This window comes from Sciurus vulgaris, assembly GCF_902686455.1.
Source record: "Sciurus vulgaris genome assembly, chromosome: 4".
In the NCBI taxonomy this organism is placed as follows: domain Eukaryota; kingdom Metazoa; phylum Chordata; class Mammalia; order Rodentia; family Sciuridae; genus Sciurus; species Sciurus vulgaris.
Window position 1 is genome coordinate 168372291 of NC_136464.1, and position 72089 is coordinate 168444379.

Below are 72089 nucleotides of genomic sequence, written 5' to 3' on the forward strand. Positions count from 1 at the left end.
AGTTGATATAGGCAGGAGTAGCACAAGGAAAAGGGGGAATACTGCGGGTAGAGAAATGTGCTAGAAATCACAAAACAGGGAAGAGAGAGAGAGAAGGAGAAGCAGAAGCAGAAGGAGCAGAAGGAAGAAGAGGAGGGGGGAGGAGAGAAGAAAGAGAGAAGATTGGCGGGTGCTAGAAACTGAAAATAAAATCAGCTTATCCAGAACAATAGTGAGTGAGAACTAGTAAAAAGAGGCAAGTTTTATATACAGACTAGAAAGTAACTAATAGAACAAGCTCTTGATAAGGGGTTCTAGTAGTGTTCAGAGCAAAAATATAAGGCATGGACTGTCAACAAAAGGGGAACTTCTGCTGGAATGACAAGAAGAAAGGAAAAAAAGAGGATTTGTAGGTTTCGTAGTGGAAGATTGAGGTAGTGCCTCTCAAGATTTGTGGCTTTTTTGGTCTTTGTATATAGTGAGGTCATTTTCTTAGGCAGTAGAGTTTTGAAATAATTGTTGTGGAGCACAGGAACATGAGCCAGTTGAGAGCTACATTAAAATTACCAGGCAATGTTGAGAGCCCCAGTGAGGTTCTGACTGTAAATTAATAGTGGTACCAATCTTCTTGCTTATGTAACTTTCTAAAACAAGTCTTATCAGGCAGAGCAAGGCACAGAGATAGTAGAAGTTAGATTCAGCCAAGGATGATGGCTTGCCTGAGTGGTGTGATGAAAAGAAAAGAGACCAGAACTGGCAGGAAAGTTGCTGCAATTGTAATCAAGATAATTTATGATAAAAAAAAAAAAAAAGGATTGAGGAGCTGATGGACCAATTGACTAAAGAACTAAAGGAATTGAATAAACAGAAAATTCCTGTTCCCTTGAAGCTCCCATTCTACCAGACAATAAAATAAGAAAATTAATGAACAAGTAAGGATAGTGGTAAATACCATGGAGAGAATTCAAAAACAATGAAGTGATAGAGAGGGACGGGTTGGCTGCTTCACAGTGAGTATCAAGGCCTCCCAGGAAATACCATGTAAGTTGAAATCTGAATAATGAGAAACATTCAGCTTTGAAGCATGAAGAGAAAGATGAGTCCAGAAAGATAATAAAGCAATGCAGATGCCCCACCATGGAATGAGCTCATAAAAGAAAGAAGGCCCACAGCAACAAGAAGAATGACAAGAATGAAATCCAAATGACATAGTCCATATTGTGTACAGCTTCATAACTAAAGAGAGGTCGCTTTTTTTTTTTCTTTCCTTTTTTCTTTCTTTTTTTTTTTTTCAGAAAGGTAAAGTGAAGGAGTGATCTGTGTTATGTTTTGAAAGTTGTATCTGCTGCGATGTGTTGACTGTAAGCAGCAGGATCAGGGAGAACAGGTTGAGGGTAGTCATTCCAGGCATCCAAGAGAGAAAGGAAGGTAAAATAGTCTAAAGGATGAGATTGAAAAGGTAAGAGATGGATGATTTTAATAACTAGGATGTAGGAAATAAGAAAAAGAAATGACAAAGCAGAATGGAAGCAACGAGGCTAAACTGGCATCGTTTTCTGAGGAGGAAAGACAAGGGTAGAGCAGGTTTAAGGACACAAATAATGAACTCCATATTAAGTTTGAATTGTTTCTTAGGTCTCTAAATGGATATCAGTCATGAGGAAGGACAAACTGAAATTCTTAGGACTCCAGATAGATATTTGGACATAATAGGTGTAGACAGATCAAAGGTGAACAGGAGGAGTCAGAGGAATGGATAGCTGAAGCAAAGATGAGTTTTTTGAACATGAGAAGATCAGTGACTATGGGGTCATGTCTGGATGTTTCAGTTCACTTTCACAGAATATCAGAAGGAGCTATGTTCAGGGGGAAAAGCAGGTTTTGCTAAGGTTAAAACCTATGGAATCTCAGGAAGGACAAAATTGATGAAGAGTCCACAAGGGAGTCAGAAAGAGAAAGAAGAGTTTTCTGAGAGAAAACATGGAGAAGTTTACATTTTAACCAAAGAGAAGGAAACCTATACGATGTGGAACAATACTTGGAATTTGAATACTCTAAATTCTTGGAGAATTTAACTGTAGCTTAACAAGCTGTATAAGTATATCTTCTTCCTTATGCTCCATGGCAGCATCTGCAAACTACATTTGCTGACTCATTGTAAATAAATTTTCATTGAAACACGACCATACTCTTTCATTTATGTAATGTCTGTGGCTGCTTTCATACTACAGAAGCCAAAGATCTTATGACACACAAAGCTGGAAATGTTTATTATTTGGTACTTCATAGAAAATGTTTGCTGATCCACAATCTATGGGTCTATAAAGAGAAGCAGTGACTAAGGAAATAAAAAAATGTGAGCAAGTCTCATGGTCAAGACACAGTAGGAGTGGGTCCTGGGACTGTTCACTAAAAGCTATTGGACCCTTGAAGGACGATAATGCAAGTTCTCTATAATGTAGACCATACCTCAAACAATGTGATAATATATTGAGAGCTCTTCCCATTACACTTGAGTAAGTTCTGATCTTTCTCATTATATGTAGAAAAAGACAGGACTCAGCTTACTCCTTGAAGCAAGACTCCATGCTTGGTCTTTATGCTAACTGCACAGAGCATGCTTGCTACTAATGCCAGCTTAATCCTCTTGGTGCTTTGTAAAAGAATGATACCCTTTCTACATCTTGATCAAACAAGAAGAATCTCTCAGCAAAGTTCCCAGGGGTTCAATTCAGTTCAGCTGTTCTAACTCCCACAAAAGCAAAAATACACTTCCTGTGTGACAACTGATAGGTTTTAATACTAGTAGGAAAAGATCTAAAAGGCTAAGTTTGAAATACAGATTTAGATTAGGGTCACACACTCAAAAAGCTACAAACAATGTATAGGATTATAAATTTGCCCTTGGAACAGATGTTAGACTATAAGAAAGAGTAGGGATTGCGACACACTAAAAACCCTTGTCCTATCTAAACATAGCAATTGCTACTTAACTCCACCTGTGCGGCCATACAAGAATAAAAATCCAGTCAAATAAACTGGTTATTTAACACAAGTGGCAAATGTCTATTTTGATGCTAAATTTCTGGTTTCTTTTAAGCACTATTCTTGGCAAAGAAAACCTGTGTTGAATTCCCAAATAAAATCTTTCAATATTTCGTATACCTCTAAGTTTAACCCAGTTTCTAGAACAAAGAAGAAAACCCATGAGCCTGTTCTTGGTAGCAGAACTGAGACCCGAGTCTCAAAAACAGTCTTTGTTGCAGGCACATAGTTCAATCATCAGAAAACCTCACAGGTTTGGGACCCCAAATCCAAATCTAGTACTAAGGTTCCTTTTCACAGTTTTTTTCTCTTGGACTGCTGATCTTCACCAGATAGAAGACATGCCTTGGTACCAAGAGTCAGAGACAGAAAGCACTAGCTGGTGCCAGCATTCTCAAATCAAGGACCTGGGCAGCTAGATTCTCAGAAGGAATGTAGAGAAAAAAGACAAGACAAAATCTTCAGCATAATATTCAAGGTCCTCTATAATCTGATCTCAGTAAACATTTCAAACAAATCTTGAGTTCTGTGCTCCACTCAATCACTGTATTCAAAATAAATTATGCATTCCAGTTCTTACATTGCCCCCCTTTAGCTCTATGAATCAAGTATGTTATGTCATTTTTTGGTGATCTCTTCAATTCTATTGTTCTCTGACTCTGACTTTTTACTTCCTGGTAAAATTGTTTTCAGTTTCTCTGAGTGCATTCGATTTCATCATCCAGTTCTCCACCCCGGTCTTCCAAGAAAAAGATGTCAAGATGAGATAAAGCATGCAAAGGATTTTATTAGGGGAAATGCCTGCAAAGGTAAAGTAGGGCAAGCTGGAGAAGACTGGGAGAGTCAGCCAAAGCAATGCCCATGGAATCCTGAAAGAAGAATGGAAAGAAAGGGTGAGCGGATGCATCGTGAACTGCTGTACAGTTAGAAGGTCCAGCAACACTGCACGAAGTGTCTGTCCTTGAGCCAAAGTCCACGACCACAGGAGTCTCAGGTCTCTCAGGAACAGACTGTCTTAGTATTTCATCTGTGCTTGGTCGCTGACTGAGAACTGTCTCCAGGAAGTATAGACACAGTGCCACTGTGGCAGTGATGAACCTCAGAATACAACAATGGAAGTCTCTGGCACTCCATGTAGCAGAAGAACTAAGAGGCACATTCTTATAGCCGTCATTAAAGAGATGATAATAACCTTTTTAATGATAGAAAGTATGTCCAATATGCTTTTTTCTCTTCCACAGCAATTAGCAAAGTGTCATGTTCAAAGACACACATCCATACATACATATACACATGCATTACATATGGTTATATAAATAAATCCATAGGTAATATATAAGCATTTAGTTTTAGATTGAGCTTAATTATATCCTTTGTATTTAATATAGAAATACACTACAACTATGGATACATTCCTTCTATAAATAAAACTATTTTACTCATCCAATATTATTATTATTATTTCACTTCATATCCCTAAGTGTCTTCATATTTCTTTATCTGTATCTAAGAAATCCATAAGTAGGGCCTCAAAAACTGACCATTGGCTTGAAATAATTGTTCCACATCTCCAGCATCCCACACACCATAGATACTCCCAAGGACAACAGAACCCAAAAGGATACTGGAGTTTATTTGAGATATTTCAGTAAAATACACACAATTCTTTGAACATGATAATATGGTAACTATTCCTTGTGTGTGTGTGTGTGTGTGTGTGTGTGTGTGTGTGTGTGTTCCTTACTTTTTACTTAATCAACAAGTAGAGGTCATGGCAATATCACTTAGATTCTTACTGCATACTTCCCACACTTTCATTAAACTAATTATCTTGAAATATAATTAGCTAATTACTGAGAAAGGTAGATAATGGTTGTGAATGGAATGTGAGATAAGCATTAATGAACAACAACAGGATCCAAATATTCTAGTCAGGGAGAAGACATTCAGAGTTGGCAGAGAGACAAGGAATATTCAATAACCTTTTGATCAGTCGCACTTGAATCAGAGCTAACAATGCTACACTGTGTTATTGCAACTGGGTAGAAATCCAAGTCCTCGATTTTTAAATCCTAACAAAGCTCCTTTACATTTCAGTAATGCTGAGTGATGTACTGAAGTACCCTGGTGCAGACTGATTGCAATTTGTCAACCGGACTTTTTCATCTTTCTCTTTTTTGCCTTTTTAGAAAGCATTATGTGGAAAAGATCTGTTTTCATTTGTAGCTATTGTCAAAGCCATGGAATTTATTATAATTAAGTTACTACGCGTTTTCGAAGGGTCAATATTCTAAAATTTAAATCGTTTGCAATAGGGTAAGGGCCTATTTGTTAGATATGAAAAAAAACCAGGTTGAAAATAGGTTTTTAATTAACTGGCTGAGGATCAGAGCACTTTTCAAATGAAAATACAATAGGGCATCTAATCAGATAAGTTATTTACCCAGAATAATTGAATCCATGCTATAGCAGAGTCCTTTAGAATGTTGTTTTGCTGCCCTGTTCTTTAGTTAACTTAATGTGTTCAACTGGCTAGATCATGGGACTAATGTAACATGTACCTTGGATAAAATCCCTGCAGGAATGGATATTCTCCCATACCATACCAAGAGAAGAGCAACCACCCTGTAATTGTCCCCCTCGTAGTAGAAGTAGTGTAACCCCAAGATTCCACAATATATTCATCATATTACTTCAGAACAATTGACTTGCCCAAATTCCCCATTAGAAAGTGGGTTCCTTTTGAAGACAGAGATTTAGCCTAACTCACCTTTTATCCCCTTTCCAATACTTAATGGGCCCTCAATAAATGTTCATCAACTTAAAATGTAAACAGTGCAGAAGAAACTAAGGCTAATTTAATTCGGTGTATTACTTATTTATGTTGTACAAGGCATGGACTGGCTACAAATGAAAGAGAAACCATAGGTATCATCTGGGAATGTGTAATCTTGGAATGGAGCATCTGGGATGTATAATCCTGAGAAGACAAGACAGTCATTTGTGAAATATTAATAACCAAATAAGGGGGTTTGCAAAATTTCTGTTTTAATGAATGCTACAAATAGTGAATGCCAACAGAACTCAAAAGGAAAAACAAGAGGAATCTATGTAGGTAGAAGGTCTGGAGAACTCAAACACCAAAATTATGAAAGGTCAAGGAGAAAAGAAAGGCATCCACTTGGTGGAGAAATCCAGTCAGATACATTGATAGGACGGTTGGGAAATGGCTGTCTCCGGAGTGGATGATTCATGATGAGGAATAAAGTCAGTAAGGAGGAGGGAGAGTTAAGATTTGACCCAGAGGTGAAGTCCTGAGACTATTGTGGAAAGCAGGACAGGGTAACAGAAAAAGCCCTGAACTGAATCAGGAGATCTTGCTCTAGGTTTTCCTTTGCAACTCCACGGCCCCACCTTTGCCCTTTGCTCTGACCTTGAGTAATAAGTGTAGCTCTCTGGCTTCAGTTTCCTCATGCATGGAACTAGCTAAACCAGTAGACCACTACAACTCGAAGGTCTTTGCAAGATCAAATCCTGAGCAAGGGAGTGGCATGAAGAAATAAAGGTTCCAAGTACCATGGTGGAAATGGTCTGGCTGCCAAGGTAAGGTTTACAAGAGTGAACCCACACCTAGGGGTGAAGTGCTGGGATGAGGGGCTTCCAAGGAAATGGAATGTGGGGAACAATGGAAGGCATTATCTGTCAATCAATCAAGACATGAAGACTTGTAGAGACAACGACTCAAACATAATGCCATTATTTTGAAACTATGTGACTAGATAGGGAGTCTAATTAGAAAAAAATACCTATGTGTGAGTACGTTAATTGATATCTTTAACCATTTTTTGCATATCTTTTATTTTGTACCCGTTCATTTACTTTATATTTATTTCTTGACTTTCTTTTTCTCCCTAGTGAGATGGAAGCTCCACGGAGCTAGGAGAATTTGTCTCTTCTGGTCACTGCTCTGTTTTTTGTGTCTAACACAGTTCTTAGCACATGACAAATATTAAAAACTATTTGTAATGCAAATGATGTAAATGTTCCCTTTCATGCTGAAAGCATCCATTCCACTCTGGTTGACAGGTATTTACCATGTAACAGGCTACAGGTTTGTGTAAGGTGCTGAATATGGGGGAGTAGATAAGACACACATGGTTCCTGTCCTTTAAAATGCAAAGACTAGTAAAAGAAGAAGATGAGGAAATAAGCAATGAATGTACAATATGTGCACTATCATATAGGAAGTGTGCCTTGTGATCTAGGAACACAAAAGTGTGCCATTTCTCTGAAGATTGAATGTTTCTTCCACGGAGAATTATGGGAATATGGAGAGCTGAAGGAAGAAGAAAAGTTAAGGGGCTGAGATTGGAAGGGATGCTAATAGACTTTTTTTTTTCCATTTGCAGGTGAAAGGGGGACCAACTCAAACACACTGGTTTTAATGTCCCCAGATTTTACTAAATAAGTATTTCCCAAATCATTGCTCTGGCCAAGAAAATTACATTATATGCATTTTTTTTTTTTTTTTTTTTTTTTTTTTTTTTTTTTTTGGAAACCTTGGTTTATACTTTGGATCTAAAATACTCAGATGTTTGGGTTTTTCAAAAGATCAATAAAGAAGTAATACAGAACTCCCAAATTAGTTTTTTTTTTCCTTTGCATCATCAGATCACGTTGTATGCTACTGAATCCATTTGATAGAGTAGTTACTAAGCACTTAACATGTGCATTAAGGAAATAAATCAGGACACCTTCCCCATAGGGATGTGTAATTTTGTGGAGAAGGTAGTAACTATATGCAAATAATTAAAATACAAAACAAAAGATAAACAGGTACTTTAGGAATGATTCAAAAAGCTAAGAAAGTGGAGCAGTTGAGTATAACAGATTACCGATAGGCTAATCGAGTTTACTGCCTATGCAAATAGAGAAAAATCTAATTACTAAAACCTTCATGAACTTAAAAGAAGTTTTTAAATCCCTGGAAGTCACTGGAGACTCAAGGAAAAAAAAAATATTCTTCAAAAGAGAATTAAGGAAGAGATGATACAAGTTGCTTTGTCTTCTTTGCAGAGACTGAAGGTGGAATTTCAATAATGAGGATTAAGATCAAATGTGTCACCTTGTTTATGTTGTAAGTAAAAGTAAAGGGTAACTTTTTAGCCTCCATCCATAACCATAAAAGATAAGGTCTCGGGTAATATGGACATTCTTATATGACAACCTTAGAGCTACCTCATCTCTTGTTTGTACATTTGGAACAAACTGTATGTAAAATAATCCAAAACCTTGAATGAAAATAAAGTTATCTAATCCATTCTTTATTGTTGGCTACTATGTTTTAGGGACTTGACTTCTCTATTGTTCTCTATTATCCCTCAGTAATGTGAAAATTAGAAGCCTATTCATATTTAGTAAAATAGAACAATCATCATAACTGTATATCATTCCTTGGAAGATTTTAGCAGTATTTTTTTTTCATTTGCAGAAATGATGATATGAAAATTGTAATCAGATCTCAGTCTGATTCCTTATAACATAGTGCCATCTAGAGATTAAAGATGATGTTGCTACAAGCTACATTAACTACAACTGGCATCCAAATTATAATAGTATATTTTATAGCTAATGAGTTTAGTAGGGTAGATTATGTTTCCATTAAACTGCATCTATATGGAGCACGTTGTAAATAAATTAACAACTCCTTACGTGGATGAGTTCACCTCTAGTACACTGATATCTGATATTCCCATCATGTGGTTTCTGCTCTAGGTGAGGTTGTCTTCTTTCATACATAGTAACATGTCTAGAAGTTCAGTGACACTGTGTCATCAAAGGTAGTTAGATGGAAATGCAGTTGTGTGCAGATGGAATATTAATTTAATCATGCTTCGTAAGGAGGGATAATTGAATTTCTACAAAGCAAAGACAGTTTTCCTTATAAATATGAAATATTTGTTAAGTACCTACTATGACTGAGGCATTGTACTCACGGTCTGTATTAGTTCATTGAGGCCACAGTAACAAGGTACCACAAACTAGGCAACTTAATATAACAGAAACATATTCTCACACAGTTCTGAAGGCCAAAGAAGCCCAAAGTCGAGGTATTGGTTGCTCATGTTCCCTCTCGAGTTTTTCCCACAGACCTTGTTCTTGTCTTGCAACTTTTGGCACTGCTGGCAATTCTTGCCTTCCTGTGACATCGCTGCCTATCTTCTTGTCACCTTCTCCTCCATGTTTCTAGCTGTGGCTGCATGGCTCCAGTTTCTGCTTCTCAAAGAGGAACAAGTAAGGATGCTTATCACTGGATTTAGGTCCCACTGGATAATCCAGAATGATAGCCTCATTTCAAGACCCTTCAACTAATTATATCAACCAAGACCTTTGTTCAAAGTAAGGTAACATTCACAAGTTCCAGAGAATTGGTGTGAACTTACTTTTTGGAGGAGGGGCATCATTCAACTTACTACACTATGATTTTTAAAAAGCATGAAAACATATGGGAAATTAAATGATTTCTACTTCATTGAGTTTACAGCACAATCAAAAAGAAAAGCTTATATACACAGATACCCTCCAAGACAGTGTTTCTCAACTTGGCACTATTGATATTTGGGCAGAATAATTCTGAGTTGTGGGGACTGTCCTGTGCATTTTAGATGCTAACCAGTATCCCTGGCTTCTACCCATTAGATGCCAATATCGCCCCATCTAAGCATGAGAACTAAAAACGTCTGAAGACATTGTTAAATGTACCCAAGGGAGCCAAGTCAACCTCTAGTTAAGAACAAGTGATTCTGATTGTCATAAGCAAATGTCAAAGGATAGAATGTCAAAGTGGGGGGAGAAATTCAAATGAGTCAAATTTGTTAAAGGAGGTTTCATGGAGGAAGTGAGGAATGAACTGGTGATTAGATGAAGATTGAAACTTGAAAATGTTGGGAAAATAATGAAAAGCACAGTCAACCTCACAGTCAACTGAGAAGCACCATGAGCTTGTCAAGACCAAAGGCTGACCTTTGCTTACCTTTGTGTGCTGAGATCACAGTACAGTCCCGGGGCAGAATATATTAGAAATGTTTGCTGAGAGAGTCAATCAAGGAGGTTAAATTACTAGGATGGAGCCATATTATAAAAGATCTTAAGTGATAGGCTAAAGAATTTGAAAGCTATTATATTGGTTATAGAGAAATCTGGAAGGATTTTGAGAAGGAAGATGAACTGAGTAAAGACAGCATTGACATAAAGAAAATGTTGGAGAGGTCAGAAAGATCAAGGAGAGCCGCAAAATTACTAAAATTGTCCTTTTGTGAAGTAACAAGTCCTGGCATCAAGATAATAACAATGGGAATTAAAATGAGGTCTCAATGATGAGGAAAAGGTAACTATGCATTTCTCATTTGCTGGATTTGAAGCAAGTGGAGGAGAGGCATAAAGGAAAACTTTCAAGAGTGACTAGGAAAATAGAGATTATTCATTTGAGAAACATAAGGATATGCAGAGAGGAAGGATACATGTACACATTAGTGAGATGCAGAACCAATGATTTTTATGCTGATTTTAGGGTCATCTTTAAAAATAAGTGATGGTGAGATATTATCCAGCTATCCCACTCCTTGGTGTATATCCAAAAATCTAAAATGAGCATACTATAGGGACTCAGCCACATCAACATTTATAGCAGCACTATTCACAATAGCCAAACTATGGAAACTACCTAAGTGCCCACCAACAGATGAATATATAAAGAAAAAAAATATATATATATACACATACATACATACATATATATGAGGAGGGTATTAGATTGGCTTACACAGCCAGAAGCTGGAGAGTCCCACAGTGGCCATCTGCAGACTGGAGAGCTGAAGGAACCAATAGCTGCTCATACAAGAAATTAGAGCCGGGAACAAAGGGATCAATTATGTGGCCACAGTTAGGGAACAAAGGCCTGGAAATTCCCTGGAGAGGCACTCAATGGTCAGAGTCTGGTTTGGAAGAGGGAAGGAACTGGAGTCTGATTTCCTCAGGCAATCACAGCAGCAACCAATAAACCCGTTCAAGAAGCTTGTGTCTGCTGCTGCTTCCTTGTTCTTCCAACTTTTGTTCCATCTGGGTCCTCAACCTATTGAACTGTGCTGCCTGCAGTTTGGGTGTGTCTCTGCCTCAGTTTGCTGTCCCACATGCCAATCATTCCTAGAAACACTCTCATTGAGATGCCCAGAAGCCTTTTAATCTTAGGCATCTCTTAATCCAATCAAGTTGACAATTCAGATTAACATCATAATATATTAATATAGCACAGTGAATCTCACCTTTATGTATATACACAAGGCATTAATTCTTTAAAAAATCTATAAGCAAATAGCAGACAGATCAATAAAGTAGGAGGAAGGGAACAGAGAGAGGGAGGAGGGAAGGGAAATGGGAAGTACTAGGGACTGAATTAGAGCAAATTCTATTCTATTGATTTTATTATTATTTCAAAATGAGTTCCAATGTTATGCATAACTAAAAAGAACTATTAAAAATAAAAAGTGGTTGTAGATTTTCTTCTGTGAAGTGTCTGATTTCCCTAGCCCATTTATTGATTGGATTATTTGTATTCTTGGTGTAGAGTTTTTTGAGTTCTTTATAGATTCTGGAGACTAGTGCTCTATCTGAAGTATGATTGGCAAAGATTTTCTCTCATTCTGTAGGCTCTCTCTTCACATTGCTGATAGTTTCCTTTGCTGAGAGAAAGCTTTTTAGTTTCAATCTATCCCAGTTATTGATTCTTGCTTTTATTTCTTGTGCAATGGGAGTCCTGTTAAGGAAGTCTGATCCTGGGCTGACATGTTGAATATTTGGACTTACTTTTTCTTCTGTAAGATGCAGGGTCTCTGGTCTGATTCCGAGGTCTTTGATCCATTTTGAGTTGATTTTTGTGCAGGGTGCAATCAACAGACATATGAAAAAATGTTCAACTTCTCTAGTAATAAGAGAAATGCAAATCAAAACTACCCTAAGATTCTATCTCACCCCAATTAGAATGGCGATTATCAAGAATACAAGCAACAATAGGTGTTGGCAAGGATGTGGGGAAAAAGGTACACTCATACAATGCTGGTTGCAAATTAGTGCAGCCACTCTGGAAAGCAGTGTGGAGATTCCTCAGAAAGCTTGGAATGGAACCACCATTTGACCCAGCTGTCCCACTCCTTGGCCTATACCCAAAGGACTTAAAATCAGCATACTACAGAGATACAGCCACATCAATGTTCATAGCTGCTCAATTCACTATAGCCAGATTGTGGAACCAACCTAGATGCCCTTCAGTTGACGAATGGATAAAGAAAGTGCAGTGTATTTATACAATGGAATATTACTCAGCCATAAACAATAATAAAATTATGGCATTTGCAGGCAAATGGATGAAACTGGAGAATAGCATGCTAAGTGAGATAAGCCAATCTCAAAAAACCAAAGGAAGAATGATCTCGCTGATAAGTGGTTGATGACACATAATGGGGGGGAAGGGGCAAGAATGGAGGAAGGAGAGACTGTATAGAGGGAAAAGAGGGGTGAGGGGGTGGGAGGGTAGGGGGAAAAATAACAGAATGAATCAAACAATATTAACCTATGTAAATGTATGATTACACAAATGGTATGCCTTGACTCCATGTACAGAGAATCAACATGTATCCCATTTGTTCACAATAAAAATAAATATATAAAAAATAAAAAAATAAAAAATAAAAAGTGGCAGTAAGAAAGAAGCTTAAAAATGTAAAAAATAGAGGGAAATGAGAGGGAGAGCAGGTATGAAAAAGGTGGGATGAGACAGACATCATTACCCTATGTACATGTATGATTACATGAATCTACACAGTGTACAACCATAGACACAAAATGATGTATCCCATTTGTGTACAATGAATCAAAATGGAGTCTGCAAAAAATTTTAAAAATTAAAAAATGTAAGAAATAATTTCTAATCAAAGTTAGGAGTTGCTTGCTAGATATTATTCCCATAGAAATTAATAAGGCCCTCTGGGTCACTCAACAGGGTCATTTTTCAAAGATTTCTGAAGCAATTAGTCCAAACTCAAAATGACAAATTCTATTTCCATTCAACCATTCAAAAAGTCACTTTAGACTGACTTTGACTTGCCAATAACTTTCTTCAAGAATGAATAATGTTCAAAACAAATAAACCTAAAAATACTAGTTATTTTAGCATGGCAAACAAGTTTGAGAATATGATATTTCTTTTAAAAAAGAAAAAAAATTTTAAATCTATTAAACTAGATTTTTCTCACTGCCACCAAAAGTTTAAGCAAACTTGTTATTCATGACTTGAAAAAATAATTATATAGTTACTTTAGTTAATTTTTTTCCTTCTTCCTTTTCATTTCTATTTGGAAAGTTTGATGTCATCATCTTTTGTAAGAATTTTAGCATTGTAAGTTATAAGGTATCATCTGTGGTGGGGTTTTTTAGAATAAAATATTATATATTTAATTAAGAAAACATTTGTATTTCAAAAGAATCTATGGAATAGAAATTACTACATGAAGAACAGAGGTAACCCAAACTCTAAATGTGTCTTAAATGAAATGAGGATTTTGTTCTACTATATAGAAGATTATCTAATTATCTCATTGTCTGAGTGGTACAGTTTTAGAATCACAATTTGAAAACCCCTTTTTAATAGTATTATTGATAAGTAAAGGCAGTCCACTATCTAGCTTAAATATTAATTTTGTGTACACTAGAAGGAAAACTTACACATTTGAGAGTTTTTACTGCCATCTGTCAGAAAATTACAAATGTATATAAATCTATGATTACTTCAATGAATAATGCTCCCTAGGTTTTTATGTCACCTAAACTGCCCAGCTGTACACATTGGCCATAGGTATGTTGCTAAAAATCACATACAGCTAAATGTAATTATTAGTTTTCTGTTTCAATTAGACAGAGCCACAGTGCATTCAGATATTTTGTTAAAGATCCTGGATGTTTCTGGATGTGACTGACATTTGAATGGGGAGACTGAGTAAAACAGATTGTCATACCCACCTCAGGTGAGCCTCATCCAATACATCAAAGGCATGGATAGAACCAAAGGCTGAGCAGGAAGCAATTTCAATTTGCCAGTTTGAGAGTCTCTGAGTTGTTACATCAGTCTTCTGCCTTCAGACCTGGACTGGTGTTTCCCTCATCAGTCCTCCTGGATCTCAGGCCTTTGGACTGCAGAATATGGAACTTCTTAGCCTACATAATTGCATGATGCTATGCCTTACAATAAACAGATAAATAAATAGCCCATTGTTTCTTTCTCCAAAGAACTCAGAACAATATGCTAAGGTATCAGATCAGGCTTTTCTTTTTTAATTGTTTTAGGAAATGTGACATTGTCTGAGTCTGTGCTTGTGAGGCATAATATACTTGGAATCTTCTATATTTTCATCTGCCCCTCAATACAATTAAGGGATATTGAAACAAAAGGGGAAATTCTAAAGAAATTAGAAGAGTTTATGGAGGAAATGTTTGCATCAATTAAGAAACATCAAAAATTGTATTCTGGTGATTTGCCTTTCCAATTATCAAATCAGAGTATGATACAGAAAATATGAACTGAGTCTTACTTCTTCATTGGGAACATTTATCTAGCATAAGTTAAAAAAATCTTTGTCTAGTATAGACTAGAATCTAAGATATGTAATGCAGACAAGAGTGTATCTAACTAGCATGTTTATTCACTATGCAAATTGTCCTTTTTTAAAAAAACTTCAATAATTACTTAAAATTTTATTCAAGTTATTTAGTTCTAACAATTTTGTCTTGAGTGTGATAATATCTGAATGATTAATTTATTTTCCCTTTATTGGTACAATGATTTTAAGTGAAGCATGGACCATGAAGGAACCTGATTCCCTTTATGATCAGAGTGAAACAGTCACAAAACTAAACAGAAAGATATTGAGGTAACTTAGAAATTTTATGATTTTCCCTGTTTAAAAAAATTACATCGGGAATTTCCAAGATAACTGAATATTTTTAAACATATCAGGGATTTCAAAGATGAGGCAGGTTTGTGGAAACATACAGGATTTATGGGAGAAGAAATTCAAATACTTTCTCCCACATATAATCCCAGGGAGAATGCTTTCTTTTGCTACATGTAGTAGAATCTCTTAAGCGGGATCAGAGAACTGAATTTAAGGTAATTTACACCTGATATATATTGAATATTTACATGGATTTGTCTCAAGAGTAATTTTAAAGTTGTTCCATGGAACATACCTTTCATTTTTAAAAAGGTGAAATGATCAGTTGTGATTTTATTTACACCTAACATGATCTTGTTTGTTTGGGGCACTTGTTTGGTTTTCATGTTTCCATCCTCAGGCGGGTAGACAAACACCTCAAAGTATCCAGACGGTCAGGTGGGCTTGCAGAGTCACAGGCCTAAGGGCCTCACTCAAAACCAGCAATGGAGACGCAGATTGCTTATAAGTTGAAACTGGGTAAAACCTACAATTTAATCTGTGAGTTTCTGAAAACTCGAAGTTTATCGGACAACAGGGTACCATAGCATGTAAAAATGTAAGCTTAGAATCAAACATTAAAATTCCAGTTCCACCACCTACATATCATCTAATGTGGGTAACTGACTCATTATTCAATCTTCATTTATTCATCTTTAAAATGAATGCAGTTGAGCGACAGAGGTACAGTGGTAGAACCCCTCACTAGAAGAGTCACCAGCCTCACCAGAAACCAGACCCTGTTTACAAAAAAGCCAAGGATGACAAGTATGCAGTCGCTTCACCGGTTGGGGATGATTATTGGTGCTGGTGACTTTCTAAAGTACAAGAGATGGCTTACTTCATCTCAGTTGGAAAAGATATCCCTGATTTTCAGCGCCTCTTCAGTCCTGCCCCCTTTTCACCAATGAAAGGAGAAAGAGCTGTGCTTGGGAAGTGAATTAGATTTACTGAAAAAAAAAAATTCATTATTTGACAGAAATAAGATTACTCTGATCAGAATCCTTTTATTCATTGCCAGGGGAGCCGTTGGGGGTGGGGGGTAATGGGGGTGCTGGGCAACCTCTCTCCAAATACTAGAGATGGAAACAAGGGTACTTTATCATAGCTTTATCATAGCTACATCTCCAGAACTTTTTTTTTTTAATTCTTTATTTGGAGACAGGATCTCCCTAAATTATGGAGGTTGACCTTGAATTTGCAATGCTCCAGTCTCAGACTCCCGAGTATCTGGGATTACAGGTGAATGCCACCCCAGCAGGCATTACTGTGGTTGAAGCCATGAAAATCATGTTTCTGAGTTTGTTACTATTGCTCTGATGCTGGCGTGCATGAAAACCACACTTTCATAAAAGAAAAAATTTCCTGTCATTTCCTTACTTCTTTAACATCCTCTTCATTTGCGGATCATTTTTTTTTATATCTTTCTCAAAAATCTTCTTTCACTGACAAAGATTATTATGTTTTTCCTCCCAGGTTTCAAAAGCAAAAATTAAAATAAAGGAGATAACAGTACCCTAAAAGTTTATTAAGTTATCAAAATACTTTTTGTGTTTAACAGATTATTTAACAATTATTTTTACTTGTGTTATTATTAGTACTTAATAGAACTGTATACAGGTTATGCTAACCTATAAACAAACTAAAGAAAAGTGAAATTCAGGTTTCTCCTCCTAAATTTTTTTAAAGTACCAACATTTAAGAAAATTTCCGCAAGAGGATTACGACTATTCTACCCCGCAGTAATCCTGTTGAAAGCTAAGGTTTGAAGTAAGCTAAGCTTCAACAAACATATTAAGAACCTTTAATTTCTTTCCATTCTTAGATATCAGCTCAATGTTCAATTAGCGATGAAATGTGCAGCTTGTGCATTGGAATACACTCATCTCTGTATTAGAGTTTTCTCTTTCTCATGAAAGAGTGTGCATTCTAAATAAGGAGGCTCTTTCAGAAATAAGTACAAATTGCTTAAGATTAACTTTAAACATTCTAGAACCATTTCCCTCAAATGAAGACATTTTCTATTGCACACACAAATGTATCTTAAAGCAAGAGTCACAAGTTCAAATGCTAAAGGAACAAACACTTTACTCGCACAGCTCCTAACTCATTTTGGAAAAACTATGTACCCCTCACATATTTTTAAATCACCTAAAACTTTTCATCATGAGTGTAAATTATTACCATGCATACAATTTATAGCATACTGTAAATATGACATTGTAAAATGAAACTGTTAAATCATTGTTTTAAATATATCAAGGGAAAGTTAAATATCTTAATGATATATATTAAATTTGCCATCACCACTACCAAAAAGCTCACTTTACCATTTATTTCACACTTTTTCTTTTTTAACTTGTATTTTATTCTCTTCCTTCATTGAAATTTATTCTTATATATTGTATCATGTCAAAAATTGAAACTCATGAAGATATTTTGATGATCACATATCAGATTATAACTAATATATATATATAAATTTTATCAAACAACTATTAAACGACTGACCAAAACAACACAAATACTTTACAACTCATAATGGATAAATTAAAAAAATTTACTAGGAATATATCTCTTACATGAAATAGATGAGAACAGGTTTCCTTTTTCCAATTATTCCACATCTCATGTGGTCAGATGGATACAGGTATCAGCATCAATTCTATTGCAATTTTTCATTTTAATAAATGTAAGCATTGAGAAACTTACACAAATAAGTAGAAAAGAATAGAATGAGTTTTGGCACTGAACTGTCACTAAATTTTTAAACTTTCTGAGCTATCTGTCAAAAATCACAAAATGATCAGTTAAATGAACATTAAAAGTTATTTTTGATACTCTATCAAGTATCTATTCAAACTTGATTAAAATCCAAAAAATTGAAAACTTACTTAAAGAACAAAAGATTTTGTGTCCAATCATTCATTTACTCAATTTCAAAGAAAATTTAAAACTCTTTATCAAGATTTATCAATTGATTATTAAATAGTCTGTTACTCTCATACTGATAACTTTGTTAGCTCAAGAGATTCAAAACTTTGAGAAAATTAAAAATTTGTTAAATTCATTACTCCTCTATGAATGATTTTTTTACTCTATGCATAGCTTATTCATTAAATTAACTCAAGGGAATAAGAATAGTGGATATTGTCCAGATCTTCAACGTGTCAGCTTAGGACCAGACTTCCTCAACGGGACTCCCATAGCACAAGAAATAAAAGCAAGAATCAATAACTGGGATAGATTCAAACTAAAAAGCTTTCTCTCAGCAAAGGAAACTATCAGCAATGCGAAAAAGAGCCTACAGAGTGGGAGAAAATCTTTGCCAATCATACTTCAGATAGAGCACTAATCTCCAGAATCTATAAAGAACTCAAAAAACTTTACACCAAGAATACAAATAATCCAATCAACAAATGGGCTAAGGAAATGAATAGACACTTCACAGAAGAAGATCTACAAGCAATCAACAAACATATGGAAAAATGTTCAACATCTCTAGTAATAAGAGAAATGCAAATCAAAACCACCCTAAGATTCCATCTCACCCCAATTAGAATGGCCATTATCAAGAATACAAGCAACAACAGGTGTTGGCGAGGATGTGGGGAGAAAGGTACACTCATACTTTGCTGGTAGGGCTGCAATGCATTAGTGCAGCCACTCTGGAAAGCAGTGTGGAGATTCCTTAGAAAACTTGGAATGGAACCACCATTTGACCCAGCTATCCCATTCCTTGGCCTATACCCAAAGGACTTAAAATCAGCATACTACAGACATACAGCCACATCAATGTTCATAGCTGCTCAATTCACAATAGCCAGATTGTGGAACCAACCTAGATGCCCTTCAATTGATGAATGGATAAAGAAACTGTGGTATATATATACAATGGAATATTACTCAGCCATAAAGAATGATAAAATTATGGCATTTGCAGCCAAATAGATGAAATTGGAGAATATCATGCTAAGTGAGATAAGCCAGTCTCAAAAAACTAAAGGACGAATGATATTGCTAATAAGTGGATGATGACACATAATGGGGGGACGGAGGGGTTAGTGTTAGGGTTAGAGTTAGGGTTAGGGAGGGGGGCAAGAATGGAGGAAGGAAGGACTGTATAGAGGGAAAAGAGGGGTGGGAGGGGTGGGGTAAGGGAAAAAATAACAGAATGAATCAAACAACATTACCCTATGTAAATTTATGATTACACAAATGGTATGCCTTTATGCCATGTACAAACAGAGAAACAGCATGTATCCCATTTGTTTATAATAAAAAAAAACTTAAAAAAAATTCCACTGATTGGTGACAGTTGGTTATAGCACAAACAGAAACCAATAGACATGGCAAAACTCTGACTGAAGTGATTGACAGAGTGGATGGACAGCTCAAACCAAATCCATGTTCTGATGTTGAGGGAAAAGCCGAGAATGAATAGAAGTTTTTAAGGAAAGCTGGCGATCTTTTCCACCGTGAAAACCTGGACAAGATGACTTTTAATGGAGTAACAAGGGAAAATTTAATTTGGTTTTTATTGCAGTATATCATAAAGCTGTGTTTATCAAAATATTTGAAATGACTTCAGTCTATACATATATATAAATGGAGAATTATCCCAAACAAATCCAATCCAATAAAAGTTTTGCTATTAAAAAAAAAAAGAATAGTGGATATTAAGATATTGAGAAATTATCTTTTTTATTTTAGGTTATTAATAGTTATGGAGATATGTTTTTATGATTCCTTACTTCTACAGACACATAATGATATTTTTTTCTGCAAACATTTTTAATGAAATCCATTTATGTTACTGTATGTTTTAATATATTTTCATCAAAACCTGGAGTTGTAGATTTAGCTCACATGATTTATAAAAAAATATATATATATGATTTAATTGATAGAGCCATCATTGTTGTTAAACAAAAATCAGATTTTCCTGTAAAAACAAAGATTCACAACACCATTTCAATCAAAACAAACAATAATACATATTTCAAAGAATCATACAAATCAATATTACTGATAAAGATACTTATTTTATAATAATGCAATACAATATATGTAGCTAAAATTTTGTTATATACAAACTGAGGAGTATAATACAAGACAGCAGTCCTCTGGTGTTCTGGTTTGGGGAATAATTAAACATAAGACTCTAGTGTCCACATCATAACTGAAGTCATTAATTGTTAATTGGACTCTATGATTCAATTGTCTATATATAAGAGAGAAAGGCATATGCATTCCTAAAATTGTACCTGGAAAACTAATGAAAATTAAGACTGACTGAAAATAGCTCATTACAATTAAATTCAAAGAACTAAATCAATGCAATTTTTTTGTTTGTTTGTTTTTTTAAGATCAATGTTTCTTGTAAGTGTTCCTTAGTTGCATGCTGGAGATGTTGCTTCAAGAACCACACATTTGTTCAAAATAAATTTAATTAATTAACAAACAAGTAATGCAAATGTTGCCCTGCTCACCGCTGTATTCAAGAATTTATCAGAATTTAAAGCATCACAAAACGGACTCCAGTTCTCCTTCCAGGCTCCTCCAGCAGCCCAGGATGGAATGCAGGGAAACATGACCCTGATGTCTATAGTGCTTTAGTTCATTATTTAATTTGCACTTTATTACACACTCCCTAGATTTTAGGCCCCAAAGCATCACACCACAGTCAGATGAAGGCCGGGAGGACTTTCTTTTGTAACATAAAAGAAAGGTTATTATGAACTCAGTCATGTTCTCAGACTAATTTTAGCAAAGAATACCAGAACTTGAGTATCCAGCAATGATTCCCTTAAGACCACTGTATGCCTTCGGTGCACCTCCAGTCTTAGGACGATGATTTGAAAGATGAATAGAGCCAGTTCTGTAAAGAGCCCTGCACTACTTGAGGGCAGAGACTGCGATGAACCAAAGAGCTCCAAGGCCACGTCAAAGGGTGCTGAGACAACTGTTGCTGTGACAACAGAGGCTGTTTTGGCTTATCTTCACATTTTCAGAAAATCCAGAAATTCTAATTTTTATGTCAAATAATCTAATTGTAAAATGCCAATGCAAAAAAAAAAAAAAAAACTTTAAAAAATACTGTACATACCAAATACAATATTATCAATTTGTCCCAATTTGTGCTTTTGGCTATTGATAGCTCTGTTTTTTGTTGTTGTTTTCTCCTTGAAACAAATGTAATTTATTTCAAGATGTCAAACATAATGATTACAGTATGTCCTGTATACTTCTTATAGAGACTTTCAAGTTCAACTACAAGTGGAACTAGTGAAAATTCACAACCAATCCTGGTAGTTGTCAATCTGAAAATTCATTCATTGATTCAGAAGTCATTTAATGAATGCCTATTATTTCCGGCATATTCAAGGCACCCTCGATATACAGATTAAAAAATACATTAATCTCCAATTCGCCCTGGAAGATAAAGTTTAAAATAAGTAGTAATGATGTAAATTGATGTGTCTTATGATTTAGAAGGATGTTTTGAAAGCAGAAATGTGAACTCAGAATTATATGATTATCCCAACTAGAATACCATGTCCATTAGTACTTTCTTTAAAAAGAAATCTACTCTGAAAATTGATCTATTTGGATCGCTAAGAATCTTAGATAATGAATGCCAAATATTTCTTTACAATGTTTACAATGAAGAATACTGGTAGCAAGACAAAACAGTTGCTACTAATCTTGAAGATGTTAACAATTTTCCGATATCTATTGTATAAGTTATGGAAATAAACTTGTTTATATCCAATAGAACTTTGACATTTCCTACACACTAAAATATGAATATCTCCCTCCCATAAAAATCATACCCATAAATGACAAGGGTAAGATATATAAAATTTCCATTGCCTTTTAAAGTGTAGGCACTCAAAAATATTAAGTAAGAGCAAACTGAGAAAAAAGGAAATAATCTCCAACACGGAATTCTATCTGGAAAAGGGAAAAAGAAGTTGACAAATTTCTATTTTTTTTACTTAGTAAGGCTGTGCATGATGTTACTGAAGAGCAAGGTGTTTATAATCAGACATGCTTTTATAACCAGCCTGCTTTAATCTAGCTCTAGACTTGAGCCATTTTAGCAAAGGCCTAGATTTTAAAGTTAGTGGATAAGGTGAAAATAAGTACCCATCGGGGCTCCACTGGTAAACAACATACAATCTTAATAAATCATAGCAGCCAGTTTTCTTCCAGCCTTATTTCTTCCACTGCATACCAGATGAATTAGTTGGTGTGTGTTTAAGGGTCGCAAGATACAAAATAAATAAACTCTACTTCCTCACTCAGTGTTGAAAGTGAAAGAGCAGGTAGGATCCTTTGCATTATTTAAATTGTCATTTGCTTCATATGGAACACAACATCTTTAATAAGAGATTTCAAAGAACTATTGAGGGGATTGAATGAGATCGTATGTGTTAAGAACTCAGGAGAGTGCCTGTCATATAAAGGTACTTAATAAATTATAACTATCATTAATTTAGTTCATCGAATAATTTTTCCTACAAACATTAATGATAGACACAAAATTTTGCATTTTGACTTTGAAGATTGGGGCAAAGGTCTACTCCTTCCCCAAATACACAAAAGACTTCTTTCATAAAGGATTACTATACCACTCTACGTTTTAGAAGGATACACTGATATCTCTGTGCCTCTCCAAAATTCACTCTACCTTCTCCACCCTGCTCTGTGCTCTGAAAGACTGAACTCAGACTGGATCAAAGAGGTTCCCTGCTTTCCAGTTTGGCCAAGAAAAGAGATTGTCAGGGGGGATGGGAAATTAGTATTTGTTCCCTGTGTCCTTTCAGGCTATGGTTCAGCGAGGGCTCTGTTCCTCTAAGTGCCTAGCTCTTGTCACCTGCCCTCCTATAGCTACTTTCTTCATTATTGGTAGCCGTTTCCTTCCCGGGCCAGTGCAGGTAACTGCTCTCTTTTGTCACATGATTTTGGATTGGAGGGGAAGAAGACTTGGAAACAAAGTATTGACAGATAGGACATAAAGATGACCTGACCAAACAGTAGATGATGAATCGAGAAAACAAGACAGGAATAAGATGCATTTATACTCTATTCAATATAGGATAGAAAAGAAATTATAACTTTGGAATTTGACAGAGAGCAAAGGAGATAATATGTCGAGGAGGACTCCCAAGGTTTTGCTTTAGCAAATGAATGACCGATACCAGGAGATAGTATCATCTGATTCACTTTTTCTCTCCTCCTGGTTTTTACTAGTATTTATTTGGAAATTGATCATCTGCTTCTTTGAATTACCTTTGGTATTTTATTTGGTATTTGCTAGGACCTCACATAGTCTCTTTCATAAGACTGTGAAAATGATTTGAGTATAGGGATTTATTTTTAGTAGTAAGAGTTCTTAGGCCACTATTTTAAAATTTTAAAGAACAGTTTTATGTCATGTATGTTTGTTATGATTCGGGTCTCGAATATTCCCCAAAGGTTCATCTGTTGAAGGCCTGGTCTCTGTTATGGTTTGGATATGAGGTATCCTTCAAAGGATCCCATTAATGCAGAAATACTCAAAAGTGCAATGTCTGATCGTGAGAGCTATAACTGAAGCAGTCCATCCTAGTTTGAATGGACTGACAGGTTGGTAACTGGAGGCAGGTGGGCCTGGCTGGAGGAGGTGGGTCACCAGGGCATGCCTTAGAAGGTTATTCTTCCTGTGGCTTTCTGACCTTGCCATGAGCTGAGCAGTTTTCCTCTATTGGGCCTTCCCCATGAGGGGCTGCCTCACTTTGGGCTAAGAGCAATGGAGTCAGCCATCTATGGACTAAGACCTCTGAAACCATGAATGCCAAATAAACTTTTTCTCCTCTTAAAAAAAAAAAATTAAAGAGTTCTGTCAAGTTAACACTGACATAAAATTTACTGCATTTATTTCAAGGGTACAATGTACAAATTCTGACTCACAGACCTGTGTAACCGTCACCACAAATGAGATCTTTTAACAAGTCATTGAGCAAGATCCCGAAAATCTTCCCGTGGGTCTTTTGTGATTTCCCCGTCTCACACACCTTCTCATATCTCACCCCATCCAAGCCCTAGGCAACAAGGATCTGCTTTTTGTCACTTTAGGTTAGTTGCATTTTCTAAAAGTTCATGTTTTATGTATTTGTATTTACAAAGAAAAATGTTTAGATTTCTACTAGTACAATAGGTGTTTTTCCCCTTAGCTTCCCTCATTCACCATAATTATTTTGAGAATTGTTCAAGTTGAGGTATGTATTCCTTTTTGATACTATGTAGTGTTCCATTGTTTGAATAAACCACGCTTGTTCATACATTGTCCTGTTTGTATATTTGCCTTGGTTCTTATTGAGGTTATTTCCATTTTTCCGACCATCACAAATAAGTCTGCTATGAACACTAATGTTCATGTCTTTGGGGCTTTCAATTAGAGAAACACCTAGAATTTAAATGATTGGATTGTATATAGGTGTATGTCTGGCTGTTGAAGAAACTGCCAAAATGACTCTCCAGAGTGGCTGCAGCATTTTGCATTTCTATCCTTGATGTGGAAGTTCCAGTTCCTGTACATCCTCACCGACCCTTTAGATGGTCCTTCTTTCTAATTGCAGGCATTATAAGAAGTGTGCAGTCCTATATCCCTTGATATTTATTTTCCAGTTCTGCAATGAGTAACGATGTTGGATATCTCATGCTTACTTTATATCTGGATTCCTTTAGTGAAGTGTATCTGTTCAAATCTATTGCTCATTAAATTGTATTTGTTCATGAATTTTGAGAGTCCATTGAATATTCTGGGTACATGTGTTTACCATATAAATGATTTTCAGATATTTTTTTCCATTCTGTGGTTTATCTTTTCATTCTCTTACAATGCCTTTCAAGGAGTGGACGATCTTAGTTTTGAGGAAGTTCAATTTATTATTTTTCTGTTCTAGTCATGTTTCGGTTCCTTAGCTGAAAACTCTTTGCCTAAGTCAAGAGTTCAAAGATTTTTCTATGCTTCTTTCTAAAAGTTTTATATTTTTAGGATTTACATTTAGCTCATTTATAAATTTTGAGTTAGGGTTTGAAGTAGTATGAAGTAGGATTATATTTGACTGTTTTCTTTTTTGCTTGAGGACCCTATTTGCTCTGGGCCCCATTTGATTAAGAGACTAAATTGCCACTAAATTGACTATGGGCATTTTTTGAGAGTCACTTTCCAGGATATATGGGTGTATTTTTGAACTCTTGCTATGTATTATGTCAGAATTTTTCTTATATGGGTACATAAGCTTGATGCAAATAATTATAGTTCTAAGTAAACTGAATCCAGCCACAAAATTTGACAAATGTTTATACCCTAAGAATTTAAATACCAAAATATAAGACATTAAAATTGAACTTTTGAAAAAGTTTTTATTACTTTGGTTTCTTGGGACTATTGAAGTAAACTGAATTTGCATTTCTCAGCACTGAGATTTATTCTAAACAAAAAAATGAAATGCTTCTTCACCTATTAACCCAGGGATGCAATATCTAAATAAAAATATCTTGGTGGTTGCCTAACAGTTTAAGTTTTATCTCTGTGTGTAGCATTATATACATCGGGAGTACTATATTCAATAGGAAAATAAGTATATTCTTTCAAACCAGTGGCATGAAAACATTATCCAAAAACATAAGGAATGAAAAATGAGAATTAACAATGAAAAGTGTTTTGTCTCAGATTTGCAGTCTTCTGTAAATTTTTGCAGTTGAGAGATTGCTTAGAAACTACTGTTGAATTTCAGTATAATTCTGCAGTATTCTGGACTTCCATGTCAAGACTGCTCAATTTTTCTGAAGCTTTTGTTTAGATTTCTAACTCCTGCTGTTGCAACAGTTATCTGGGGGATTACTCCGTAAAGAATCCTAAATCTGGGGAAAGTTACATTTGTTTTAAATATGTATTTTCTTATGTGTGGTTTTCGAAGTGATTTTCTTCTGAGCCTGGAGGGGAATGAAAACCAGTCATTCCTCTAAGAGGAAGTCTGGCAAAACATCCCACTTAGCTGCCTGGTCACGTGCAGCTTCCGGTTGCATTCCAGGAATTGCTCTTGGGTGTCAACAGTCATCTTCCAAGGAGCAGTCATGGTACATCTGCCTTGTCCATCACTCTACGCTTGTAGAGCATATGAAATATCTGGCTAAGAGCTGAGAATTTGATTCTGAAGTAACACAAAGTCTTAATTTGTTCATTTGCAGACTTTCATCAAGCTAACTTTGAATAAGCACAAGTTTCAGACAATTGAGATGTCAATAGATTCTGTGCATTTCACCCAAATAAAGCATGTTTCAAAGAAAAATTTCTACAGATTATTTTAGCTTTACAGCATCCGCCAACAATAACTATAATAAATAAGGCCCTGCTTATACAAATGCCCATAATATCTTTTATTCAGAATACAAGAATCCATGGTTTGAGAAGTTATTGAAAAATGAAGATCAGACCATCTGAATTATACATATTATGATAGTTATGAGTAAGGATTTTACTGCATACAGTCCTAGATTTCTGTACTCAATAGCTAAATAGAGATGTGGCCAAGATATGAAGAATTAATATTAAACTTGATTAAAAGTATAAACTATGTTGACCAATATGGGAGCTACTAGCTATGTTTGGCTATAAATGTAAATGTAAATTAAATAAAATTAATACTTCACCTCCTCAGTCTCATCAATTACATTCCTAGTATTCTAGAGTCATATACAGTGGTATCATAATAATGGCATAGGTACAGAACACTTCCAAAATCACAGAAAGCTCTATGGGATAGTAATGGTGTTCAAAACATAACACATAAAAAAGACTGAAGAAATTAGGATCATTGTTGTTAGGAACAAAGGAATGAGTGACTTCCATAGCCGATGAGAATTTTATGTTATTTATATTGTTTTTTTAAATATATATACTTCACCCTAATTTTTGAATTAAAATGATTATAAGTTTTAATTATTGTTACATGGTACAGAGGGGAAAATAGAGATATTGTGAATCAAACATGTAATTTGGGAAACTTATTTTAAGGAAAAGAAAAACAAAATTCATTACTCAAAAGAACATCTTTTATTCAGAAGGAAGAAAGAACATGACAAATAGCAACTTTAAAAATACTGACAAATAGCACAAATATCAGTAATTTTAAATATATATATTACTTATATTGAATGTTCATCCGTTTTCCCTCATCCTATAACAATGTTCCTCTGTAACTTTATACATGATGCATAGGAAAGCAAGTCAATCTGTCATCTAGATTGGTCAATTTAATTTTTTATTTTCTTTCTTTCTCTCTCTCTCTCTCTCTCTCTCTCTCTTTTTTTTTTTTTTTTTTTGTGGTGCTGGGGACCAAACCCACGACTTTGTGCATTCAAGGCAAGCACTCTATCAACTGACCTGTATCCCCAGCCTGGTCAATTAAATTTTTAATTTGAGATTAAGATGCAGAAAAATGTAGCTTAACACAAACATAAACTTTTTCTCTGTGTGTGGTAAAAATTTTATTTTTAAAAATGCACGTAGGTGTTGTATTTATAGAAAATGAAACTTTTTTTAGTATACACAGGTTTGTGCTCCACACACACACACACACACACACACACACACACACACTTCAATTTTCCACTGTATAATTCCTGACAAAAAGGGAAAAAATTATGTATGATGCATTGATGATTGTTTATGCTGCATCATAAGTGTTCCTGATGAGGTAGAATTTCCATTTTGACTAGATGGTGTGAGAACTCATTCTCTGCTTCAATTTTTGCATGCCTGACAAATGGAAGAATTTTCTACAGATTCATTTCTGGATCCATACACTTTAGCCCTTATGTGTTCCTTTTTCCCACATAGGTCCAGAGGGAAGTGCCACAGGACCAACTCCTACCATTTTATAATATCTGGCCCCAAATCTTCATTTCATTACATCAGGTAAATTACCAGTATGGCATAACTATGGATATTCCTGGAAGCAATTCCTATCATAGAATAACTATCAGCAAGTGAAATACACAAAGAAGTGATTATAAACCACAAAAATATGTCCTCAACACCCAAACTATATGTATCTGACCCTTGAAATCCTTTCAGCTATATCCCACAAATGCCCATGGTTATTCTATTGCTGTCTAGTAGCAAGGGAAAGCATAACAGTGGTAAGAACACAAAGTGATAGCAGTCTGAACGCAATTAAAATATCTTAATTTTTGCAAACTTTGTGAAAATACATGACCACTTAACACAGTGTTGGAATCCCTCCTGTTATGGCTTGGATGTGAGGTGTCCCCAAAAAGCTCACATGTGAGAGAATGCAAGAAGATTCAGAGAGAAATGATTGGCTTGCGAGAGTTTTAACCCAATCAGTGAATTAATCCCCTGATAGGGATTAACTGAGTGGTAACTGAAATGGTAGCATATGACTGGAAGAGGTGGGAATTTGTGGCCTGCCTTTGGGGTATATATTTGTATCTGGCCAGTCGAGTTTCTCTCTCTGCTTTCTGATCATCATGTGAACTGCTTCCCTCTGCTACACTCTCCCACCATGATGATCTGCCTCACCTTAGTCCTGGAGGAATGGAGCCAGCCTTCTATGGACTAAGACCTCTGAAACTGTGAGCCCTTAAGTAAACCTTTTCCTCCTGTAAGGTTGTTATTGTTGGGTCTTTTAATTGCAGCAGCAAAAAAGCTGATTATAATACCTCCCAAGTCTTGGAAGGAACCTGTGTAGGTGAGGTGGCAAGAAGAAGGGCTTCATTTAGTTTCCTTGTTAATCCATCTCTGATATAGGATGCCTTCTCCATAACCAAAAACTGAATATTTATAATATAAATATAAATATATATAATATATATAATATAAGGACTCCAATTAAATGTGAGATAGATTGCCTAACAGCATTGCTGATTTAATATTCAAAGTTGTTTACTTCTTTTTTCCTTTGCCTTTGTTTTAAATATATACTTCGTGATAAGTGGATACCTCTAAAATTCTTATATTAATATCTACGTTTTCTTTATATGACATAAGGGCAAGTCAAAATGATATGTCTACTCTAAAAATTCTTTATAATATCAGAGAAACTCATCGTAAAGAAGTAAATTTTAAAGGAAACTGAAGGTTACACTAGACACTTGTTTTGTTTATCCTCAATTATTATTGAATTTTTTTCCTGTACATTTTTCCCTACTCTCTTTCTCTGTTGTTGGGACACATTCAGAATGCTGGTGTTACATGGCTACAAAAACATTTGGCTTTGTTCTAAAAAATACAGCCAATGTTTTCCGATTTTCTTTTTTCCCAGTTCCATGTAACACAAACAAAGCAGTTGCCCCAGAAGGATGGTGGGTAGATTCTGAAAAACAGGATTTTCATTCTTGGTCCTCTCTCTCCAGCCTGCTACACTAGCCAAAAGAGAAAGACCACAGAAGCCCAGCAAGTTTTCTCTCTTGCAACTGCTAGTTCATATTTACATTACATATGTAGAGTACTCTCACTCAACGTTACTCCTCTACCTTAATCCCATTCATTTATTTCTATGACCACCTCCTCACAGAGAAATGGACTTGTTTGCTCTTTGATAAACGCATATGTGAGAAAGCATATAATTTAAAATTTTAAGTTTCTGTTAGAACGCAACTTGAAACAGATGCCTTTGGTCAGAACATATTAAATATTCTAAAAATAAGATAAAGTTGTTTCTTCGAAATTGAAAAAGATCACTGACTGAGACTGAATTTGAACAAAGTGTGATTTGTAAAGATGATCTTAAAATCACCAAATATTCCCTCAGTAATTAATTATAAGTATTATTTTGTTTGTCCTATAGACTAATATAATTAAAGAAAAGGACATTAAAGTTTCTTTAGTTAATAACGACATAAAACTGATAATAGGTACAAAAATACAAAAAAATTATAAAAGATATGAATTTTATATAACTGCACACAGTTATGGAAAATGATCTGTAGGAGAGGATTTGAATTACAGTTTGGCAGGTAGATGGTGTTATGTGAACACAGGAAAGAGGGAGCAAAGCATGGGAGAAGAGCAGGAAAATATTCAAATAAATGTTGGGGACAATAAAATGGATGTAGGACTAGAATTCAAGTTAAGCATTTGATTCTATAGATAAAACAAATCCAATGGGGGAAAATCTTATAGATTAATAAAGCCAGGGTATAGTAATTTAAGAGCTATAATCTGGCAGGGCTGTCAATACCATCTCAGTCATAGAGGGAAGACCAGAGACAAAGAAATTCATTATGTTATTAAAATCTCATATGTTGAAGCATTCTTGAGTTCCAGGGAAAATTTACTTGCCGATAATGAATTTGTTTTCACTTATAATCAATGATATGAACTAGCATTTTATTTAAGTTTTTTTGTCTCTACATTGAAGAGTTTTCTCTATAAGAGAAATTTTCTCTTTTAATGGGATAATGATCATTTTATTAATGATATAACTTGTTTGAATGCTTTCCATGTGTCTAAAACTCTGCCAATTATTTCCCCTTCTAATTTTATAGGACATGAATTTAAGCCTACAAGTCATTTGTCTTAGGCTACACAACCAGTGGCCGAGCAAGAATCTAAGCTCAAACTGTCTCTTCTGGAAGACAGAATTCTGACCAATAAGCTATGCTGTCATATGGAATAAATCTAGAACTTTCTCATCTTTACATAAGAAATCACAAAGCCAGAAGGCAGTGGGATGATATATTCAATGTGCTGAAAGAAAAAAAATTGTCAACCAAAAATTTTATATCCAGCAAAACAAACATCCAAAATCCAAAGAATAAATTAATGTTCACTCAGGTTAGCAAAACTAAAAGAATTGGTTTCTAGCATATTAACCCTATCAGAAATCAAAAGAAGAGCCCCTCAGACTGAACTGAAGGAAATTAGATAAACTTTAACATGATAAAAGAGCACTGAAAAAAGGAACACATAGGTAAATACAAAAGGCAATAAAAATTGCGTTTGTGTCAATCTTTTTCAATTTAGTTTTTCAAAAGATTCCCCAGAGACATTATCAACAGGATATTACACCCCATTTTTTTACTTCTCTATACTTCCATCTTGAGGTCTCTGTCTCCAGGGTGGCTATAATAAACGCTAACCCTGCCCTGGTGGAACACCAGAGGATTTGGTTATGGGTATTTACCATGTAGCTTTCATGCAATACTTTTATCTCTTTATCTTGACAGATGGACTAATGATTAAGTATCGAGTCCATGACCAGGTCCCCTATCACAGGAAGTTTGTTTATACTGGTAGACACCATTGTGATTCTTGTCTGACCTGCATCTTAAGATTCATGCAAACATAGCCTCTCTTTGGAAAAAAACTTGAACGTGAAAAACATTAGGTTTCCATGTGTTATCCAGGTGACCTGTAAAGGAAACAGCACAATAAAACTCATGAAATAACAGAATTGGTTTATTACTTATAGGTCCAGGAGAGAAAAGTGTCATCAATGAGGACTGATGACAAGATCTTAGGGGCATTGCACACAACCAGCAGATGGGGAATGGGACAGAACTGGACATGTGGGCAAAAACCTTTATTGTGGTCCAGTGTGTTATCTAAGTAGATTTCCCACAGGGAGTACTAACTGGTGGGACTAGCAAGCAGACACAAGTCCAGTGGGGCCATGCTCTGACTGAGGAATGGTCACTGCAGTCTATCTGCACAGTCCATGCAGGATGTGGGCATCAGTGTGATGAGTCCAGGAGCTTGTGTCTGCATGTCCCATAGAGAGGCAGTTACTAGGAGGTTGTTGTGAGGGACAGATATCTGGATGGACAACACTGAGCTCCTGGCAGAAGGTAGAGAGCTAGAAACTGGGTGATGAACGCTGCTTCTGATATGAGGTGGTCAACCCCATTCTTGCAGTGAATGCTGAGGCAACATAAAATTATAAGTATTTCTATACCTTTGTTCCTGCAGTGTTCAATATCTTAGTCTGACACGCTGGTCCTAAAGGATATCAAGACCAGATGACTCAAACGAAAGAAACTCATTTTCCCACTTTTTTAGAGGCTGAAATTTCTAGATCGAGGTGCATGTGGATTCTGTTCCTAGGGAAAGCTTTCTTCCAGATTGCAGATGGTCACCTTCTTGCTATGTTCTCATATGGTAGGGAGAGAGTGACAATTCTCTGGACTCTTTTCTTATAAGGACTCTAGCTCTACAGGATCAAGGCTCCAACCGTATGATCTCATTAACTTTAGTTATACCTCAGAGGTCCTACATCCAAATACAGTCGCACTAGGGACTAGGGTCCACACACGGATATTGGAGGGACCCAAACATTCAGTCCACAGCATACAACACCTTCCATTGGTTCCTCCCTTTCTTGTTTAACTCAGAAACTCTAATTCTTCACTCTTACTTCCTAAGATCACTTTCCAAATAATCTATCAGTATACTGGTAGACCATGTTCTGCTTTCAATCTTGCTATCTCCTTAGGCAGAAATTGCCTTCAGAATTTCCATTAACAGTAGTATTAATAATTGAGAAAGAAAGAGAGAATGAGAGGGAACCAAAGAGGGAGGGAGGGGGAAAAGAAAGAAGGAAAGAAAAACTAGGAAGAAAAAAGGAATATTTTTTCATTATTTGACTCACAAATAGAAAGAACAAATGGTGGTGTACTCATAATAGAATTAAGTACTGAAGTTAAGATGACACAGGAAACAAACCAAAAAAGAATGCATATAGTAGAATTCAATTTATATTGAGTTCAAAATAGATGAAACAAGCCACGTTTGTGGAAGGGATTGCTTCACGTGTGGCAAGACCAAAGAAATTAAGGAAATTATAAACACATCATTCAGTGGCTACCTTTCAGGATGAAGAAAGAGAGCTTTGAAGTTATTGAAAATGTGTTTTTTAAGCTGGGTAGTGGATCTACAAGTGTTTGTTTTTACCATTTGTTTTGCATCAGACATGTATCTTTATAGAATATATATCACACTTAGAGTTTTATATGAATATGTAATGTTTATTGCCTATTTTAGTTAAAGTAGTTAATTCTTTAAAATGAAAAATATTAGCTTGAAACCTTCAAAGTAGGTTTTTAAAATGCAAGTTTTTTTTAAATGATGCATTCATTTAAATGTATTTTTCAAACCCAATGGCAAATTTGTTCTTACCAAACATCTTCAAATTTGAATAGGGAAGTCCTGGGAAAAAAGTATTTCCTTCATAGGCAGTGTACATTTTGAAATCTACCAATAGGAAAGCATCTGTCAAGAAGAACTTCAGGATGAAATCAGTTTATAATTACCATATAGTTGGCTGCCAAACTTCAGTGACTGAAGCTCTAAACCAAGTGGCAACAGATCTAAGGTGTTTTTTTTTTTTTTTCTTTCCCTTCACATTCCAATTCTGCTGACTGGATCCAAGCCAAGATTTTCAGATGACTCAATTTTTCACTCTGTAAGATGAAGACAATACCTTGCTGTCTTCCAAATAGAGGTTATAAGGATTAATCTGTCCATAAAGCATTTGGAGGTCTTTGTAATAAAGATTAAACCCATATATAAAATTTGTTGTATTTTATTGGTGTGAGTTTGCAAGATCAGTTACCTTGAAACAGCTTATTCCCTAAGAATTAGGCCTGTGATTTAATGTCTTATGACACCAGTGTGTGGTTCCATCTTAGTTAGGAATTCATGATCTTGAATAACTACTCCCACTGATATGGTTAATTAAGAGAGATGATAGTAATTTGCCACTTAGATGCATGTATTTACCCTTCCTGAGATATGGCTGAAATTTAAAATATTGAAACTAGTTTCTATTTACTCCTGGATATCATCCTAGAAGTGGCATGGGACGACTCTTACTGCTGGCTTAAAATCTAGAAATTTAAATGTTTCATAGATGATGAACATGAAAGTTCATCTCAAAAAATTTACTTGATCTATTCAAGTTTGTTTTTTTCCATTAAAAATAATATAATAGGGCTAGGGATATAGCTCAGTTGGGAGAGTGCTTGCCTTGCAAGCACAAAGCCTTGGGCTCAATCCCCAGCACTATAAAAAAAATAAAAATGTATATATATATATAGATTATATATATACATTTTATATATGTATATGTATATATATTATATATATTTTATAATTATATATGATTATCACCACAGTTTATTAACAAATACTATTTATAGTAGCATTAGGATGAAAAGACTTTTAATAATTCATGTCTATCTCTTCTCTAAATTTGTAACAGTTTCTAGTCACTGCTTTCAAGATTTAATACACTAAAAAATAGCTCTGTGCTCCAAGAATTGAAGCCTCAGGGTCATTTCCATTCTGTTTTCATCTTAGCAACATCTCATTGTATTTAACACGCTCACTTCTCTTTTCATCCAACTTCACACATTCAATTTTTCATTCTCTTATTCATTCATTCAACAAGTGTTTATTAAATGCCTACCTACTGTTTGGCAGTTTTGCTAAGTAAAGAGATTTCAATAAAATATTGTCCCTGCTTTCAAAGAAATCCATAGTCCAGTAGGTAAGACAAAGACAGAAATATGATTATGACACAGTATCATTTTTTAAAAATCAAGTTTAAAAAATGAAATGCATTCTCAAGGGATTCATGTATGAATGATTGCATCATACCCTTAGTTAAAACCTCTTCACACTTTCTCTTTTTAGGACACACTTGCATTTTGTACCCAGGAACTGTCATGATTGTCCCTGCTCACCACTACCAGGATAGTGGTATCCAACAACACCTGTAGCTAAGTGACTTCGCAGCTCAAGCTGTGCCATAAATCTCCCTCCTTCGCCTATGCTGTGCCTTCAGCTGGCAATTCTCTTAGTACCTCCTTTTGCTAGATCATTCTTATTCTTCAGGTCTCAGCTTAGGAGTCTTCTCTAGAAAGCCTCCTCTGTTTCCAATAGTTTTATTAAAATGCTGCTCCTTTTTGCCCCATACAATTGGGTGCATACTACTCATATAGCATTTATCATTCCCTGTCTCTCTATCACTCTTTCTCTGATAAGACTATTCAGTTCCAAAAAACAATACTGTTTTATTTCTTTGACTGCAATACCTATCACAGTGCTTTCCTTCATAGTATCTGCTCAATAAACTCTGCTGACCTAATGGTTTACCAAATGAATACATAATTATACCTGAATATAAAGGTACACCTAATAGAGCACAATATAAGGAACTATAAGAGCACAAAAGAGAAGCACATAATTCAAAATGGGATGGGGGACAGGCAAAGAGTTGATAGCTTTCCTGCAGAAATAGTATTTCCTGTGCCAGCTTGGAATGGGGCCTAGGAATAAGCCATGCACAGTGGAGGAAGTAAGAATGCTTGCTGGTATGAACAGGTGTCTTCCTGCTGAGGGAGTAGCATGTATGGCAGGATAGAGTTGACAGCGAGTCTCCCAAGGCAATTGACCAACAACACAGAAAAGCTCACCCACGCCAAAAGTGGAGCATGAACAGTTGTAGGTTTCTCTTTGTCAGGCCTACCATTAGCTTATGTTTGAGGGCCTGGGCTAGGTTAGCAGTGCCCACTGCCCCTTATTCTTTCCTTCCTTCCCAGCCGCTATTTACCTCCCTCCCTGCCTTTCTATCACTCTGTCCTCCCATTCCCTTGTTCTTTGCTTATATTTTTCCTTCCTGGTAAAGCAATAACTGGTTACTAGTATATTTGGAACTTAAAGATCATCCCGACCTACTCCATTATACAGAAGAGAAACATGAGGCTCAAAACATATTCACTTTTTCTAATTCATGTTATAGCAAAAAAAAAAAAAAAAAAAAAAAAAAGGACCCAGTCTCTTAACTTCTAATGTAATAGTTTCAGTTATTCTCAATGCTACAACCTTATGCCTATGGAATTTTTAAAAAATCTATTTAGGCCCAGGAGAATATTTTCAAAATATTGCTTCCTCACAGCATGACAACATTTTTTTCTCCATATGGACTATGATATTAACTTCCTTTAGGCTGCAATTATATAAATGTAGAACACATTATTGTTTGGATAATGTATGTGTAAAGCCTGAAAATTTTCTTCTCGTTAATCTATACTTTTATATCAAGGCACCCATTTATATAACAGAGTGAGAAATTATTATATTACTGTCTAGCAGAGGTATTCATCTTAGGAATTCTGTATTGAAGAGGGTGGCCCTGTTCATGTGACTTGAGGATGAATTAGTTCATTTTCTGTAAACTATAATCAAACATCTGAGGCAGTGTACATTATAAAGAAAAGAATTTATGTAACTTTTGGTTTGGAGATTCCAGACCATAGTGCTAGCATCAGCTCAGCTCTGGTGAGCAACTCCTGGTTGATGGCATCATGGAGTGCATGCAAGGAGAGAGATCACATGGTGAGACAAGAAGTCAGAGGCCAGGGAAGGGCCAGGTTATTATTCTAACCCTCTCATAAGAACTAACCAGAATCCCATGAGAACAACACCAATTCTTTCTGAGGACAGCATGCTCAATGACATAATCACTTCCTGTTAGACCCCACCTCCAAATGGTTCCATACTGAATCTCAAAACCTCCACACTGAGGATGTGGTTCTCAGCACAAGAACCCTTGGGGAACACATCCAAACCATAGCACCTGAGTAAGACAGAGTAGCAAGCAGGGCTAGCAAGACCTTGACAGACTGCTCCATTCCTGAACTCATCTCAGCTCTTTAGTCAAATTATTAAACCATTGAATATTTGGTGTAGAGGCTCTTTGGTGGAAAGTGATGAGTGACAGACCTCTGCTCAAGCTAGCTTCAATTAGAAGGGAGAATGCACACATTGCAGCAGTCCTAAAAAGATCTGTCCTATGCCATACCTGCTTGTTCTTTATCAACAAAACCTCCCTTTTTTTTTTCAGGGTGAAAACATGCCAGGTAAACAGTCTGATCAATGGGACACAGAAGGTGGGTTGAAGATTTTGGTTTTCTAACGTGGGTGCCACCTTAACTCTTCCTTTCCTATTTTCCTACCAGGACTGTGATCAAGAGATTGAAAGTGTGGCCATCATCTTGCAGCCAGAAGAATAAAAGCAGCATGCTGAGGTTTAAGGACCAGAAATATGAAGAGACTTGAAACAATGATGACGTGGTGGAACCAGAGTGAGAAAACTGAACACTGAACTGAGCCATTCTTAACTAATGAATATACACAAACCTAGGAGAGAAGAAAGACTTGAACATGAAGTAGTAAGCTGGAGGGGAATTTTCTGAAATCACGGGGAAGGTTTTGGATTCTCACAGAACTTGAATTGGGGAGTTCAAACAAACTACACTCCAAATCTGTGGAAAATAGAGATTCCACTGTGCATCTTGGTGGAATTGTATAGTAAGAATTTCAGTCTAAATTGGATCTGCACTTACCCTAAAATTTGGACTTAGCTGGGTGAGACTATAGATCTTACGAGGTAGGAATGATGGGAATCTATTTACAGAATACAAGAAGTCTTCTGGAGAAGCTCATTCTTAGTAGAAAAATATAGATGTATAGGAGATTGTTTCAAGGAAAATGGAGTTGTTTTCAAAGAAAAAAATTTATACAGTTTTTTTTTTGTTTTGTTTTGTTTTGTTTTTTTAAATTGCTCTCTGGCTAAATGCTTGAGGTCTCCTGCTTAAGTCCTGGGACAAGAAGACCACAAAAGGAAAGAGTAAAGTTAAAAACACTTTCTCTAAGTGCTCTCATGAGAATATTTAGGCAATAATCACAGTTGTGTCTCACACACACACAAATGGTAAAATGACAGGCATTGTAATGATAACTTCCATGTCCTCAAGTGCCCTCAGTGGGTATTCAGGTGCCATGCTCTGAGTGTCCCCTGTACACAACACAACTATTAGAACACTAGTTATAATTCTGAAGATGTCCCTTGTCCCAAGATTCCCAACACCAGGTAATTCAAACCCTAATCTAGGTATTACTGTAAAGGGATTCTGAAAATGTAATTAAGATTGCTATCAGTTAATCTTAAGGTATTTTCGGTCCAAGGTAATCATGTGAGATCTTAGAAATCAAAGAGAAAGGTGAAAGGGTAAGGTAGAAGAAACAAGCTCAAGGAGAGGTTAGAAAATTAATTGGAGAAGACCTGCCCTGCCCTTTCTGACCTTTATGCTGAAGGGGGCTAAAAGCCAGGGCATGTGGGTAATCTTTAGAAGCTGAGAATGACCCCCACTTCCAACCAGCAAGGAAAAAAATCTTGGTTCAACAGCCACCTTAAACTGAATATTGCCAACAACACCGAGGGTTTAGAAGAAAATTCTTCTCCAGAGGCCCCAGGAAGGAAAGTAGTTCTCCCAACACCCTGATATTAGCCCAGTGAAATCCATGTTGGAATACGAATCTACCAAACTGTGAGATAATAAATTATATTTTAAGACACTAAATTTGTAGTAATTTACTATCACAGCAATAAGAAACTGATATATCATCCTAAATTTTTGTGTTTATTTCTCTATATCTCTGTCTCCTCTACTAAACTCCTGTTCTTTGGGGAATAGAGAATGAATGTCTTAGCCATCCTGTTATTTCTGTTACTCTACTTTGTCTACTCCACCTTGCCAAGACTTCTGTTTTTTTCCCCCTTTTAGATATAAAATTTCTACTACCTTTTCTTTAAAATATTTATAATTTTATTCAAATATCTTTGCAAGAAAAATAGTTGTATCTGATTTTGCTAAGATCTTTTTTACAAGGGAAAATAAAACCTAGTCTTATTTTACCTTAAATAATAAGTTGCATTTAAAATAGGCATATATATGCTATGTTCATTTACAGTGCCGAAGTTTCTTGATATAGTTGCATTGGTCGCTTCTCGTTAATATGTCCATTGAGGAGAATTTCAGAGATACTGTTATGCCTTTTCCATACCTTGGGAATTTAAACTTGTTCTGATATCTTTTTTCACTACCATTTGTAATTTTATTGCTTTCACATTTGTAGTTAATTCATGTTCCCAGTCGAAAAGATATTGAAATATCTTGTAGTTTTGAAAAACTAAGAAAAAATTATGTTAAATCACAAATCTGACCACTATTGTTTCTTTTCAAAGGAATTTTTAAAGATAAAATAATGAGTCATTAAGATAAGAAATGAATACATAGTATTTATTTTATTAAACTCATAATTGATGAGGAAACAGGTAAGATGTTAACATCTATTCAAAGGAGAATACAAAGAACAGTCACACTTATGAATCAAAACTAGTGAAATGAACATTCAAAGAGAGAAGGGAAGTATCTTGAACATCTGCCTGCCAGAATTTTTTACATGACTATAGCTAAGGAATACCCTGCATTGCTATCAGTTATCTGCAAGGACTGTTTGTAAGGTAATGAAAAATGCAGAATCCCCATAGAATTAGAATCATTAGAAAGTGAATATTCTGAAGAATGCATTAATTTCCTCAAACACAAAATTTCACCTACTTTTTAATGTATCCCAATTGTAAAGCATTATTGTAGCAATGGGAACCATAAAATGAGTTTAAGCAGGAAGGTAAATTACAGGTCTAACAATTCAGGTTTGGCAGTGATCTATAGGCTGAAGGAAAAATTTTTAGAAATGGTAGGTAGTGATTTGAACTTGAAATAATTTGAGATCCTTGCACAAAGTGACTGCAAGTATATCTAGGAATGGAAAATAAACGAGTAAAGATAATTTCACTCAATGATATAGTCATATTTTTCTCCTAAATTAAAAGGGAAAAGGAGAAAGATATGTCAATGAGTCTGAGAAGTTTAGATCTGAAATCCCAAAAGAAGTGTTGGATATAAGTGGTAATAGAAAAAGGGAAGCTATAGGGTACAATAGATCTTGAATATAGGATGAAGAAATTCATTTTTATTCATTTTGAGATGTTAGCCAAACTTCTTAACTGCAGAAAGAATTAGGAGCTTGGATTTATAAGACTGGTTTGTAAGACTGCCTAATTCTATGATTCAGCATTAATAGTCCCATATGTCTCTCACATAAAACCATATCTTCCAATTGGTCTCTGTCAGTAATATTGGATTTAATATTTGGTATTTGATTTTTCAATGAGTTCGGAGCCCTGGATATAAAGAAGGAGACTGATTTGGAACTATTTACATTAAACAAAAACATTCAAGATAATGCTGCATTTTGAAAAAAGCTTATTTTATTTTGCATTGTGAGAGTTTGAACCCAGAGCCTAACAAATGCAAGGCAGGCACTTTATCACTGAGATACATTTCCAGATCAATGCTGCATTTTCAAAATTTGATGTTGATTTGTGATTCTTTAACTTAATCATACTAAAATATTTTCCACTTTTTTAATTCAAATGTCAAGTTGGGGAGGACATTCTATTGTTGGTTTCTTTCTCGGTCCACCACAAAAATGATTTTTACATTATTTTATACTACTTATTCAAAAACTAATTTTAAATTAAGGAATTTCTATTATATTTAACCAAATGACCGCAGGTAGAGCACGTAAGCTCTCAAAACCTTGTGACTATAATATTTCAACAAGTTAATCTCAGTTTTATTTCATCTCTTCAATTGTTTACTGTGATTGGCATAGAGAACTAGTTTGCAAGCATATAACCATGGATTATTTTGCATTTTGACTGAAGACCACCATAGACTGGCTACATAGTACATTCATTCCTATGTATAAGGCAAAAAGTAAATATCCTTAATTAATGAGACTTTGCTGATTTCACCATTAAATTTCAGTTAGTCGATGACTAACTTGAATTACCCATTTAAAAAGCATTTATTAATGTATGCTATTAGAGACTATTTTTATAACTATTAGTGTTATATATATGAATGATTCAGATACAATATTACTAATCAGTTGAGTCCATTAGTACTTGCCAAATTTTTTTTTATTTTAATTAAAAATCATAAACTTACATAGGGCAATGTTGTTTGATTCATTCTGTTATTTTTTTCCCTTCCCCCCTCCCCTCTCACCCCTCTTTTCCCTCTATACATTCCTTTCTTCCTCCATTCTTACTGCCCTCCTTATCCCTAACCCTAAACCTAAACCTAACCCTAACACTAACCCCTCCTACCCCCCCCCCATATGTCTTCATCCGCTTATCAGCAAGATCATTCGTCCTTTAGTTTTTTGAGATTGGCTTATCTCACTTAGCATGATATCCTCCAATTTCATCCATTTGCCTGCGAATGCCATAATTTTGTCATTCCTCATGGCGAAGTAATATTCCATTGTATATATATGCCACAGTATCTTTATCCATTCATCAACTGAAGGACATCTAGGTTGGTTCTACAATCTGGCTATAGTGAATTGAGCAGCTATGAACATTGATGTGGCTATATCTCTGTAGTATGCTGATTTTAAGTCCTTTGGGTATAGGCCAAGGAGTGGGATAGCTGGGTCAAATGGTGGTTCCACTCCAAGCTTTCTGAGGAATCTCCATACTGCTTTCCAGAGTGGCTGCACTAGTTTGCAACCCCACCAGCAATGTATGAGTGTACCTTTTTCCCCACATCCTCGCCAACACCTATTGTTGCTTATGTTCTTGATAATCGCCATTCTAATTGGGGTGAGATGAAATCTGAGGGTAGTTTTGATTTGCATTTACTTATTACTAGAGATGTTGAACATTTTTTCATATATCTGTTGATTGCTTGTAGATCTTCTTCTGTGAAGTGTCTGTTCATTTCCTTAGCCCATTTGTTGATTGGATTATTTGTATTCTTGGTGTAGAGTTTTTTGAGTTCTTTATAGATTCGGGATATTAGCCCTCTATCTGAAGTATGAGTGGCAAAGATATTCTCCCACTCTGTAGGCTCTCTCTTCGCATTACTGATAGTTTCCTTTGCTGAGAGAAAGCTTTTTAGTTTGAATCTATCCCAGTTGTTGATTCTTGCTAATATTTCTTGGGCTATGGGAGTCCTGTTAAGGAAGTCTGCTCCTAAGCCAACAAGTTGAAAGTTTGGACCTACTTTTACTTCTATAAGATGCAGGGTCTCTGGTCTGATTCCGAGGTCCTTGATCCATTGTGAGTTGAGTTTTGTGCAGGGTAAGAGATAGGGATTTAATTTCATTCTGTTGCATATGGTTTTCCGGTTTTCCCAGCACCATTTGTTCAAGAGGCTATCTTTTCTCCATTGCATATTTTTGGCCCCTTTGTCTAGTATGAGAAAATTGTATTTATTTGGGTTTGTGTCTGTGTCCTCTATTCTGTACCATTGATCTACCTGTCTATTTTGGTACCAATACCATGCCATTTTTGTTACTATTGCTTTGTAATAGAGTTGAAGATCTGGTATTGCGATACCCCCTGCTTCACTCTTTCTACTGAGGACTCCTTTAGCTATTCTGGGTTTCTTATTCTTCCAGATGAATTTCATAATTGCTTGCTCTATTTCTGTAAGGTACATCATTGGGATTTTAATTGGAATTGCATTGAATCTGTATAGCACTTTTGGTAGTATGGCCATTCTGACAATATTAATTCTTCCTATCCAAGAACATGGGAGATCTTTCCATCTTCTAAGGTTTTCTTTAATTTCTTTCTTTAGTGTTCTGTAGTTCTCATTGTAGAGGTTTTTCACCTCTTTTGTGAGATTGATTCCCAAGTATTTTATTTTTTTTGATGCTATTGTGAATGGGGTAGTTTTCCTAATTTCTCTTTCTGAAGATTCATCACTTACGTACAGAAATGCATTGGATTTATGAGCATTGATCTTGTAACCTGCTACTTTACTGAATTCACTTATGAGTTCTAAGAGTTTTCTGGTGGAATTTCCAGGTTCCTCTAAATATATAATCATGTCATCAGTGAACAGGGATAGTTTGAGTTCCTCTTTTCCAATTCGTATCACTTTAATTTCTTTGGTTTGTCTAATTGCTCTGGCTAGAGTCTCAAGAACAATGTTGAATAGAAGTGGTGAAAGAGGGCATCCCTGCCTTGTTCCAGGTTTAGGGGGAATGCTTTCAGTTTTTCACCATTTAGAATGATATTGGCCATGGGCTTAGCATAGATGGCCTTCACAATGTTAAGGAATGATCCCACCACCCCAATTTTTTCTAGTGTTTTGAGCATGAAGGGATGCTGTATTTTATCGAATGCTTTTTCTGCATCTATTGAAATAATCATGTGATTCTTAACTTTTAGTCTGTTGATATGGTGAATGACATTTATTGATTTCCGGATGTTGAACCAACCTTGCATCCCTGGGATAAAACCCACTTGATCATGGTGCACTATCTTTTTAATATATTTTTGTATGCGATTTGCTAAAATTTTGTTGACAATTTTTGTGTCAATGTTCATTAAGGATATTGGTCTGAAATTTTCTTTCCTCAATGTATCTCTGTCTGGTTTAGGTATCAGGGTGATATTGGCTTCATAGAATGAGTTTGGGAGGATTCCCTCCTCTTCTATTTTATGGAATACTTTGAGAAGTATTGGAATCAGCTCTTCTTTAAAGGTTTTGTAGAACTCGGCTGAGAACCCATCTGGTCCCGGACTTTTCTTTGTTGGTAGGCTTTTGATGACCTCTTCTATTTCATTCCTTGAAACTGATTTATTTAAGTTGTGTATATCCTCCTCGTTCAGTTTAGGTAATTCATATGTCTCTAGAAACTTGCTGATGTCTTCGAGGTTTTCTGTTTTGTTGGAGTATAGATTTTCAAAATAGCTTCTAATTATGTTTTGTATTTCACTCGTGTCTGTTGTGATATTTCCTTGTTCATTCCGAATTTTAGTAATTTGAGTTTTCTCCCTTTTTCTCTTTGTTAGTGTGGCTAAGGGTTTATCAATTTTGTTTATTTTTTCAAAGAACCAACTATTTATTTTGTTAATTTTTCCAATTGTTTCTTTTGTTTCAATATCGTTGATTTCGGCTCTGATTTTAAATATTTCCTGTCTTCTACTACTTTTGGTGTTGGTCTGCTCTTCTTTTTCTAGGGCTTTGAGCTGTAATGTTAAGTCGTTTATTTGTTGATTTCTACTTCTTTTGTTGAATGCGCCCCATGAAATAAATCTTCCTCTCAGTACTGCTTTCATAGTGTCCCAGAGATTTTGATATGATGTGTCTTTGTTCTCATTTACTTCTAAGAATTTTTTAATTTCCCTCCTGATGTCTTCTGTTATCCATTCATCGTATAATAGTGTATTATTTAATCTCCAAGTATTGGAGAAGTTTGTTTTTTATTCTGTCATTTATTTCTAATTTCAGTCCATTATGGTCTGATAGAGTACAAGGTAGTATCTCTATCTTCTTGTGTTTGCTAACAGTAGCTTTGTGGCATAAAACATGGTCTATTTTGGAGAAGGATCCATGTGCTGCTGAGAAGAAAGTGTATTCGTTCTTTGTTGGATGGTATATTCTATATAAGTCGGTTAAGTCTAAATTTTTGATTGTGTTATTGAGATCTATGGTTTCTTTATTCAATTTTTGTTTGGACGATCTATCCAGCGGTGAGAGAGGTGTGTTAAAATCACCTAGTATTATTGTGTTGTGGTCTATTTGATTTCTGGAATTGAGAAGGATTTGTTTGATGTACATGGATGAGCCAATGTTCCGGGCATAGATATTTATGATTGTTATGTCTTGCTGATTTATGCTTCCCTTAAGCAGTATGTAATGTCCTTCTTTATCCCTTCTGACTTGTTTTGGCTTGAAGTCCACATTATCTGAAATGAGGGTGGATACTCCAGCTTTTTTGCTGAGTCCATGTGCATAGTATGTTTTTTCCCATAAAAACACCTTTAGTCTATGGGTATCTCTTTCTATGAGATGGGTCTCTTGCAGGCAGCATATTGTTGGATTTTTCTTTTTAATTCAATCTGCCAGTCTATGTCTTTTGATTGATGAGTTCAGGCCATTAACATTCACGGTTATTATTGTGATATGATTTGTATTCCTAGTCATTTGACTCATTTTTGTTTTTTGACATGATTTGGTTTCTCCTTTATTTGGCTATTCCTTTAGGCTAGTTCCTCCCGTTGTTGATTCACATCGTTGTTTTTCATCTCTTCCTCATGGAATATTTTGCTGAGAATGTTCTGTAATGCTGGCTTTCTTTTTGTAAATTCCTTTAGCTTTTGTTTATCATGGAAGGATCTTATCTCATCGTCAAATCTGAAAGTAAGTTTTGCTGGGTATAAAATTCTTGGTTGGCATCCATTTTCTTTCAGGGCTTGGTAAATGTTGTTCCAGACCCTTCTAGCTTTTAGGGTCTGGATTGAAAAATCTGCTGATATTCTTATTGGTTTCCCCCTGAATGTAATCTGATTCTTTTCTCTCGCGGCCTTTAAAATTCTGTCTTTATTTTGAATGTTAGGTATTTTCATAATAATGTGCCTTGGTGTAGGTCTGTTGTAATTTTGTATATTTGGAGTCCTATAAGCCTCTTGTACTTGGTTTTCCATTTCATTCTTCAGATTTGGAAAATTTTCTGATATTATTTCATTGAATAGTATGTTCATTTCTTTGGTTTGTTTCTCTAAGCCTTCCTCAATCCCAATAATTCTTAAATTTGGCCTCTTCATGATATCCCATAATTCTTGTAGATTCTGTTCATGATTTCTTACCATCTTCTCTGTTTGGTCAACCTTGTTTTCAAGATTAAATATTTTGTCTTCAATATCTGAGGTTCTGTCTTCCAGGTATCTATCCTATTGGTTATGCTTTCTATGGCATTTTTAACTTGGTTTATTGTTTCCTTCATTTCAAGGATTTCTGTTTGGTTTTTTTTCAGTATCTCTAACTCTTTATTGAAATGCTCTTTTGCTTCCCTTATTTGCTCTTTTAACTGTTGATTGGTGCGTTCATTTAATGCCTGCATTTGTTCTTTCATTTCCTTGTTTGCTTCCCTGATTGTTTTAATTATGTACATTCTGAACTCCCTTTCGGACATTTCTTCTGCTGTGCTGTCATTGGGTTTTATTGATATAGTATCTAGGTTTGTTTGGGACATTTTCTTCCCTTTTTTTCTCATATTAGTCAGATGACAGTGGGACTCTGTGATATTGTAGATTTCCTCTATTGGCTTATAGTGTCCCTGTAGATTTCCAGTGTATCACCTACCAGCCTTCAGTAGCCAGAAGTCTTGGATTAATTTGATAATGCAGTGCTTCCGAAGAACGCTGCCCCTAGCCCGCTACTGGTTCCAGGGAGAGAGACCTGGAGAGGTCTCTTGCTGCCCAGCCCTGGTCCCAGAGGCTGGCTGTAGGTTGGAGGTCTCCACTGGCTTGGGGACTTGTGGCTGGCTCTGTGTAGACAGGCTCTCACTGGGCGGTTTGCCCCGAGAAGCTAGCCTAGAGAGGCGCTTCCTGCCGGAGGGGGCTGGGCTGCTTGGAGAAGTCCCTGGCTCCCTGTGCTGGTCACCGAAGCAACCTGCAGGTGGGCCGGAGCTGGCCGTGCTGCTTCTGTGCAGAAGGGCTCTCACTGGGGGGCCTGTTCCGCGAGGCTGGAGGATCTGTCCCTGTGGGAGGAGCCCACGGCCAGACTGCACAGAGCTGCCTGGGGGAGACTCTAACTGCCCTGTCCTACTCTAATAAGCCACTCAAATCTGGGCCTGCCGCCCAGCTGAGCTTCGCTGGGTTGGGGAGACTCACCCCGTGGTTCTATTTTAGTCCGAGTCTCTCAATGCCTCCCCTTCTTGAATCCTGGGTTCTGGGGCAACTGGAGATGCAGTCACCCTCTAGTCTGCCATCTTGGATCACCCCGTGGAAAAAGCCTGCAGCTGGAGGGGAACAAGGCTGCCTGGAGAGGTCTCTGGCTGCCCAGCCCTGGTCCCAGAAGCTGCTTGCGTGTCGGATGTCTCCGCTGGCTTGGGGACTTGTGGCTGGCTCTGCATCTAGAGGCTCTCACTGGGCGGTCTGCCCCGGGAAGCTAGCCTAGAGGGGCGCTTCCCGCCGGAGGGGGCTGGGCTGCTTAGGGGAGTCCCTGGCGCCCTGTGCTGGTCTCTGAAGCAACCTGCAGGCGGGCCGGAGCTGGCTGTGCTGCTTCTGTGCAGAAGGGCTCTCACTGGGGGGCCTGCTCCTCGAGGCTGGAGGATCTGTCCCTGTGGGAGGAGCCCACGGCCAGACTGCACAGAGCTGCCTGGGGGAGACTCTATCTGCCCTGTCCTACTCTAATAAGCCACTCAAATCTGGGCCTGCCGCCCAGCTGAGCTTCGCTGGGTGGGGGAGACTCACCCCGTGGTTCTATTTTAGTCCGAGTCTCTCAGTGCCTCCCCTTCTTGAATCCTGGGTTCTGGGGTGACTGGAGATGCAATCACCCTCTAGTCCGCCATCTTGGATCCCTTGCCAAAATTATACACTGAGAATTCTTACTAAAAAGTCAGTGATTTGAAATTTATATCTCTATATTACACAATCAGACAACTTGTTGATATTATTGGGCATATTCAACAAATTTTAAGTCCTTAAAATGTTAAGATTAACATTTTACTGATGGTTAGTAATTCAGTTATTAGAAACACAGAAATATTCAATTGTTTCATCTACTTTTTAATACTTAGAAAATGAATTTTCAAAGATGACACATTTTTGTTACAGCATTAACTATTGTACATATTTATTTATAATATTTCCTACAGTTGTTAACCCAATAAAATTAACTCATTAAATCACTGCTATTAAATATAACTAGTGTTTTCTGATACATACATACACACATATATTCAGTTTAACTTCTTGGTGTTTTGCAAGTAATTTTTTAGTTTATTGTGTGGATAGAACCAAGAAAGGTGAAAAATATATACTTTATGGGTTTTTTTGTTTTTTTTTTCTTTCAAAATGCATTTAACCTTCATGAACCTCCTTTAAATTAATTTTGACAAAAAAAAAAAAATGATTGTCTAGTCCCTATTGTCATAAACTTATCCACTCCCTTGAGAAAACTGAAGGGCAGCCAAGGAATTTTCAGCAGCTTCAGTCTGACATCTAATGCTACTTTCCCTAAAATAGTCAGGATATAAGTCACACCCTAATTACAAGTCTTACAGATTGGTTCAACCTCTCCAGGAAAATAAATGTAGGTTCAAAGTAAAGCCAGTGGATTTATCATTTACAAAAAGCAAACAAGAATTCTATGGTAATAGACAAGAATAGGGTAGTTATTGATAAAAATAAGTCAAGAATCCTTCCTGTGTGTTCTTAAAGGCATGTCTCTGCTTCATTTCTGTATCTTTACTTTGACACTACATCTTACTGACAGCAGCCTGGATTTAATTTTTGCCCTGAAGTCCTTTTCTATATTGCCCTTTGCTGGTTGAAAATTTCATTCTCAGCCCTCTATTTTTCTTCTAAATTCTATATGAAAATTAATATAGGTTCCTATTTTGTTTCTCATCTCTTATACTTTATAATCAAAAGAAGCCAGGGAGCACCTTCAATACACCGGTTGGAAATCTCCTTACTTTGTCATTTTTCCACAATGTTGCAGGCAGCAGTGTTGCCAATTTTCCACACCTATATAACAAGGGCCTCCTTTCCTTCAACTTTCTGATGCATTTTCCTTGCTTTCATGAAGCATTGACAAGCAGCCTTCTTAACTCCTGTCAGTCTTTTATCTACTGCTCTATCCCCCAAACTGCCCCATGATTAAGGATTTTTTATAGCACACCCCATTCCTATTATGAAATGTTGCCCAAACTATCTATTGCTACCCAACAAATTAGCTCTGAATACTCACATATCCATGGCTTAAAAGTACAGAGACTATGTGTTTGAGTAGATTTTTTCCCCCTAATAATGCTTAAAGTCTCAGTTGAAAATACGTGTATGATGAGGGGTGACACAAGCAGCTAGAATTGGGAATCATCTGGAGATTTTTTTCATGCACATTTCCGGTGCCTGGGATGGGATGATTTATAGGCTGGGGTGCAGTTGGGATGGTGATGAAGCAGCTTTGTGTGGCCTCTCTGTGTGACTTGGGTTTTTTTCACTGCATAGCAGCCTGGGAGAATTTGGAGTTATTCTATGGTAGGTCAGAGTTTTGAAAGCAAGTGCTCTAGCCCAAAGAACAAACTGCCTGACCTTTTATGACCTAGTCTTGGAAATCACATATGATCACTTTCATCAATCTCTATTGTTCAACAACATAGTCACAGCCCACCCAGATCTAAGTGAAAGGGACATAGACACCACTTCTCAAAGCAGGAGTGTCAAATAATCTGTGACCAAGCTTTGAAACAAACCCAGTCATTCAATCTAAGAAATTCAACAATAAGTGAAATTCAACAATAAGTTAGATACAGTGCATCACTGAGCCACCACCCAGTGACAGAACTGGTAGGACCTGCTGGCAAGATTCATTTGCTCCAGTACTCCCTCAACACAGACAACTTTATGGTTTATAAGTAGTTATTGGTTAATATTTTTAAAACTTTATGTATGATCCCATTAAGTTGCTTTCAAAAATTTTTTATTTTGAAAGAAGTAAAACTTACCATTACTTACTTTAGACCAAAAAAAAAATTGTGAAAATAACCACTCCCCACTTGTCAACTGATATACTGCTAATATGAAGCATCTAGAATTTCTAAGTCAAACTGTCAAATAACACAGATCCGGCCATTAAACTAATTCACTCTTCACTCTTTGGGCTGCATTGTTTGTTCTTTTTTTATATATATGCTGGCATAACCACACTCCAGAAGAGTGAAAAAGAATTTCTGTTTTACACTTTAGTTAACACTTTCTGGAGCCTGTCTGGTTGACTTCTTAAAAGCTGCATATTATGCACCAAAAAAAGAAAAGAAAGTAAGCATTAATCAAGTCAGTCTTGCCTGGACTTGTGACGGTCAGGATAACATTTAATCAAAAATCACAGAAATAATTTCAAGTGAGGACTCCAATGATAATAAAATGATCATTCATTTAAATCAGTTTGGAAATTCTTTCTGCAAAGGACCTGACAGTAAACACTGTGGGCTTTGTAGGTCATAAGATCTCTTCTGCCACAATTATTTAACTTTGTCACAGGTGCACAATTGTAGCCATAGAGAATAAAAATGAAGGTGACTGTGTACCAATTAATTTTTATTTACAAAAACAAGAGATGGCTAGATTTAGGCAATGGGATTTAGTTTGAGGAGACTTAATTGACATTAAAATGTGTTCCTGGGACCTCAGCATCAGCATCACCTGAAATCTTGTTAGAAATACAAATTCTTAGATATTAACCCAGAAGCGCTGAATCAGTAACTCTACCCATGAGGCCACAATCAGTAATTTAAAAAGTCCTGCACGTAGTGCTGAAGTTTGAGCTCTAATGTGAAACAACCAATATAGACCGATTTTCATCAACATATGACAGATTCAGTTGCATAATATTGATTATCAAATATTACAGGAAATATTATTTCCAGTGTTATAAGAATCATATAGCAACTTTATAGCATTATTTTGCAAGTTGAACCAGAATGCTGTACCTGGGAATAATGGATCACACTCAAGGACCAGTTTATTATTTTGGCATCCTCTACTCCAAGCAACCCATAGTACCGGCTCAAGACTTTTTTGAACAAAGAAAGTTAAAATAAGAAAACATAAAGAAGCATGTGTTGACTGATTTTCCTTAGAGGAATAGATTGGCAAGGAAACTGCTCATTGCGTTTGTTTTGCTTTCTAAATACTGAGTGAGTGAATGAATAAATGAATGATGAAAAGAGGAGTTAGGAAAGCATGCTGATTTATCTGTGAATCTTAAAATAATGTTCTCTATGCTTAAATAATTTACAAGTAGAAGAAATGGAACTATACATATCTGTTAGCACTGAAAGAGATTTACGGAACCTTTCATTTCGTTTGAAAATTCGTGAATCTCTATCTCCAAAAAGTGAAAACAAAGTACCGGGAAGTAAGAAAGACTTTCAAAAATTTAGAACAATGTTGAGCAAAGTTACTAAAGAAAAATAATCTAAATGGTTCCTCAAAAAATTCCTGCTATCCTCAGGTCCACCTCAATTCCAGTCCTCAACAGTGATTTTCCTGCCCCTCCCCCCAACCTAAGCCCTTAAGAATACCCAGTGGAAACATGGCTGAACGGAGTCCAGATGAGGAAAACCTACAACATTCAAGACGACAAAAATGTCAATTGCAAGTGTTTCTAGAAATCTTGGTCTCTAGACACCTTGGTTCCATAGTAATGCTCCTTTAAGAGCTTCAGAGTTTGCCTGTTTGCTCTTCCTTCCAGTTTTGTCCACAGTTGGGTTATTAGTATTTAGCACTATGATGGATGCATAGTAGAAACTTGACCAATGTTTATTGAAAGAAAGTGTGAATTCACTACACACACTCATCAGTATTTTTTCATACACGTATTATAATAGATACTGTAATAAAAAATAAATTTATTGGTCTATATATCATTCTTTAGAACTTTTAGCACATATCTTGTCCTTACAACATTACCCAGGAATTAAAGGGCCTGGACTAGTTTTATTTACTATCCTGAAACAGTACACAGGCAGCCAAAATGATCCATGAGCAGATCTTTCTTTTTCTTTTTTTTTTTTCTTTTTTTTTTTTTTTTGGTACCAAGGATTAAATTCAGGGGCACTGGATTGCTTAGTGCCTTGCTAAATTGCTGAGGCTGGCTTTGAACTTGCAATCCTCCTGCCTCAACCTCCAGAGCCTCTGGGATTACAGGCATGCACCATAGATGCTAGATTTGAGTGATTTTCAGAGAAAAATAATACAGTACTTTCATTTTATAAATAGCATTACATCTTTGACTATGCTTTATCTAGTAAACAATAGAAAACAGTTGTCTTTCACAAGTGCCCTTAAGTGTTCTTCAAACTGTGGTTTGCAACCTACCAGCAGACCATGAAATCAGCTTAGGGGGTTTTGACCAGACAAAATTTCCGAGTGATAAATAACTAGCAAGAGGATTGTTTTGTGAAATTTTTGTTCCACTTTTATATCGTATATATAAATATATGTGTATTTATATATATGTATTTATAAAATATGCATGTATTTGATATATATATAATATGCTAAACAATTTAGAACCATGATTTACAGTAAAAAAAAAAAGTTTACAGTAAACAGATGCTTCTTCATATTTTCTTAAGTTCATATTTTGCCCTTATGTGGTTTAACTCCCAATTCTCCTACACAGATTCTTCACAGTTAATTTTTAATATCAACCATAGAATGAAATGTGCTAACTCTAGAATGGAATTAATCCTACAAGTTGGAGTAAATCTCTGTAGTATTAAAACACTTACTGACAAATTTTGCATAATTACAATGCTCCACTTCAGCTTTTCTGAATATCAATGTCAGATGTTGACTAATTTAATGGGGGATTTTTTTTTTTCCACAGGGAGGAACAATGATCAATTGTCTTGGATTCTAAGAAAGTTAACCAATGGATATATGGCTGTTTTCAATTTCTCTGGAGTGGAGAATTAGTGGGGACGGTGCCTGCTAAAATGGCAGTAAAACAGGAAAATAATTTCCTAAGAATAGATATCATGGATAATTTTGGCAATGTATTAATATAAGTGCCTGGAGAAAGCAGGTACAAAAATTAATCATTTTATTGTTATTTACACATAATATTTGTCATTTTTTCCTTTATTTTTACTACAAATATTGTGCCCATACCAGAGCCAAAGATCAGAGTAAAACTAAAATTATTTGTCATATCTGGGTTTTTACAAACAGTAAATCTAGTTGGTTTAACTAAAATTATTTGTCATATCTGGGTTTTTACAAACAGTAAATCTAGTTGGTTTAGAATCAAACAAAAAATAATTTATATATTTTTAAAATTATCTAATAATTTGGATTATACAGAAACATCTTCAAATTGTAGCTACCCAATGCAAATTTGATTTCAAAATATTTTCAAAAATTGGGTAAATAACTTCAACCATTATTAATTTCTATATAAGAATGCAATTAAATTTAATTAGCATTTTTGTATAAAACTCACTTTTATATATTAATAGTGTTAATCTTTTCATAACTTCAAAAAAATATGCCTTAGTTATTAAAAGTGGATGCAATTTTCTTGTACTAATATACTTCAAAATGATGACAACTGTACATAAATAATACAATGTTGTAATACAAAATCTATTATTTTTACCACAAACATATTGTCAGATGATTGTCCCTTCAAACATCAACGTTGTGGGTCGTGGGGGAATTAGGAATTTAAAGAGATTATCCACCATTGATATTTGTGGAAATATTTCAGAATTGCCCTTAATTTGACATATTCTTCAATCAGGGATAATATTAAGGCTTTAATCTTTGGGCCAACACAGTGAGTCATTTAGCAAAGTTAACTGAATCCCTCTTATTTAAATTATGGAACAAAAACATTCACTTATTAACTGAATATCAATGAACAGAGGGCATATTTGTTACAACTGATAAGGGATCTTATGTCCTGGGAAGAAAGCTTATTTTTCAATATCTTTGCAACCATCAGTCCTATGTTTAGTTAAGAGTTGTTATATTAACTATATTCATCAGAAGCAATGATAAATAATGTTAAAAAGTGAAATAGTGAAAAGCTAAAATGAAACTGAAGTGAAAATAAAGTAGGAAAAAGTGAACACTTTATTGGTATTTTTTAAACAGTCTTAAAGATATCAACTTATTACTAATTCTCCAGAAGGAATTATAAATAAATAAATGTATTTTCTGAATTTCCTTAAAACCTTATATATCAGTTAATCGATTGATTTATTTATCCTTAATCAATGTTTTCAGATACTACATAAAACACATAAATAACACATAATCAAAATTCTTCCAAGGACATCTCATTTCTTTAGGAATCCAAAAATAACATTCTAAATCAACAAAATAAGATTCATAAACAGAATGCCAATCACTAATTCTTTTCAAACTTTTAGTTATTTAATATAGGGATTTCATTTTTATCTAAACTTTGTTAAAATAATTTTGGTAAACTTAAAATTTTAAAATAGATTTAAAATAAAGTTTGATTTTTTTAAAACTTTTTATTTGGAAATAATTTCAAACTTACAAAAAAGTTTCAAAAATCAGAGTAGTACAAACAATTCCATATACTATTTTTAACAGTTTATCCCATTTGCTTTATAATATGATGTGTGCACACCTGTGTGTGTATGTGTTCTGAAATATTTGACAGTAAGCAACATACTTCAAGATTTTTTTCTCACATATCCCATTATGTATTTCCAAAGAATAGAAGTATTGGTTTACGTATCCACAGTACAGTTAACTTCAGTAATTAACGTAGATTAATTTTACTCTTATTTAATTAATCATCGTTCTCCCAATTTTGTCAAAGGACTCAATAATGTCCTCTATACCACTTTTCTCTGCTACTACAAGATCCAGAATGACTTCGGGTACTGCATTTAGTTGTCAAGTCTCTTTAGGCTTCTTTAATCTTTAACATTCCCTTACCTTTTATCTCTTAGGACATCAACACTTTTGAATTATAGAGTCCACTTTTTAATAGAATAGTTCTCATTTCAGGTTTGCCTGATATTCCTTTTGACTGGATTCAGGTTATGCCTCCCTGATGAGAATATGGATGTTATATCCTCACAAAATGGCCATCTGCCCCTTGCAAGTGAAATAAAGTTTGGTCATAGTCCAGATGTTATCAAATTTCTCCACTAATTATTATTTTTGCCCCATGTAACTAAGAAGCAATCTACAAAGGGACTCTTCACCACACAAATACTGGGATCCTTCAGGTTTAGCATTTGGTAATGATTCTTTCCTCATCACATCTTTACTACAATGGTTGTAATAGGCCAATTTTCTAACTCTAGCACTCCCTCTGCCTTTACCAGTTGACCCTCAGAACTCTGCTATGATCAAAAGTCTCCCTTTTCCTGTGTTCTTGCATTCATTCATTCATTCATTCATTCATCAACTGATTATCAAGGTGCACTCCTGCATCCTATTGAGTTTTTATACTAGTTTATAATTTATTACTGGATGTCATAATTTTGGAGCTCAAATTTTCCAGATTTAGCCAATAGAAGCCCTCTCAATCTGTCTTCTGTGCTCCTGTAATATATATTTCTATTTTTTTTGTTGTTGTTGTTGTTTTGTTTGTTGGTTGGTTTTTTGTTCTTTCTTACTGTTTGGCACAAGTTTTTGTTCCAGGTACCTCTTACGCCTACCCCATCTCCTCCTAGGGGTCAGTCATTTCCCAAGGAACTCTGAATCCTTTTGATGAGGAGTGGTATTGGAGACCAATATCTGAATGCTGGAGATGCTCTCCCAATGTATTTTTAATAACTGTCAAAAATTAGCTGAATTCTGTCAAATAGTTGAATCCATTCTTTGACTTAATGAGATCTGCCTTATGTGACACCTAGATCTATTTTATTATATGTTGAGAGTTCAAACAGACATTAAAAATATCATAAAGCTTTCTGATTAAGAAAAAATACTTCAAAAAGATATTTATACTTATGCCATGATGGTTCTGTTGGCATGATGGTCTCTACACAGACACCACAGGATATTTGCAGATATTCTTTTACACAGTTCAGATCAATCTGAAAGGAAGACTAATTTCTTTGATCAAATGTTAAATTGTTGTAACTTTTTGACCAGGGAAAAAGTTGTTTCATAGATGGTGCCCCAATCTCCTTTAAAACGTGTTTTGAAATTCCACCTCCATCTGTATACATGATAGGAGTCTCACTTTAATGTTTCAAGGGATGATATCAAAACCTCTCTATGCTGAGTATTTAGTGGTAAGGATTCATTATAAATAGTTTTAATTTCTTAGGACTACGTTTTCTGATCCCCAATTTTATCAGGAATAGAATATAGTCCCCTGACTTGCTGCAAGAATACTCATTACATTCATAATTTCTTGACCCATTACCGTCTTCCCTGTCACAGTAGAAAGTACCTGAGTGTAGAGACCCACATGTCCCCAGGGCTTACTACATATCAAAACTTGTTATCTGGTAGAAAAAAATCATGACCCAACATGGAACACTTATACATCATTACTTAGAGTCTTTAGTGTATAACTGTATGTCTTACCCAAAAAGACCACATTAAGATTTTAGTGGAGGCAAAGGGGGCCTTAAGAAAGCTTCATAGGGCAAATTAGAAGTTGTTTCAGCTTAATACTTTATGACTTCACAAACTCCCATTATTTTGACTGGTGGAAGCTTTGGGTTTATTCAAACACTCATCCTTGATCTGGAGTCCCTTCTGCTCACATCAAGGAATTGTGATGAATCTATGAAGCACAGACCTCATCCAGCCTGCGACCACTTGCAGTATGTAATGAATAAAGAAAGGAGGATTAGGAAAGATTTAAACTTAATTTAAAGGAGATTTAATCTTTTTAAAAAATCCTAATTAGTAACATAGACTTTTAAAAAATATATTGGTTAATAAAATAACCTGGCATTATGAAGAGTTTTCACTCCTTTTAGTAAAATTTAGTATAACCCTGTTAGAAATGCTATTCAGGCTCACTAATGTCTTCTTCTTTGACATTAGAAAACACTACTTACTCTAACTTAGAATTTCTGGTTTTCAGCAGCATATTATCTTCCCCAATTATTGTTTAAACAGTGAATCGAATCAGGCAGAACCAGGAATAATGAGTAGAAATTAAAACAAAGTCAATAGCAGATTATTATAAGGAAAAAATTTCTGACAATAAGCATTATTAATCTAAAAAAGTAATATTTTTTCCTCTTTCTTTGGAAACTAGGGAAGGTAGGAGCAAAGAAGATAAGATTTCAAACACAGTGTTTGAAGTTATTACATGAGATACTGGGGATATTTTTTAAAAAGGCTCATTGATTATTTAAGAAAGTCAGATATATACAGAGAACCCACACATAATTTAATTGAATAGACTAGATGGTAATAATAGTATTAATAATTATGACTATGTAATAATACTTACCATATTGTATCATGGTATAGGTACACACACAGTCTTACTTTTTTCCAAAATTTATCTTCATAATGACCTAGAAATTACTATCACATGTTATTAAGGAAGATAGGGAGGCAAGTCAAGAAGGCAATAAGATAATGAATCAAGAGTTAAACACACTATTTAAATTCTCAATCAATAATATAGATTAAGTGTATCTAGGAAATGTATAGCTCATATTTCTTTAATCAGCATTTCCTTACAAGTCATACATCAAACTCTAGGTATTCTTTTTTAAACTAATTATTTATTGAATGTTTAATTAAGTGTATCATCTTCAAAATAGTAATAATAATATCTAAGATTTAAATGGTGTTTACTATGCACTGAGCACTGTTCTCATGTGTAACTGTCAAATTTCAAAATTATCCACAGTAAATTTATATTTCAATATTTAAAATATGTGGACATATATCATGATATAGGTTTCAAAAAAGTTTTTATCTCATTAACTCTGTTTCCACAGATGAACTAACCTAGGTCAAAAATTGAAAGTGATATGATAGCAAGACACGTTTCTGAGAGCTTCATAAAGTACAGTCTTCCCTGTTCATGCACATATCTTTAAAGACCATAAGCTACCTTTGGGACCTTTTCCATTCCCCTGGAGTTGCTAACAGATTTTGTTAATTGCAGAACTGCTAAATTTTTTTTCTGTTGTGAGACTTTGGCAAATTACAGACAGTCTGTTTTCCAATAAATTCACTTTATTATTGTGAATAATCTTCTACTTGATCTCAGATTTATTAGAGTTCCAGTGCCTTGAAAACCTACCATCGTCCCTCCTCTCAGGCTTTCGCTTGGGGATAATACTAAGGATAGACCTGAAGTTGGATAGGTCGCATTTTCATAAAATCTCTTGTCCCTTTCTCCACCTCTACCCCAGGTACTAAACCAAACATGTCACTGGGCTAACTCCTCCAGCCAAAGCTAAGGAATCAAGCAGAGACCACTTAAGAAATAAAGACTAAAAAAACCTGTCCCTCCTGTTGTACTCTTGGATCTTGATCACTTTAATACCATGGGTTTTCTGTAATAATTTTTTTTTCCTTTAATTCATTTTACAGAAATGTAGTGAGAGCCAACTACTGTACTAATTATCCAACTAACATATTTCTGAAATCAATGCATTCTTTTCCCCCATAATTGAGTTAATTTGATGCCTATGTCTAGGTTACGCCTCGGCCCAAGGTTTTAATGATTAAAATGAACTGACACTGGATAAGCAACTGGCTGCAGTCATTCTTTCTGTGATTCATCACTCTGAGGGCTAGACCAATGCCAGCACAGTGTTCTGGGTCTGACAGCCCAGGATCAGCTTTGCCTCTGCTGCTTTATGGTTCAGTTCAGTCAAATGCTCAAAGCTCCCTTGAAGCCCCTTCAAGCCCTTACTGATTCCTTTCCCAGTTTGCAAAACTCTTGCCCTAAACTTCTTTTCCTAAGCAAGTGTCTGTGTCATTACTACCTGTGGTAGCATTTAGGTGAGCATTCAGAAGGTGCAGGCAAACTCAAATTGTGTAACTAAAACATTGTACTTCTAAAATCTGCCTCTTCACCCACATTTACTTTCTGGAAATTTTATATTTTTGAATTCAGGTAGTACATTATAAAATCAAAACATCTTTAAATTCGTTTTTACATTAGTCCAAAATCTCCTACTGTAAATTATTTTAAAGTTTAAATATTTGGTTTTCAAAGAATATGGGATCACAAAATTGTAATAATATTCTGGAAAACACGTACAAATTTTCAACTTTGTGTTGATTGGGATAATACTTGCACTGGCCCAAGTTATAGAAATGGAATATTTCTATTCAACACAGAAGAGAACCAACCATTCTGAAATCTCATTGTTTAAAAGAGAACATGATAGAAATACTACTCGATAAATAATACTAGAAATGTTAAAACATCTTTTAAAAGTATTCCTATTTCTGAAAAACAAGGCAACAAATAAAAGGGGAGTACATACTACTATTTGACAGAATCCCTAGATTTTTCCATGATTGGAAATCTAAAGATATCATATTCTATCAGAAAACTGCTATGTCATCTATCCATGTTCTCTTACTTCATTTCAAGGTTCTCATTATTAGCCTCAAAAAGCGTCTCAAGAGAGGACAAAAAAAAGAATAAATATGGGAAGGCGTTGCTGCTGAGTGGTAGATGTGAGGTCCTGGTTCAATCCTTAGCACTACAACACTGAAAAAGCCCCAGAGAAGGGTAATGAACAAAGAAAGAACACTGCAGAAATGAAGAAGATCGTGTTATCTGAGCAGGTAAACCTACGGGAGCATCCATGTTAATACTACAATATTAAAAATAATTCTGTCCTTAATCAAATGTCGAGTTTAAACATGTTCTGTATTTCATTTATGTGTACCCTAAAAATATTCATAGGTAATTTGCTGTGTGTTTCTGTGTTATTCAAATAATAATGAAGACATTTGGCAATCCCTGATACTGAGACTTAAGAGAATTTTTTTCCCTATGGATATTTAAGAGAACATAATAACACAAAAAAGCATGCTTTCATGTACAACCATAGAAACGAGATGATGTACCCTGTTTGTGTACAATGAATCAAAAGGCAGTTTCTAAAAAATCAAAAAATAAATAAATAATTTTAAAAAAGAACATCCTTACAGTAAATACAGCTGTTTCCCTTAACATGCCTCAATAAAGCAATGGTTACTCAATAAAAATTTTAAAAGTACTATAAAAGAGATTCTCTACAGATTAATAGGATTATAAAACAATAGAATCCACATATGAATTTCTGTTGGTCTTGTCTAATCCATGGATATAATTCAGAGCAGTTTTTCTCTGTATTTTTTTTAATCAGTATGATAAGAAGTGGGTGGAAAGGAGCAGATAAAACATATCCATAGAGAACTGCTCATGAGCACAGTACTTTCATAGCCAGTCCAATATTTGCATAGGTTCCATGAGATACAACCATGGACTGTGTAGACTATTGCTTTTTGAACTGCAGGTCCAAATCTATTAGAAATTCACAAAATCACTTTAATGGGTTGGGATGGCACTCTCCCTCCTTGAAAGAACAGGACATTTTGTGTTTACAAATACACAATAGGAAACATGGTGGTTAAATCCAATCCAAATTTATTATAAGAAAAAAGTGAATAATAAAAGTATATCCCTGAAGTTCAGGCAATTCTAACAGAAACGTATGCTCAAGAAAGATCATATTTAAAAGACTTACAAATTAGATGCTTGGGGGGAAATGAAGATTTAGAAACAGAAGGAAAGAAGATGATTTGAAAGAGAACTCAAGTAAGAAATAAAATTAAAATATTTTGATAAATAAATTAAATTAAATGAACTACAGAAGATAATAAACACAACAGATAATGACTTCATAAAATAGAATATGAGAAGGAGGAAATTTTCTAAAAGTTACAAAGAAATAAAAAGAATTTGAAAGAAGTGATGGAATAGAAAAGAAGCAATGAAAATTTAAAAATGCATATAATGGACATTAATTGAATAAAAAAAAAGCTGTAATCAAAAATTTTCTGAGCAATTTGACAAAAATATTATTTTGTTAATTTAACAAAATTTTCCTAAAATAAGAACACTAAAAATTAATATTGTAAGGATATATGACATACCTAAATAAATTGACCCAGCATGAACTACCCTATCCTGCTGATAAAACTGCTGGTCTAAGACGAATAAAAGCAGAAGACTTATCCCAGGCAAAGAAACAAAACAACACCTAGCAGTTTATAAGGAAAGAAAATTAGTTTGTTGTTGGTTTTTGGCATGGAAATATTTTATGTAAAAGATAATAAACATACTTAAAATTCAAAAAAAAAAAGTGGAAGCCACAGATTTTATTTCCAATAAAATCAGTTTGAAAGTACAAAAGTGAAAGAAAAATTAGCATACATATGCAAGAACTCAGGGAAGATTGTTTCCATGGGTCCTTCATTAAGAATTACCTAGACAGCAACTTCAGGTATCCAAAGAAAATGGAGAGGCATTAAAGTTAAAAAAGAAAAGAGAAAGAAATTAATGGTGACATTAACTGGGCACCATGGCGCATGCCTGTAACCCCAGAGGCTAGGGAAGGAAGGAGTTCAAAGCCAGCCTCAGCAAAAGTGAGGTGCTAAGCAACTCAGTGAGACCCTGTCTCTAAATAAAATACAAAATATGGCTGGGGATGTAGTTGAGTGCCCCTGAGTTCAATCCTAGGTGCCCCCTGAATAAAGAAAGAAATTAATGTTGACATTAAATATATATTGACCCATCTACGACTAATTGATGTTTAAAAGGGAACTAACATAAATATATGAAGACCATATACTCTTACAATATAGGTACAAGCACAACCATCAAAGAGTAAGGTAAGAATGGGAGTGTATAAGAAAAATACAATACACTTTACCTTAGAGTTTATAAAACAGAGTCAGAGAAGAAGAGAAAATATTAGGGTTCAGCAGCTATAATAATGAAAAAGATTATTTTGAAAAAGTTTTGTCTGTTTTCTATAACAGTCTATTGGATCAATTTGTACAAATTACTACTTGTGGTTTATAGTTAAAATAGTATGAAAGCCACTATACCTGAGGATCCTGATCCTAGGATTGAAAGCATTTGTAGAATATCTACAATGATTGCATTGCATGTATTACAGTGAATTTTCCCAAATAGCTTTTCTTTCAGCTGAAGTATTGATAATTATAGCAGGACAATAATACCAAGGCTATTCATCCTCAGAGTTACCTGGAGTTCTATCATATTTCATTTTTATTTATTTATTTATTTATTTTTGGTGCAGTTGACCAAAGCCAGGGCCCCAGCTATACTAGGCAAGTGCTCTATCACTGCAAATATCCCTGGGCCCTATTTCACCAATTTTAAGTGTTATGTTTTCCTTCACATTTATATATCTGAAATGAAAGCATCTTTTTGCACTTTACGGTATCCCATTTCTGGCATTTTTTTTCTTTCTTCATATGTTAAGTAATTAAATTGTGTTTCTTACCATTGTGGTATCTTAGAGTATTAAAATATAAACATTTTCCTGTTATTCGCACAATGGCTCTCTACCTTCTTTATTAACTTTGAAGGACTTTATAAAGGCCTCTTTGGGTCAGAGTAAAAAAGTTTGTCCAGTACAAGAGAATTGAACACTACTTTGTCCAAGAGGCAACAAAAATGTAAATAATTATTATTTGGAATATAGAAATTTTCATATATAAAACTATACAGAAAAGTAATTTATCACTTGAATTTTTCTTTTTAATCAATTTCCTAACATTTAAGAGACTAATAGCTGTGGTAGCAACATTCGTCATTATGATTGATTAAAATTTTTGAAGTCAGTGTTCTATAAACAAATATTGGTCCTATAGAAATCAGATTACAGGGCTGGAAGTTTGTCTCATATGGATTCAGTTCCCCAGTACTGCAAAAAAAGAAAAAGAGAAAAAAAAAAATCAGGTTATAAGCAAATTAGAAATTTAAGTAAAACTGAAACAAAGTCCACAGTACTTACATCATTCATATCATCTTTGCCCACTAATATTATATGAATTCTTTCTCTGATAATAATAAACATGAGGAATGCAATGTCTTATTTTAAGTCAGTGAAAATGTTAAAACAAAAAAATATAAACGTTATAACTTTAGGTACTGTTGTGTCCATCGTAGATCTCTTATGTGATAATGTGGTACTTTATCAACCAATGTATTAATCTGGACTTAACCAGGAGACAAAAATCACTCAGCAACTTAAGGAGGAAATGTTTAAAATGAAGAATTATTAAGTTATGATAAGGATGTAAAGACAATGCTAAAGGAACCCTGTGGTTGATGAGGAGTACTAAAGAAAGGACAGACTTGGAAGGGGCCTCCCTTCTCAGGGCTAATTGGAGAAGGTCTTATCGTAGCCCACAAGATGATGGAGAAGTTTGCTACATTGCTGTGTCACAGGTGGTCCACAGTAGCTAGAAAAGCACTTGAGAGTGAAAGGGCAACAGGTAGCAGGAGGTGTACAAAGAAAGTAGGGAAGCTGAGGCTGGTGAGAAGCCTGCAGGGTGCAGTGTCAACACTGCTAGGGCCACAGGAGGATGGTCATGAGGCCCAGACCAGGGATCCAGGGTTTCCCAGGAACTACACACCCTGGATGCATAGTCATTTAGAGCCGCAGTACATGTCTTCACACATCCAAGCTACTGACTGACCTGCAAGCAGGGGCAAGAACAGGGAATACCATACACAGGAGAACCAGGAAAGGTTCCTCCCTCCCTCCTGCAAGTTCTGTCCCACTCTAACGGGCTAAATTTACATCATGCTCACGAAAAAGAAAACTATTTAAAACTTTTATACTGTACTCTCAGAACTAGAACTGAAGAGTAAATCTGGAGCCTAATAAACTGATAACTTGCAGAGAGAGCAAGCAATGAAACACACCGTAAAGTGCTTTAAGAAAGGCATTGAAAACCTGAAGCTATGTTCCAGCAAAAGCATTGGGAAGCTGAGGGTGTAGCAAGAGCGGGGGCATTAAAAGGAGATAAACAGGTGTAAAGAAATCATACTCATGGAGAATATGCTTAGCAACATAGTGTCCAGTTATTTCTTGCAAAATACCTTTCATTCCCAGAAGATTAAGAATTTTATAAAATGCTATATAGTATCTCATTTTGATCTTCACACAACCATCCTGTGGGATTAGCTTAGTCACTGTTATCATCAATTTATAAATGAGGAAACTGTGACCAAGGAGCATTACCAGACTTACCCAGACTTACATAGTGAATATCATGGGATTCAATTTTAAATTTTTAGAAATGCACGACTAGCTAGCACTATTGTACATAACTTGGCATTGATCATAAAATTAGAGATTACAACTATCTCAGGGTCCCATTACCTGGAACCATGTTGCCAATTGCAAATGAATCTATGAGCAAACAATCAAGAGTGTGCTCTACTGGTGTAGCCATCTTTGTAATTCACTGAGACAGCAGCTATTTCTTTCCTGTACAGCTGTTCTAAACAATCTTCTTCTAGTTACTCCCCCCCACACACACACACACATGCACATACACCAAAAAATACAAGGGCACTACCATGATGGCTATCATAGAAATTTTTGAGGTCTAGTTGTGTATACTTTTAAGTCTTATAAAAGTAACCTGGGACTATTTTTTTAGATTGAATAATAAAATTAAAACTTTATTGTATTTTGCATCCTATAAAATAAGAAAAAATAAGGGGAAAAAAGTTTTTAAAAACCAGTTTTACAGATGTTTGTCTAATATAATGACCTAATCTTACATTGTGTAATTGTATAAAATACATTGTACAAAAGATTTATACATTTTGCATGCATAGAATGAATTAAAGCATTCAGATAGGTCTACAATCTAACAGTGAAATGGATGTATACTTACAAGAAAAATACTTATTTCCTGAGCAAAATTGTTGTCATTCAGACTAAGAATGATTCCCATCATCAAGCACCAAATAGAAGTTTTTTAAAACTCCACCTGTACTCTGAACGACTTTGGGTCTTTGCTTCATTATATTTCTAAAACTAACTGTATCATTCATATTCCCAACTAAGTAATGTTAGAAGTAGATCTTACTTGAAATAGTAGTTACTTCAAGAACATTTTAGGTCTTTGAACAAGCAGATAGAATCCAGGAAAAATAAAAGTGGAGGAGTGGATAGTAAAAATATGTAACAAAACAACCTTGAAACCATGTCTTCCTAGACTTAAAAACAACAACAAAAATTATCCTAAGAATATATTTTTCCTTACTTCGATCCAAATTTTTAAGTGCAACAAATGCAATGATTAACAGTTCTGTCACTTTTACATTTGTATGCACACACACACACACACACACACACACACACACACACACACACAAAGCCTAGAAATAAATTTGAAATCAGGCTTCAAAACAATGAATTTTTAAAATTAAAAACACGTTTGAGCTTTTAAATATTTTTTATTTAAAAAATATTTTATTTAAAGTTAAAAACATTTTTAAATATACATCAATCCTAGGAAGAATTATAAGAGCATACAAAGGTAAAATTTGACAACATACAAATAACTAGATTTGCCATGTTTTAATAAACCTGTTATTTTTTCTGACTTGATGAGTTCCTCCCTTGTTCAAATAATTTTTAATGCCATGTAATTAATCTGTATAGCTTTTCAAATTTAAGTCTTCAGTTCTGCTGACTACACAGTGCATTTAAATTATGCCTAAGGCTGAACATAAGAGAATTACAGTTAAAAAATTTTTTTCTGCCTAAATATTTAGATAAAAAAGGCATACTCTATTTTGTTTGAATAACACATGATTTCCTCTGCTTTCCAAGTCACTTCAGATATTTTCTAAACAAACTATGGCCATACACTGTGGGGTTGTTGACTTTTTTCATTCTTTGGGTATTTCTGATACAACTATTAAACTTTGATTGTCAGAGCATTCGTGCCCCAGTCCGGGTGTGATGTAGACCCTCGCTTTCCTTCTTGGTTCTCTGTGCAGCCGTTACATTATTACTAAATACCACCACCAGAGGGTAGGCAGGATAAGGGCAAATCAGTGAAACTAAAAATTACTACTGGAAATTTTAGAACGAATCAGAGACCAGCATTGCGTCTCTGATTGTCAAGTGGATGTCAGTAGAAATAGTTTACAAATTTATAATCTTTGGAATCTTCCTCATCCATAGGAGCATGAATATAATGAAGAAGGAAAATGAATGAACAGCACAGTTTTCAGCTGCTTCCCTTTGCTTCATGGAATTTTTCTTTCAAGTTTGCAAAAAAAATCATAAATCTCATACTTGAACAAATTTACAATAATAGCAACATTTAATGAGACCAAACTTGAGTCCTTTAAATTTATTTGGAAAAAAATGACTTTTTAAAAAAATCTGGGAATCTAAATAAGGGAAGCATTTAGTATGGAATTTTCTTGAAATTATTTTTTAAATGAGCAGTTTTTAGAAAATTGTGCTGTTTAGCACTCAAAGGATGATTTCCTGGGGTGTCTCTGTAAAGTTGCAAATGTCATGTGAGAAGCAAGATGGAGAACCAGACGACACTACAGACTGTGTGGTCAGGCAGTAAATGGGAATGAGTGTGACTGTCAGTCAAAATTAAATGTAAAAAACAAAACAAAACAACAAAAAGCAACAAAAAAAACACATTTAGTAGAATTAAGGTCATTACCACTGAGCAGGAGAAAATGCTCCACCTTTTCACACTGAAAACAAAGGATATTTGAAAATAAAAAGTTGTCAAAGTAATATAAAGACACAGGCAGTTTGTATTTTTTTAAACAGTTCTCTGGTCATTCTGTACTTTGGTTTATGCAGAAGCCTCTCAGTCCATCAAGAGATTTTTGCCTCCCTCCTATCTGCAGACAACCTTGATTTTCAGGTAAATGAAATGTTCCTTTACTTATTATTGTTACCTAATATCTCATTTTTAAAACCATTTCTTTATTTTTGCAAACTTTAATCATTATAAATTTTGATTTTGTTGAAACAGTGAATAAAATATTTTCTCATAATAAATACATATGTAGGATTTTATGAGTTTTATTTTCTTTTTTAGATCAAATCTTTGCAACTGACACAAAATAGTAGCAAATACTCAATACAGCCCCTCAACTCTTTGTATTACATGAAATTTTCTATGGCATCCAGCATTTTAAAGCTTGTATATTTAGTACCAAACCCTGAGTTGAATGTAAACCACATTTTAGAAGTAAATTCGTTTTATTTTAAGTCATTTATGTTCTCTGGACTTCAGAATCATTGTTAATTCTGAATAGATTTGTTAGAATTATTCTGGGCAAACAAACTTTTCAATTTTTATCCATTTTCATTAGCATTACTTGAGAAATTCAGGTAATATCTTTTTAATATGAAAAATCGTTAGGCTTCTAATTCCCCCACCCAACGGCACGAAGACATTTTTAGGGAAAATTAGACATTCTTTCCTGGTGGATGATGTGGTCCTCACCCGTTTGTGTCTGCCAACTACTATGCATTTCTAAGTCTGTAAGTTGAAAATAATAATTTTAGAATATGTGTTTCGTGGGTCACTGTGAGTGATTTGAACAAAGAAGGACATGGAGATTCATGTATGAAGAGTCAAGTTACTTTGGATCATAAAAGAAAATACAATTTCTGAAGGCTTTTTCTTCTACAACCCTGTTGAAAGGAAAGCAGTTAGCTTGAGCTTATGTGTAGGACAGGCTTCACCCTTTTATTGACTATTAAAATCACTAATTAGCAGCTGTTCAATTCCTTAAAATCGTCAAGCTATGCATATTGTGGCTAAGGAGAAAGGGCACAAGTAAAAGAAAACCAGTAGCAAAGCCACTGTTTCCCTTTTAAAGCACAGTTGTTAAATAGGATCATATGCTATGCTTCATTGTCATAATGTTAAGCCTGAGTCCTGCTCAGAAATAGTAAATTCACAAATACTTGTCAAACATAAGCATATTTTATTCCAATAAAAATATTAATAAACAATAAAATCGAATATCCAAAATAACATGTGTTGACTGGTATTGTATAAATTAATGAATGTTAAAATTTCTCTTTGATCATTAGTGTTATTTTATGCAAAATTCTGCTGCAAAATAATTAATGGTGAATTTTAGATATATATGAAACATTTTGGGGCGAATGGTTGAATTGGTTAAAAATTTTTTCTTAGTTAACAATTAATAATTGTTTTTAAACTATTATTGGCTGAACAATTTTAAAAGTTATTATAGTTGTAGAAATAGCATCATATAGATATGTACAGCAAAAATGAACAATTTGGATGTGCTTTAAAGCAAAATATATTTTGTTAATTTTAATTTGGTCATATAAAGTATTTATTTAGAATTTTCTTGTATGTTTTACATTTCTTAGAATTCCCTGTTTTTATTTGTTTGAAAATCAGGATCAAAATGCCATATTATCTAAAATATATTAGAAACCTGAAATTAAAAGCATTTGCTAGAATGAACAAATTCAAACTTTTAAAAATAAGAATCTTTCTCTTATGTGGCAAATAAGTCACTGTTTTCCAAATATTTTAAAAATATTTCACTAGTATAATTTGGAATGTTAAAGAAATAAAAGTTGTTTTATTGTTTAAAATGGAAAACATTTTCATTTCAAAAAATACAAACATTAAAAGCAATTTATAGCATTGTAGAGATGTTATTTCAAGAAAAATTTTAAATTAGAAAATGTTTAGCAGTCTGATAGCATAGAAATAAAATAATAAATTAACAAAATGATTTTCAAAAAAGTCTGTAGTCAGTCCTCAACTTTACTTCATTACAGTTCTTTCAAAATAGGGACCAAACGTTTCTGTGATGTATTCCCATACATACAGCATAACACACATTCTCAGAATTTAACCAACATTTTAAGTTAGTATAAACAACCATACATACTGTCTGACTTTCCTTTTCCTATGGGGAAATGACCATCAAGATGCTTCTTTCATCCAACTGCATTTATTCAGCTGCAATTCAGGATATAGATAAATCTACACATGTCTGTGTTGTTTTGAAAAGTTGAATTTAAACACACACACAGCTGGTGGGAGTGTAAACTGCTTAAACCAATGCAGAAAAATAAGTTGACATTACATGGTAAAGTTTAATATATGCATACTGTATGACCGTCATTGTGTCTAATCTCTTAATCTGAACAAATTGCTCTAACTATGTTCTGGGAGTCATGTCCATCCAAGTTCACACCATATTGCTCACAATAGCAAAAAACTGTAAAACTCAAAAGTCCAGTGTCAGTGAGTAAGTCATGACATATTTATATACTGGAACACTCTATGGGATGGAAAATCAATTTACTACATTTATGAGCATCAATGAGAAGGAATCTCAAATACAAATGAAATGAAAAGTTAGGTAACAGAGAAACACAATATGATTACATTGATTTTGATTTCCCAAACAGGCAAAGTAAACAGAACGTTTAGGAATACATCCAAATATAGTAAAATTAAAAAAGAAAAACAAGGCAATTATAATTCCCAAATTCAGGGTAGATATTATTTCTGGATGAGGGAAAGAGAGATATGAAGCTGTACACTCAGGGGGTTCAAGGGTGTCTATGAGATTTTTTTTTTTTTTTTCTTGAAATCAGTGGTGAGTTCACAAGAATTCCAGGGGTTTTTTTCTTTTTTGTTTTCATATTGGCAGTTTGTTTTTTTTTTTAACTTCATGTGTCCTATTTCACCATACAAAAAATGAAGTAAGACATAAAGAAATTAAATGCAGTCACATAACTGATCAGCAAACTGATGGTAACTTTCTGATCAGATTCAAAATAACCTAGGGAGTGATTTTTTTCTCTTCTCTCCACCAACCATCATGTTCGGAGTAAACCAAGAAAAGATATTAATTCTAATGAACAAGGAACTAAATTTAAATTTATCAGAGGTAAATTACAATGCAGTAGTTTTCAGCAAAACTGCAGAAGAAAGAAAGAAAAAGAAAGAAAAAAAAGAAAGAGGAAGGAAGGAAGGGAGGGAGGGAGGAAGGGAGGGAAGAAAGACACTGGGGATAAGTCAGAATGAAGAGGGAGGAGAGTTTGCAAAAGCCTGCCGCCCCAGTTTTGCATTTTTCTTTGGAATTGAAGAATCCAATCATCACATTCATCCATATACCTTCCAAAAAAAACTATTGAGCACCTACAATGTGCCAGGCACCCTGTTAAATAAAACAGTGAAAAAAGAAACAAAAACCTAAAATTTAGGAAATTAAATAACACTTAAATAAAGTATTAGTCACTTATCTGATAGGATTAGTACCAGTGTTTAGTCCGTTAGTGGGCATTTATACCTACACCTAGGGACCTAATGTTCATTCACCAATCTTGATACACTGTACGGTCAACTCCTTTTCTTTGAGTATGAGCCCACGGATTGGAAGTCTAAGAGATATTCCCACAATGCATTGTGTACAATTTCTAGCTTCATTTTCTTTCAGGTGAAACAAGAGCTGGAAACAGGCTAAAAGTTACTTAGCCTATAATCCTACAATGTGCTTTAGCTAAGAGCACAATTTTTTTGGTTTTGGTTGTTTTTTTTTTGTTTGTTTTTTTGTTTTGTTTTTCCCCTCCTAACCTCAATCTCCCACAACTAATTTAATAATGATTTTTATCACTTACCTTTCGTGGAATATCCTAAAATATTCTATTTAGTTTCCCTAAATAACTATTTGCTTTTCAAATTTATCCTGGTCCTAAAGTATGCATTAAAATAACAACTGCAGCTGATGTACATGGGTTTAGGTCCTGACATAGTTTGGGGAACTAACCTGGGGACTGCTGGATATAACGCAACTGTTGGCATCAAAGATGAGCAAACTTACCTAGGAGGGAGGATTCCCCGAACTTTAAAAGTTCAGTGTCTTTGTTATCAGTCAGCCTATTTTATGAAACAAATAGAGAAGTTTTGTTAATCAGCAACACTTAGGAGGAGAAAGGGTGTGAGAACAAATTGTATCAAAACAGTAATGACAATAACAGCAAAATGTTGTGAGCAGGATACCAGGAACTCTGGGGAATTCTGTGGACAGAAGATGTGGAAGATAGTATCCCCTAAAATTAAATTGGTATGGTTTTCAGTCCATACCAATAAGTTCAAAGTTTCCACTGCATTCTTACCCTATAGCTACCACTCACAACATAAAGAAAATTTAACATAGAAAACAATTATTAAAGTTAGCAATAAAAATGATGCTGTTTCTGATGAGTCCCCAAGGAAAATTAAATGCCTATGGTTAGCTACTGAAAGAAAATTTCTGTCAGAACCTATTGGCATCGCCCCATTAAAAACTACATTGATTTTTTTTTTTTTTTTTTTTTTTTTTTTTTTTTAACCACACTGTGGAAAACAAAACAACAGCCAGAAGCTAAGTGTTGAGTTTCACAACACTCCTACAGAGCCTGTAGTGCTGGTGTTCTTTGGGGCAGAAGTGTGGACTCCAACACAAAGGATCAGACTTGACATAAGGAATTGCTCTGGAAGCACCAATCAGGAAGGACACAGCAGAAAGGGGTCAGAGTGGGCCCAGGAGGAGCAGAAACACAAAGGTTTGTTTCTAAAGGTTTGCTGCTCTGTGTGGGGACACTTTCCCTAGAGATAGGACATGCAGGAGCCAGTCCCTCCCAGGCCACTGGCAAGCCAGAACTGGAGGTGATGAACCTCTGGGGATTAATGCTATGATTTCTAGAAAAAGAAGTCTCTGAAAGTAGTTACATAATAAGAATACACAATGAGAAACCAAATAAATAATAGAAGTGAATACATTATAATAAAAAATTAGACCACATAAACATGAAAACAAACAAACAAACAGAAGATCCCTTCCTTCTCACACAAGACCAAGATTTGGTAGAATGGGAGGGAGAAATGTTCCTAATAAATGCTGTGGTTCTGCCTCTAGGACTGTGTACAGTGGGACCTGGAAATTCTATTGCCTTCTTCAGTCTGCCCGCAGTAGGCTGTAACCAGCTAGGACATCTCCAACTAAAAAATGAAGACTTCGGGACACATCTACCATCAGGTGTATGCAACAACTGCCTGGATTGACAGACCCTGATTCCTCCCCCACCTTTTAAGAGTGTTGAGTGAGCAGAGTTCTATTTCCTTTGAAATAAATTTAAAATAACTGAGTTTTGAGAATTTCATGCCATTCAGTGGAATAGCTGGAGACATACTTGTTTTGTAAAATCAAGACCAGGAGGAAATTTTCAAGATTTGAAATCACTAGTATGCACAGTCCTAGACATTTGAATTTCATAACCCAGTTTTTTTTATTTATGTTTAAAATTTTTTGTTTTATTCAGCTAATAAAAACAAATGCCATTCCTTAAATATGATTATGACTGTCCTTTCAAAACGGGCATTTTAATTCCATAGAAATAAGAAGACTCTAGTCTCACAATAAAATCTAATAAAATCTAAAACACTAAATTGATTAAATTTACTAAAAAAAAAAAAAAAA